The 72,089-nt window shown below is 42.0% G+C and overlaps 1 long non-coding RNA gene across 1 annotated transcript; it reads right to left on the bottom strand.

Moving 5' to 3' along the window:
• Window positions 1-15,113: 15,113 nt before the first annotated feature.
• Window positions 15,114-45,311, bottom strand: LOC111097769. Its single transcript, XR_005365236.1, has 4 exons — window positions 45,152-45,311; window positions 31,530-31,652; window positions 17,498-17,600; window positions 15,114-17,398 (listed from the first exon to the last, which is right to left on the bottom strand). It is a non-coding gene; the product is annotated as an uncharacterized LOC111097769 (long non-coding RNA).
• Window positions 45,312-72,089: the final 26,778 nt, after the last annotated feature.

Raw genomic sequence — 72,089 nt, 5'->3', positions numbered from 1 at the left:
TTTCTCTCTCTCCTTCTTCTTAGGTGTTCTTCTACCCCTTTCTCTCTCTCTCTCTTTAGGGGAAACATTGGCTCAGGAAGAAAAACACAAGATTTTAGTCATCAGAGTCATATTTGAACGCAAGCTCTATGACCTACTAGCTCTGAGCTTGGGTATTGACTGAACCGCTTGGACCGGAGCGTGCTCACATCTGAAGTGAAGTTACACTCCTTCCCTTGACGTAAGGCCCCGCGTGGGCCCCAAGGAAAACAACCTAAACTAGGTCCCTAACAGGATGCTCTCCGTTAAGGAAGAGACCTCCCTCCTGTAACCTATACTTAATATCTGAACAACTGGTCCGAGTGTAGCAAACCCTGATTACTCGGATTTTATCACTTTCTAAATATAAAGATTCCTGTCAAATTGATGTATTTTCACTGAATTGGGTGACTGTTTTCGCATCATGCATAGGGAGGCCGGCGTTTTCCGGGATCGTGTGTCGTCTGGCTACCAGTTCGTGGATGCACCTTGCATGGCCCCTACTGTTCTTCTCCAAGGTCGGCCAGTGGTGGGGCTCCAGGACTCCCACACCCGCTCCGGGAGCAGTGGGTTCCCGCCTCACCCCTTCTCCATCTCCCCCCTCCCTGGGCATTCCAACACCTGCTTTGCAGCCAGCCCAAGTGCCGAATTCCCGAAGAGGAGTGGAGGGGGGCTCTGGGAATGGGTTTGGTTTGCTTAACTTGCAGTAATTGGTTTTAGGGTTTTTTTTTTTAATTTTTATTTATTTATGATAGTCACACAGAGAGAGAGAGAGAGAGAGAGAGAGAGAGAGAGAGAGAGGCAGAGACACAGGTAGAGGGAGAAGCAGGCTCCATGCACCGGGAGCCCGACGTGGGATTCGATCCTGGGTCTCCAGGATCGCGCCCTGGGCCACAGGCAGGCACCAAACCACTGTGCCACCCAAGGATCCCCGGTTTTAGGGATTTTTAGCTTCTAACCTCATGTCCTCTTCTGAGCTCATCACAAATCACCTCTAATTATCTGCCTCAGTGTCCAGGATGAGGCAGGAATTAAAGCAAACAGTGCTGAAAATCGCTACTATTTGAAGCCCCAAGTAGCCCCCACATGAGGGGCAGGAAACAGCCCCCGGAGACCCCGGCATCCCTCCCCGTGGACATCCCCTGAGTGCCTTCCAACTGGTGCTTCCTGTCCCTACATGTAGAGAACATTTTCTGACTGTGCAGAGTCACAAGCCGCGTGCCTAAGAAGCACACCTGTGACACACAGGTATTTCTGTTCTGCAAACGATTGCACCGAAACGATTTCAACTGCATAGGCAAGCAAAGTGATGGAAGAACTTGCTATAAGTTTTTATTTATTTGTTTATTTGTTTGGAAAAACGGTAGATGAATCACTTAACCCAACCCACAAAAGAATTGTTTTTCTGCCGATTACCCGTGGCTCAGGTAATCAGAAGGCCAAGAGAGAGCCCTCTGAGCTGTGCTGCTTTGGGTTCGCTCTGAATAAATAAACATAACCTAAAATCCTCCGCTCTTCCATATTCCAAGATTGCCTGCCTCCTGGATTTGCCATTATTCTTATTATTCCGAAGTGCACACGTATTTCTGTTTCAAGCAATGGTAATAATACACATTTTTGAATTGAAGGACGGCTCTATAATCTAGTGTATCTTCTTGCGGTGCATTCATCTGTAAACGGATTTTAAAAACTGGAAAGCACTACACAACAAAAGGCCTTTACTGCGTGCGCCGTGTGTATTTTTTATTTTTATACGTAACCACAATAATAAGAAAAGGATTCCCGACTTGGTTGCAAGCTAGCGACACTATTTCACCAAACTCACCCCTCAGCCAGCTTCTTCGGCTTCCCTGTGAATTTGCAGACTGGACCCGGTGAACCCTTTCCAATCTGACAAACGTCACAAGCCATCCACCCGGGTTCCCATATGTGGCTCCGGCTAAGAGGATCAGCACACAATCATACATTTTTACAATGGGTCTATAAAACAACCATTATAATAAATGTCTGCTTAATTAATACATTAGGACATAAAGCAATTTATTATGCTCTTATTTGCTATCATTCTCTCTGCTCAAATTTAATAATGCAAAAAGGTTTCTGAGATGCCAACCCCTGGAAATAATAAAAATACATTCATCATGGATATTGAATGCAGACCCGCCTGGCAGTACTGCTGGCAAAGAGGAGGCAGTCAGATGTGGAGAGAGAAGTCGGGGCTGCGTGCACAAGCTTGGCTGGCGGGCATCGGGTCTGTACGACGGAGGAAGGAGCCTAGTGCAATGCTTGGCATGGCAGCGAGGAAGGTGCCCGGAATGACTATTATTACAATATGCAACAAAAGGGGGAGGGAGGAAGGGAGCAGGGGTGAAAAGCTTTCAAGTCAGTTAAATTCATGAGGGCTATGGAGGCTCAAATTGAAATTATCTCACTCTGTGCTGATAAATAAAGGAGCTCTGGTACCTAAATCATGACACTAACTATACGTTTCGATTTTTTTAAGTAGTGATTAGGTGGATACTCTGGGGAACCTACCAGCCTTCACAGAGATAACAGACTCAACTTAATATCAACTTAAAAAGAGACTTGAATTCTAACCAATCTCATGTAATGAATTGAAATTCTATAGCTTTCAGAGGGGGGGAAAGATAAAAAAGCGACACGGCTCCATCCTCTAACTTGCTGTCAGGAAATATAATTTGTGCTCTCGGTGATTCACCTAGCTCATATGCAGCATGCAAATTTATTTCCCTAATAATCAGACCTGGAGATTGCCCAAGAGGATTAATAGCATCATTCCTTATGACCGCCAGGATATTATGCACCTCTGACATGGAAAAATTGTGTTAGTTCTACAGAGAAAACGCAAGGATATTTGTCCTGCTAGACAATATAATAGGCTGGTGCATCATCAGATTACAATGTCATTTCAAAAACCTTGAATACAAATAATGGACAGTGGGGGAAATGTTGGAACAACCTCCCTTAATTCAGTAGCCTTGAATTCACATGTATTCTTGTGTGTGCGAGGCGGTGTATGCATATTTCTCTTATTAGAGCTTTCCAACATTGCATGCAAAAAGGCCAGGGTATTATATATTCCATGAGATCTTGTCATTGTTTCTTGGAAAATGGATGAAAAGGACCCTGAGGAAAGGGTTCTTTCTATGGGATGGGTTTATTTGTAACCCACCCATACGCAGCCGAAGATAGCGTTCAGGACCAGAACTTTCACTGGTATCCACTGATTATCTGGAGTTTACATGTGGGGTGTGCTCCTTGGTATGTATACAAATAGAGGCATCTAGGAATTCAGTTTCTACTCCTGGCTTTATTCACACATGAAGTCATCCGTATCTTTAATTGCTTAATATTTGATACCCACGGTAAAACAATGTATTTCACCATCGTTGTTTGGGACTATATTTTATTTTATTTCTTTATCTTTTGCAAGGAATCGGTCAGAAAATTTCCAGAACAGGAACGTCTCCAGCTGTACTTTAGACCAAAGAACGCTGCCTTGAGACAAGACCAAATTTCATTATTATGCGCATGGGAGCAATAAGATTAGCTCCTACTGCTGCCCCTAAGGTGGAGCAGCAGGATGAACCAATGAGATGATGCTAATGTGCATGTTAATAGTATTCTGCTAGAAGAAGTTGGGATAATTAAACATGTACCGTCTCTTTAAGACAGAGCCGCACACATTTTCTTCGGATGGGTGTTTACAAGAATTCCAATTTCAGGTCATAGCCATTTCTGAGATTGCTTAAGAAAGAGATGGGAATAACTTATCTTATTCATGTATTCAAGGAACCTTATAAAATGTGCAAAACATAACAGTTTTAAGGGGCAAAACATGCATCTTATCTTGACAGAGCTGCTTTATTATGTGTACTGCTGTATACTGACCTAATATATGGAGCATTTTTAGCTAATATACCTTGCAGGAAACCAGCCTTTAATGTGATGGATTTTATGGTATCTCATTAGGGTGTGTTTATATAACCTGATACTAAACACGTTTTCAGATTCATGTTCCTTATTAAAATTGTGAGCCACATTGATTTTTAGTTGGAACAGCAACCGAGTCATTTTTACCATTAAGAGGGGGTAGCTCTGAACTTATTTCCAGAGCACAACTGTTTCCTGTACAAACTCGGGGACTCCCCCTTTTACAGCTTCAATTAGCATGGTCTTCGTGGGATGGCCCACTGTCCTCTCATTGCTCAGAAGCCTCTGTTAGGGTCTTAGTCATCGTGCAGAATTGTTCATTTCATAGGCAGTTTTTCCTTTTTTAAAAAAATCCTACTACCCCTGCCCCGGAAGAAAGGGAAAAAAAAAATCCATTAATTCTCCTCTTGTTTTCTCATCAGTATCTTTGATTTTATGAATTAGCCCCAAATAATGCTGATAGATCGGCCCTGAAGGGATACATATGAGCTGTGGGGTTTTCAGAACTGACACTACCGGTCACGACAGTGTTTGTGTGAAAGTGGCAAATCAAAAAAAAATAAAATAAAAATAAAAAATAAAAAGGAAAAAGAATCCCTTAACATTGCAAGTTGTGTTAAACAAAATAATGACTTTCACATGGTGAAGTCTCATTTTGTAAACTGATCCTGTGGGGTAACTCAGAAAGTCAGCCTTAAATAGTATCCCAGGGATATTCCAGTGAAGGGGGGGGGGGGTGAGGAGAGGAGGAAATAATGACCTGGAGGTACTGTAAATAGTTTAAATTATTGGAAGGTCTTTCTTAGAAATGTAATGTGAGAAGGGAGAGAAATGCCGTTTCTCTATTGTGGGGCGAGCACCCTTTGGAGGTGATCCAAATTCACAACGCAAATATTTAGAGAAAAGGACTATCTTTTGAGAAAAGCAGAAACTTTTCAGACTTGTTACAGCGAAGCTAGTTGACACAATCCAACCAGGACAGGAAAAAAGAGCACCCAGACAGAAGCGCCACCGTGCTTACTTCACTTTTGCACTTCCAACTAGAGTCACGAGCCTTTAACGGGGAGAGAGGGGGCTAAGATTTTCAACAGTGACACAGGAAACCTATGGAAAGAGTATCGTTACCCCTGATAGATGGAGTATTGTTACTCGTGTGATTTCACGTTAGCCACATTTATAGCTCTGATTATAATCCTAGAATCGTAGTTCCCAAACCTCAAGGCATCGCTCTCTAGATTTGGCCTAAGAAATTTTAAGTCAGAACCTGTTCTCAGAAAAGAAGACAGTTTCCCTCTATTTTGCCCCTGGCATGCTGTTCATTATTAAACATTAAAGTTGTGTCAATTACTTTCATATCTGATTATTATCCCGGTTACTCCACCAGCTAATCAAGTCTTCTTTAAAGACGAGCCTGGCAGTGACTACAAACCGATGGACAGAAGGGAATTGTTTGTGCCTTTTGTCTCCCGGTTAACCACAGCGATGGGCTATTTTCATTCCCTCCACCTCGCTACTACTCATCACCATCATCCCCGAGTAAGATAACAGGATGACTTACCCATTTATTTTAATCGGTGTGAGACTCAACTTTCAAAGTTACTCTTTTGCTAAATACAAGAGCCAGGCTCACGGACTCGCTTTAAGTGGGGACGAACCGAGCTATCCTGAGAACAACTCTGTTGTTCGTATTAACAGCTTCACAGTTATTCGGCTTGAGGTGTAATTATTTTACCATTATTACATGCAAAGCTTTTAACAAAACAGTCGTCCCCTCCATTTAAGCAGAGAGTTTTATAATTTATTACATCTCTTTGGTCATCAACACACTATACAAACAGTTGGCCACCGGTGACCAATTACATTAAGGTTAAGCAACATAACTTTAAATTAGAAATAAGCTAATGTGTCTTCATCAAGGGCCTGCTGTGTTTTCACTGCTGTTTATGAGATGATACTAAATGTGGATATAGAGCAAGCTCACTGGGACCAATTCCTTTCGGCCTGAAAATGGGAAAGTCTCGAGTGTACCCGGGTCCAGAGCTAATTAATGGGATAACATCTGCTTTAAGCATTCAGCTGGAGTAATTTCTATCAACTTCCCAGCGAAGGTGCAGGGGAAACTGTCAGAGAACTAAGTATCTATCATGAGCCATATTAATCTGTGACAGGACTGCAAAAGGCACATTTCGGTCTTGGTTTTCTATTTATTTGGGGGTGTTGCTATTGTCAGCATGGGGTTCCCTCCCACCTTCCCTCCCTTTGGTGCCTGAATAATTGTGGGGGTCCACACGCAAATAGCCTACTGCACACATGAGGGCCAGGGAGCTGGTCACGTGTTCAAAAATTCAGTGCAGAGGAGATGAAAACAAGAATAAAACAGCCCTGGTCCTTCTGAAACAATCAGTTTTAGCCACAAAGACATTTATGTTGTTTTATCGTATTACTTAAAAACGCAGCAGGATTTGCTAGGGAGAAATACCAGTACCGTAAAACAAGCTTCAGAAGGGATAAGCCCACTGATTTCATGTTATTTCATGTTATCAGCTCTTGTACAACATGATTCCGGCTTTAGTAGCAACTAAATAAAGGCACCTGTCCCGTGCGGTCATTTACATAAATCCAACCCTGAGTGGAGGAAGGGAGCCATCCTGTGACACGGCGCAGCACACGACGTGTGCACAAGCAGCGGCAGGAGCAGTGCCCTCGGCAGAAGGCAACCCTCCAGCCAACCCTCTAATTTTGCACCAATTCCATATTCCGTACTCATTTTTTTTGTCCGATTGTTTTGCAGCAGGGCGGGAGAGACCGTTGGCTTTTGCTTGTGAGTTCAGGGGGACGTGGCTCCGCGGGTGTGTGCTCCGGGGTCGGTCCTGTCCCCGCAGGCCCCTGGGCCAACAGCCCCGAGCCCTGCCATCCCCGCGCTCCACGGATAATATACACGGTTTTTAGCGGCTGAGCTGAATTATGCTCATGTCACTTTTTAATAATCATGGACCTAACAATTGGCATACAGAAAAGATGATCCCGGGGAAGAAATTACAATAATGACCATCCCCCTTTACCCGAGAGCTGATGGGCCAGAGGCCAAATGTCAGCTCACGAGGAGTATAGGGGGATTCAGGGTCTCAGATCCCACAGCGTCCAAAAAGTTAGGGTGTCACTCAGGGTTATCTATGGAAATGCACCTGAGAAGAGAATCAGCACTTTGTAAAAAAAAAAAAAAAAAAAAAGATTTTATTTATTTATTCATGAGAGACACACAGAGAGAAGCAGAGACACCAGCAGAGGGAGAAGCAGGCTCCAGCCAGGGCGCCCGACGTGGGACTCAATCCCAGGATGCCTGGATCACGCCCTTGAGCCAAAGGCAGACAGACTCTCAACCACTGAGCCACCCAGGTGTCCCTGAAGACACTTTTTTTTTTTTAAAGAACCTTAACACTTATACCATAGAGGGAAAAAAGAAGACCTCATTTTTCTTTAGATACTTAATAACCCCACGAAATTTTTAATATTGCTAACTCGAAATTGTGGTTATCCCCAATTCACATATTTATGCAATAATCTTGTAGTAAACTAATAAGTTGGGTTGGTTAATTGCCAAGCTATTTTGCATACAGTTAAGTTGTGCATATAAAAATACGCATGATGAAACATGTAGCATTTTATCACCCAAAGCAACTAACATGCTCATACCTAATGCATGCACACACACTGTAACCCAGGACAAATTGCTCGTGTTAGTTACTACCACAGGCTGGCAGGCCAGAAAATACATTTGGTGCCTAATATGCATAAGCACAGAAATATGGTCAGGCTCATTACTGTAATAAAGCTGTGATTTGCCAGCAGGATGAGTAGAAACACACTTGCAACAGTCTGTCCCTTCCACTAGTTCATGTGCCATAAAGCAATAAGGTTGTAACAAGGGTGAATCCTCAATTCAGTTGGGCTACCTTGTCTGGGTTATTTGAACCCTTATTTGCCTTAAGGGGCCCATTTGCCCGTCCTAATGTGTACACAGTGATAATGTAGCCATTTACGCAATAAGGAAGGTCTGCACAACAGTAGTCTGCTCTGCGGTACCGTGGAGTAGCGCGAGTGTGGGGAAGTGGCAGCGCTGGACCAATGACATCAGCGGAGGAGGCATCATCCGACCACAGGGCTGGCTTTTGAACGTGCTTCAGAGCAAGCGGAGCGCCGGACAAGAGAAAAGCCAAGGAGATTTCTTTTTAGTGGTCCGGGAACATTAGAATCAGGCCGATGAAAGAAAATGCTCCGGGTCCCCTGCTTGAAGTTTCCATATTACACAAAAGACTCCTGAGTAATTGTAGAACTTACATTGAGTAGAATTTATATTACCTCCAAGAAGATGGAAGTTTCCTAGCTGGAAAGAAGAAGCTAAGGGCTCATTTCCCATGGGGAGGGAAGGGACATTCAGTAATTACACAAGGACAGGGTGAATGCAAAGATGATGGTCAAGTGGCCCCGAAGGTGCTGTGATGCCCCTCAGTGACCTCAAGCAGTGTAGTGCCCTGTCCTTGGAGTCCCAGTCATCGAATGGGCTCGTGAAGGACATTCTTTGACAGTAGAGAGCTAGCCAATGGCGATCCAACTCTGCGGCCCACTGGCAAAAACTCTGAAGATCATGTGGTACGTATCTTACTTTTGCTTTCTTTTCTTTTTTTTTTTTCTCTCTTTTTGACTTTTCTGGCTTTGCATAAAAACTAGTTTTGTGTTCCTACATACCCACGTGAACAGGCTGAAAAGCTGCTGGTGGAGTAAAAGGAAGAAGATAACAAGACTCAGTGTCCGCAAAGCCCAAGTCTTTCCCGAGGTTTGGAAGAGCTTGTACTCATCAACTAGAAGAAAAAATAATCCAGAAACTTGCACATCCTACCCCCAGCGTTATTCACCATACTTTTATTTATTTTTATTTATTTATTTTTTTTCACCATACTTTTCTATGCTAAATATCCAGAGTGCCAAAGGAGCACGGTCGCTCTGGCCAACCCCAATTAGCTGCTCTTGGGACACTGCGTTGAGCAAGATTCTGAAGTCGTGGGAGGTGTCAATAAGCACAAAGAAGGGAATGGTGGTGTGTAGTCCAGCCCTCGCAACCCTCGGCCGCCAATGACCAGGTTCCGACATCACCCTCTCTGGCCTGAGAGGCCCCTCTGCATTCCTCATTCTTCAAGGTGCGGCCTCAAGAACACCTCCAGCCCTTCTTCATCCTGGCGTGCTAGTGCATTAGGCCATATAAAGACTGATGGTGCAGCATTCACATTAGATGGTTTACGTGCCATGCGTTATTCAAGATGAATCCGTTTTTAGCCACACACCTTCACATGGAAACCAGAATGTGTAAAAATAATTTTACGTCTATGTTGATTCTTTCTGGGAAGTGGACATGCCAGAGGGTAAGTGAAATGGACACACCCATGGCCAAGGGGGAGCCCTTCCAGGCTAGCTTGATGGAAAAAATGGAGAAGACAGCTCTCCGGGTAGTGCAGTTTTTTGGGGGTTCAGAATATTCGTGTCCTGCTCCTAATACTCCCCACCGGCCTCTGTGGTGTCTCCGATGCCAGCGAAACTGCTACCGTGAGTCAACATGTCATCCCCAGGATGCCCCGAATTGAAGGCAAACAAACTCCTGGGCAGGGGTCCCACACTGAATCGGTAACCCAATTCCCTATTATCAAATCAGCCGAAAACTTCCAAAGAGAGGGGACGAGTTAAGGGAACTGCAGGATCTTTTCTGGTATTTATTTTAAAGAGATGTGACGTAGACTGAGTAGGAACATTAGCAGCAGAGAGCGGTGCTGGGAAGGGCCTCTCCGGACAGAGCTGACCGAGAAGGCTCTGGGTTCCTGAGAATAAAGGTTGTCAAATCAAATCAACAAACATTTTTTTTTACATACCTCCTCGACGCTCTGGGATCCACTGCATACCACACAGGCACGGCATGAGCAGATGGTGCAGGGTCACGGGCAAAACGGCTTGGTAGGAGACATCTCACCGTGCTCGGAGAGACCACTCATCTTTGTTTTTACTTATTATCATGATCTAAAACAAAACAAAACAAAACAAAACAAAACAAACAAACAAAAAAACCAACTGTGATTTTTTTTACTCCATAGCAGAAGACAGCACTATAGCTAGCATTTTTCCTTTTTTTTTTTTTTTTTTTTTTCTGGAAATGGATGGTGGTGGTAGTGTTTTTTGGGTTGTTTGCTTTTTTTATATTTTTTTTATTGGAGTTTCATTTTTCCATTTATATAGCCGTGAGAGCTTTGTCACAGTTCTGAGGATTCAACATCCAATCCCACATTTTAGCTGCGAAATTCACCACCCCCACCCCCCACCCCCCCAAGGCTGTGCTTACAAGATGGTCCCTGCCCTTGGAGGGCTTGTGGCTCGGAGGAGGAGGGCCGCTGAGGCAAGTGGCTAGAACACCTGTCCATACCGAACGTCCCGAACATCTCGGGAGAACAGCAAACAAACGGTACACGGTTGTTGGGTGCCGTCACCACAGGCCTGGGCCCCCACGCGGGAGGGCAAAGCCCACCCCTGGGCCCAAGCCATGGGCCACGGGGAAGAGGCCGAGCCCGGGCTTCACGAGGTTGCTCAGGGCTGGTCTCCGCTTACCTTCCGAGTGATGGAGGCTGTACCTCACCCCGGGAAGAAAGTCTCCTTCAGTGGGACACAGACATCAGTCTGGGGACACCATCTGCGGCCACTTTGATCACTGGTGCACTCTCTTCCAGACTGGCCCTTTTAAACTCGAGGTTCCCGGGGGAGGCCCTGGTGCAGGGAAACAAAAACCGCTATTGATGTATAGTTTAAAGGCATTTCTGTGCTTTGGCTCTTCTTGTCTTCCTTTCCCCCATGTTCCCTCTTCCTCCAGCCCCCACGTGCAGCCTCCCTAAGGTCTCCCTGGATTTGATCTACTGACCTGGGTGCTGAGGCTGGATTTGAAATCTTCTGAAGGGTCCTTAACGTGCCAGAGTTAACAGGCCTGCCTGGGCCAGCTGCTGTCTCAGAGCTGCCACAAACTCCAAGGATTGTTTGGCAATAAAAATCAGCTATAAAAGTGTGAAAAATACCAGAGACCCGAATGTGAGAGGGAGGCAAAGCCGGGGGGGCGGCGGGAGGGGGGGGCATGGCTCTTACACCCTTTTAGTGGACATCTGATTTATTTTTTAAGTGGAAAAGCCATTTTATAGCTACTGTAGTTCAATTATCTCTAATTTTACACATTTTATGCAAATTCGTCCATCTTAATTGCAAATGAGAAGGAAACTTATTTTTTCGAGCAGAAAAACAAGGTATAGCTTTGTATTTCCTTTTCAATTTTTAATTCCTCTCCGTGGTTCAGCACCATTAAACTTTTAAAACTCTTTTTACACAGTTGTTTAAAATTATGTGTAATTTAAAGCACACTTGCATGTTCACAAACATCCATAGCCTTAAACAAGTAGCTAATTTTGTTCCCAGACCTCCCTCTCCCTCTCCGAGGAGACACGTTGAGGGTCCCCTACCTGTAGTTTCAAAAGGCTGTGAAAGGATATATTTAAAGGTTTTGCAAAGAAATTTAGTGTCTTAACAAACCAAGCGCATCGGGACATACTCTAAGTGGCATGAAATCGGGATGCGGGTTTTTTTGCAGAGTTTTTTTGCCAAGTGCCCAGATTTCTAACCAGCCATGTGCTGGTAGATGGTTGACAACCAACTCTCTTGGGAGTGTGACTAACCAAGTGTCTGGTGGTGGTAGTCGATTCCCGCGTGTAAACACGGCAGTCAGGCCCCTGGCGAGCTGCTGCCCTAACATCCCCCCAGCCGGTGGTGGGAGGACACGCGGTTGCCCGGTGAGGCCCGGTGAGGCCCAGGCACCGCGCACGTGCCTTAGGGTTTTCAACTGGCTTGACTTGGATTTAGGAGCTGGAGAGCCCAAAGGCCAGAGAGAAACAGGGTTTCCAAAGATGTCACACCGTGGGGAACAGTCTGCCCTGGGGTATCTTCCGAGGGCAAGAGGGCTCAAGCTGCAGGATCACTCTGCCAACCGCGGGGGGAGGGGGAGGCTAACCCGGGCCTGGGCCTAACCGGGGTGGGTGGCTGCGGCCCCAAGCGCGGCTCCCCACCAGGGCAACGTGGCGCTGCCGGGGACGGGGCACAGAATGACGCCTCCATAGATTGTGATTTGGGGTTTTCACGAGGAAACGGCATCCCGGACGTTTGTGGGGGAACCGAACTATAATCCTGAGCCCCGAATCTGGAGAAAACTCAGCCAAGGCATCAGGACAAGAGGACAAAGGTACCGTGACTCTCAGGAGGATTGCAGCTTGCTGCTGCCGTGCGCCCCGCCTCTCCATCCCGAGGACGCAGGGGGGGCGCCGCGGGGGGGGGGGGGGGCGGGGCGGGGGGGACCCAGCGGAGCACGGGGGCGGGTACCAGGGGCGCACCACGGGGGGCGGCGGATCTGGGCGGGGCGGGACCCAGGGGCGCCGCCGGGGGGGGGGGGGCGGTCGGAGCAGGGTGGGACCCAGCAGAGCACGGGGTGGGGGGTGTTTGTAGGCGGGACCAGGGGCGCCGCGGGAGGGGAGGGGAGTGGCGGGGTGGGACCCAGGGGCGCCGTGGGGGTTGGGGCGAGGCGGGACCCAGCGGAGCATCACCGAGGGGAGGGGCAGGGCGGGGAGTGGGACCCAGGGGCGCCCGGGGGGGGGGGGGTCGGGGTGGGACCCAGCGGAGCACGGGGGTGGGGAGGGAGGCGGGACCAGGGGCGCAGTACGGGGGGGGGGGGCGGATCTGGGCGGCGAGGGACCCAGGGGCGCCGCCGGGGGGGAGGGTCGGGGCGGGGGGGGGGGGTACCCAGGGGCCCCGCAGGCTCCGCCCCCGCCCTCTGGCCTCGCTGCACCCCGGGCTCCACTGAACCTTCCTCAGGGGCCCCACGAGCAGCTCGTGGCCGAGACGCTCCCAGGCCAGGCCCCTTCCCTCACCGACGCTCTTCCATCCTAACGTCGGAGCACAGCAGGCGGGACGCCAGCGTTTGCCTCCAGCAAATACCTGGGCTCCTCTGAAACCACGGGCCCCGGCGCCCCGGGAACCATCGGGCCGCTCGCAGGTGCTGGGGAGCCATCGGGCCGCTCGCAGGTGCTGGGGAGCCATCGGGCCGCTCGCAGGTGCCCGGGGAGCCATCGGGCCGCCCGCAGGTGTCCGGGAAGCCATCGGGCCGCCCGCAGGTGTCCGGGAAGCCATCGGGCCGCCCGCAGGTGCCCAGCGAGGGGACCAGGCCGTCCGGCCTCGGGGCAGCTGGGCCCGCACCTGTCTCCGACCAGGCCCGCGACGCGCCCGCTCGGTCCCCGCCTTCACTTCTCCTCCTTGCTCCGTTCCCTTTGTGACTTCACGCTGGTTTGCAATTTGTGTTTCCAGCGCTGTAGTTAATTCGAAGACACAGTCGATCAACTCATAGCCTCCTTAGTAATGGAAGTGCCTCTAAATAAAATTGCGCTCGGCGCCACACTTCAGCGGAGAGCACCCCCACCAGCCCCTCGTCCTGTGTTTAGCTGGTTACCCTTCGCTGAAGTTACATTTATAGCATAATTAATGAAATAAGCTTTTCTTCTGACTTGCCTAAATAGCTCTGCCAGGTGACTCGGAAATTCTCTCTTCGGGGCTTTCTGAGTGGCCGGGGACCTTCCGCAGACCCCCTCGCAGCCCCGACAGCCCGTCCTGAGCACGTGCCCCGCACCTGACACGCTGAAAAATACACACGCCTCATAATGCATGTCAACAATTTTACTATCTGGTACAAATGGAAACTTGCTGAATTTATTCCCTAAAATGCTTTTTATGCTTTTCTTGGTTCTGGCTTAGTGGTAATGTATTTAAATGTCTGGGAGAAATATTCAAAAGAATGAAACACATAACTTCAGTTGAGATGCCTACATTTCAAACCAAATACTGGCAGATCAGTGAGTATCTAGGTTAATACTACCCTTATTTGATTAGGATAATTCACAGAGACACTGGCTCATTCCTTCAGATCCTGCCTTTTAACCAATCAATATTTTTAGGGTTATGGTTTTCCGAAGGCAGGTGATAATTCTGGAGCGAGCATCTCAAGGTGCTGCTGACATTGAGATGCACATTCAGCACGTTCTTGGAGTGACAGGACCGAGCAGTGTCGGTGTCTCCCCCCGGAAATACACACACACCTACTGGTGCCACGACCCTTTAAATTTTTGAAGTTCTAAAATAGATCGAGCGAACGGGCTCTTATTAATGTCAACGAAAATTTGGCAATTTAAGGGGTGGGCAGTGCCTACCTTTCCCTCTGATGTGCTTGCTGTCTTTGCGGCATACAGAAATCCCTGAAAAGCCCAGAGAAGAAGCAGGCCTCCACGCGAAGATCAATAGTGGGGACGGCTGTAGCCGTGGGCTGGCGCTTCACCTAAATTAGCACATGTCACTACCTACACAAGTCGGGATTACATGAGAACAGGGTAAGGTAGGGGAAAACAAAGGGCAAAAAAAAAAAAAATAGACTTGGATTTTTTTTTTCAGAATGTCATTAAAAAATATCTATTTTAATTTCACGTGACTAAAATTATCTGCTTGCTTTGTATTAATTTTGCCTTGACTGAAATTAGTTGTCAGGCCTCTGTTTATAGCCTAATTACCTTTTCCCTGAAAAAAAAAGGAGGTAAAAGAAATAACAATAAATTCGTAATGCAAAAGCTACAAGTTTGTAGTATTAGTACAGATTAGGGATGGTTCCAGGAACAGGGTTTGAAAATGATTTAAATGAATCTGGAGAAGGCTTGTGTTTCTCAGACGACTGTTTTGCCTCTACTCTCCTCATTGTTCCGTGCCACGGTTATGACTCGTGGCCACAAACACTTGAGAGTGAGTGAGTAGTGCTCGGGGTGGCTAATTTAGTGTCATCTATTTTATTTGGCTCTCTTATCGAGCCAGCTAGATCATCGAGCGTTCACACTCAAGACCACGGTTGGCAAAATTTTCTGTCAAGGGCCAAATTGCAAATATTTTAGTCTTTATGGGCCATGTAGTCTCTAGCCCAGCTACTCAGCACTGCTGCTGTCGTGCAGAAACAGCCATGGACAATATGCGAACAAATGAGTATGACTGTGTTCCAATAAAATTTTATTTACAAAAACAGGCAGTGGGCCAGATTTGGCTCACAGGCCATCGTTTGCCAAGCCCTGCTCAGGACAATTCAACCAACGGAACACGAGAAGCAGCTAATGTACATGCAGCATGGCATAGAACGAGTGCTCAACAAATATATTTTAAACAAACAGGAGTATCAATTAAACACCAACAACAGGAAAGTATTCAATAGCAGAAATGTGGAGTTACCCCCAAGTCAGAATTCATGGGTTAAAAGAAAAAAAAAAAATCACTGCTTTGGTAACTTCTTGTAATTCATGAAAATAAGTAGCAGATGAATATGATGGGGACACGGAGAAAAGATAACCCAAAGCCCCCTGTTTACTGAAGCTTCGTGAAAGGCCAACTGTGTCCGGTTGGCCCAGAGTCCAGAGCCACATGCTCCGCTGCGCCCGGCTGGGGTCACCGGACGGCCCTCCGTCACCGAGCCAGGGGACATCGCAGGCGGTGTCAGCTGAGCCAGGGTGACGCAGAAGGTATTTTTTTTTTTTAAATATGCATCAACATGAACAGCTTTTTAAAAAGTCCCTTAACAGGGTGAGCTCTGGTTTTCCCACAGAGAAGCACCAGGTCTGGAAGGAAAGTTATGGGTCTCCGTCTCAGGCCACTTCTGGCCTTGCAGCCGGTTTCCTCATCTGTGTTACGAGCGTTGGACCAAATGGTCGGTGGTTCTCAAACTCGGACTCTGAGCTCCCGCGATTCCAATCTACTTCAACTATTTGCTTTCCAGTTAGAGGATCCCTGACTCATCCTACTATGCTTTTTACCTAAGGGTGGAGTATTGAACTGGCTTTGTTTTCTCCTCTACCGAGCAAGGTTCCAATCTCCCCTGCAACCTTCCACAAACCCCTCACGGCGGAGCGTCTCAGTCAAAATGTGAAGACAAGCCCATCTCCCCACAGACAGCCAGGGACCGAGAGAAGTCAGGACAGCAGGCAAAGGCCCCTCTCCAGGCCGAGCCTGCAGTCATCTTGGGCATCCTGAGCAGCCCTCAGCTGGAGGGCTTTCCCTGCTCAGTGCCTGGACCATTGCCAAGAAGATCTGTCCAGCTGTAAGCCTGATTTTATATAGTTATTTTCACTTATTTTTTATTTCGCAAGATGTAAACGAATCTGTTTAACTAGGAAATCACGTCCCTTGAAAGTGATTATAACCTAATTTGACATGCAGTATTTGTACACTTATTCTAGTGTTATGATGCATTCACCATGTTTACATAAATAGAGATTTCTGTATAATTACTACAAGATAATGTAAAGAGTTAATCACATGAAATCCCCCAAAATCTCATTTGGGTAAACTTTTTTTTTTTTTTTTTAATTTGAAAGTAAAATTTCCTTTGGAAACAAAGTGGGCCCATTTCCAAAATGTTCTATAACTCTTCTTCGAGAGCCTTATAAAAACATCTACTTTCTTCTTCCATTCTTGTTTGCTCATTAATTGATACCGTCAGATAATTTACTGTGTACCTAATATGTGCCGGATACCAACAAAGATACAATAGACATGTTTCCTGCCTTCAAGAGCTTTACATCTGAAGAAGTCTGGAAGCACTTCACGGAGAAAGGTGAAGCTCTGCCTTGATCTGTTCTGCTTAGCTTTGATGCTCTGCTGTGTTTTCTTGGTGCAAAACACATTGGAAGAAACATACAGGAATGACTTGCACAGAAAGAAATACCAAGAGGAGGGAGAGAGGCAAAATTAGCATGAAATTCTAGAGAAAGAGCTGCAAATATGTGAAGTGTACTCATTTTATATCTTATTAGTGAGGGAAGGTATTTCCCCCAAATTGAAATATTTACTAAAATTAAGAAGGAACAATTCTATAAGGAATGATCCAATAGTTCTATACCAACTTAAGAAAGACCTATTTGTCTATCTTCCTGAGGTTGAATAAATGCTTCTTTTTGCATTTCATTTGCTTCCATTCATTCTGTTCGTACCACCTTCTTAATTCCATCTTCGAGGCTTAAAAATGAGGCAAAAGGCCTGCCCAAGCACATCATGCTGTGTGGATAGTGTAAAGGGGGCTGGGAAAACATCTACAGGGGCATCAGTGCTGGAAAGGTCACGTGTACATTTCACAAACACCATCCTCTCTGGTCCCTTTCACTGGACGCCACACATTCAGGTGAATTCGGGGTGAGAGTGTCCCTTCATTTCCCCAGGAGAGCTATTTCACCATCATCATGTTCCAAGCCTTCTTTCACATCCTTGGGCTCTTCTCTTTATGGGTTTTCTAGAAGACAAATGATATTTAGACATAGTTATAAAGTAGGATCTTCGGTGAAACAGGACAATTCATTTTTTTATAGGATGAGATCCGCACAATTCTCACCAAAAGTTTCAGAATGAGAGATGGAGATTCAAGAACGGAATGTCCCAATACTTCAAGGAGATGTTCTTCAAATCAAGGGGTACACAGGTAAAAGTACCACTTTCTGTAGAATGGAAATAACAATTGCCATTGTTGTGGGGATTTAAATAACTTATCACAGAGGAGACTTAGAGCTTTGCCTGGCACATTATGAGGGGATAGTAAACATTTGCTAACTGTAGCGCAAGCGTCAGGGATCACACTGGCCTTGGATGGCACTCCTACACACTCACTGCTAGATTTTACATGTTCATTTTTGTTCAGCCTCTTCCCTACAGTCCGAGCCCTTGTGAAACATCATTAATGCCAATAGGAGCCTAAGGTAATGAAAAGTTATCTACCTAAGTGCATGTGTTCTCTCCACTTCCCCAAGTCCCCGCCGTATGTTTGTCTTCCATCAACGTGGCTAATTGTGAAGTGACTATGTTCACGACCACTTTTTTATTTGCATATTTGAGGTTCCTAGTGGAAACACTAGATCCTAACAATGACACTATCAATAATATGGGGAAACTTCTTGATAAAAAAAAAAAAAACTTCCTTTTTATTGTCTGCCTCTCATTTTGGCCTACTTTCCTTTCTATGTGACCCCTACTCACCCAAGCCAGACTACAGAAGATGAACACGCAGGAAGTACAAATTTTCCAAGTTTCACCTTCCCTCTCCTTCCACCAATGAGTGCCTATTAAATGCATCAGGTAAGTTTACTTATTTTTGGCACAAGTTCTTTGTTGGCGATAATCATCTTAGGAAAAGAAATGATTTCTCCTGCTGCATCTGTAGCATTTTCATAGTGTCACATCCAAGCTAACTTGATACAGTCTCGAGGGAATGACAGGAAGTTTCTGAGGAGAGTCTTCTCTGTAAGAGCACCACATGCCCCAATTTTGAGGCGAATGCCCCAGTTTTAACATGCTGTCTCCCCTGCGTTCCCAAGAGCAGATCTAATGTTCTCTTCCTCCAGGTCTCTGTTGATTGCCTGAACTGTGATAGTGCTGCTTGAAATGGCGAGGGAATGGGGGTAGAATTGGAGTTATCCAAATCAAAAACATGTTGGATGAGACTCACAATCCAATAATAGACACTCTATGAGGCCTCCCTGAGGGTTGTCGGGTTTTTAGCAGAATATTAGCTGGCTACTTAACACACTCTATTGTCTTCACTTAAAGGCTCTAAATCCGGAAGCTTTGTTTAGTTTTACTAAATAAGATACCTAGAAAATGGAATCCCTTTTACTCTCAACTAGTATGATGAGGGGAAAGCATTCCGCTGTCTCACTGCTCTTTCCACACTGCAAGCAAATGCACTAACCATGAATATCTGTGTCTGGTCTGCTTATTAAAGTGTTCATGGAATCATTTAATGCAGATACTCTTCCTTTCATGCTTTTCAAGGAAGGGACACGAGAAATAGGGTTTTTTTGTTTTTAATTTTCTCTAAGCGCTGAAATGCAACATTTTGGATTTGAGAAACCCAGAAAAGACAAAAAAGTATCAGCAGTGTCTTGCTAAATGTTATATTGGTTTCTAAAGGAGCTTAGGAGAGAGCTTTAGTCAAAACAGGATTAAAATTTCTCTGGCTCACCTTCTGCAAACATGACTTGCTTCTGTTGTGGCACACCCAAAGGGGAAAAATGTTAGATGTGAAATTTATAAAAAGTGACACAGACAGAAAAAAAAAAGCAATGCTTCTAATAAATAATATATTATTATAAGAGAAACAAAGTGATTGAGTAATGTCACGCTAATGACTTCTCTCCAACGGCTAGAACACCTGCTCCTCCAGCATTGTTTTTGTTCAGGTTTGTTTTCTTTGCTTGGATAGAACTACATCCTGTAAGAATAGTCTACGTGAAGTCATTTACCAAGGTGACTAAACTACCTTTTGTTAGGATGTCAAACTGTCCCAAATTGGGAGACCAAATAAGAATCTGGATGTTGGAGCGAGCACATACTGTGGAACACTGATGGTTATTCTCATCCTAACCGTATGCACTGCTCACGTGGACTTCACACTGCCTTTGAGAAATATCACCAAGGCCCAGGGACCATTTTACACATTGCCTTTCTAAATTTTACACCCAAACTGGAGTGAGTCAACATGTGCAAAGGACTGTGAGGTAGCACTTGTCTCTCCTCAGATCTCAATGATTGTTACAAAGGTGAAGGCTCCAGTCATTCCTCTCCAGCTCCAAATTGTTATTTGATCTATGGCAAATGTCATCAGTTACTGGGGCCCTATTTATTTCTATTGCATGGGGGGAAAATCCACCTTATTTTTCAGAGGGATCAAATATAGGCAAGAGGCATACATGGGGTTGGAAATTTACAAGTGCCCTGTGATCAATATTAGTAACAGGCTTTGGTATTATTTGGTTAGAAAAACCATTATTAATCAGTATCTAAGAACAGGCTTGGATGTTGCAAACACATTTCTTATACAAGATTCCTGATTTATCCACTTGTTATCTAATCTATAGGCCACAAAATATATAGTCACCTCGATGCCATACATCCTCAAAGCACTGACATCTGTGATTCTAGAAAAGGCCCTTTCACGTAGTTTTCTATTATAATAGCTGAACTTGTCCCTTAATGGGATTCAAGGGGTTTCTAGAGAAGAGGGAAAAATAGCAATCATTCCCATTTTCCTATGTCCTCAAAGCTAAGATTTAGCAATGATTTCACATCTTCCCTAAAGTAATAGGCTCTGAATTGTGGGTCATGGGAACCAATTGTAATAATCATGCAATGACATCCCTGAACCTCAGTTCCTTTATAAAGACTATTTAGCATGGGTTGGCCTATATTTACCATGCAAAAATTAGACACTTCCCTGAACCAGGAGAAAGCAGAATACAGATATTGGTAGCTATGGGACAGTATTAAAAGGGGCCATTCCAATCTTCCATGTTTTCCCACCATGAATGCCACTGCTTTGGAGTCACAAGGCACAGAGTTTACATATAGACTAACTGCAGCAATATCTTCTGAAACTTATTTCTGATACACCTTGATAGGTGAGTCAAATGCCCATTTCGAGGCAAGACCCCAACTGTGTGTTTGTTTGGATCCTATAGTTTGAGTTAAGAGAAAGGTCACAAAACAAGCATGATGACATTTGCCAATGAATTGACCAGTTTGTGGATGCTTTGTGTACTGTAGAATGCCTACCCACCTTATTCTGAATCTGGGGACTGAATTTGAAATGTCTGCAAATGGGAAATCACCATCTGATGTGTTATACCACAAATCATTATCTCACATTTGATCAGGTCATGCAGGGTATTGTTCATAATAAATTATATATTTGTGTGGTTTAACTGGATAAACTAACCCTTGTAAAGATTTTAGATGAGGATCTAGTGCATAGTAAGCTCTCAATTAAATTAGACTCTAAGTAAGTGTCATGAAACCATATACCCTATAGAGGAATGACCATAAAAGTTATCATGTCCAGCCTCTTGCCTCTACATAACTAATGATTTAAATTTAATTATTGCCTCCAACCCTTCATTCTCTTACATATTTATATATTTACATAATTGCCTTAGCTTCATGATGCTCAGAGTATATTTCCCTCCCCATCTACTGAAACTGAGCTCGGTCATATGACTTGATTTAGTCAATGGGGTATCACAGGAGATATTTGAGAGCAGATTTTATTTTATTTTTTTAATATTTTTTAAAATTTTTATTTATTTATTCATGAGAGACACCAGAGAGAGAGGCAGAGACACAGGTAAAGGGAGAAGCAGGCTCCATGCAGGGAGCCCAATGAGGGACTAGATCCTGGGGCCAAAGGCAGGTGCCAAACCACTGAGCCACCTAGGGATCCCCTGAGAGTAGATTTTAAATATGCTTGTATGCTTGGACTTATCTTGCATTTCTTTCATTGCCATGAGAAGAACATTCCCCACAGTCCTCATCCCTTCAGTTTAAGCTCCAGAATAAAGAAACTTTCTCAGTCACCCCATAACCTAAAGTTGAGCCGCCTAGCTGACCCACTGAAGCGTGGATCAAAATAACTTGTATGCTACTGAGTTAGAGTACGATTTTGTGTACATCATTGTGGTGGCAATGACCTACTGATACATAAGTATAAGTTATTACTTCCCATTAATGTGTGAGGTATCCCAAACCCTAGAAGGTAAGTATATTAATTGGCCAGGGATACCATAACAAAGTACCGCAGACTGGGAGGCTGAAAAAAAATTATTTTCTCATAATTCTGGAGACTAGAAGTCCAATATCATATTGTTGGAGGAGTTGGCCCCTTCTGAGCCATGATGAAAGGGTCTGTTCCAGGCCTTTCTCCTTAGCTTACAGATGGCCAACTTCTCCCAGTGTCATCTTCCCTCTATGAGTATGCCTGTGTCCTAACTTCTTTTAAGGACACAAGTCATATTAGATTAGGGTCCAACCCAGTGATCTCATTTTAACTTTGCCTATTTAATGGCCGTATCTCCAAATACAATTACATACTGGTGGTTAGGACTTCAATAATGAATTTTGGCAGGATACAATTCAGCCCCTGATAGTAAGAGATATGTAAGTCATCCAGCCAATACATGGGAACAAAACTCATTTTGTCTACTTCCCCTTAATTCTAGTCTTGGGTTAGTGATTATTGCATGGCTATATGAATCACACTTTTCCACAAATTAACACTGTTGTAGTTTAACCACCTAATACCACACGCTTGGAAGCTTAGACCTTATACATGAGTGTGGAGGAGCATACATCAGTGAGCAGAGCCTGGATATAATAACACTCTTACGACATCACTTACTTTTTATGGACTGTGGAGCACTGAGCTCTGACACCCAAGAATTGTTCTGGACCTACTACTTTTTTAAAAAGTGAAACAGCAAAAAATATGACATTAAAGTAAGTTGTCTAGGGATCCCTGGGTGGCACAGCGGTTTGGCGCCTGCCTTTGGCCCAGGGCGCGATCCTGGAGACCCGGGATTGAATCCCACGTCGGGCTCCCGGTGCATGGAGCCTGCTTCTCCCTCTGCCTGTGTCTCTGCCTCTCTCTCTCTCGCGCTCTGTGACTATCATAAATAAATTTTAAAAAAATAAAAAATAAATAAATAAAGTAAGTTGTCTAAACTGCAAATAAATTCATGTAGCAGTTGTTTAGCATATAACTGGACACATGCATATGAGAATGTTCATCAAACCCACCTATGGTGGGAACCTCCTGGCATGAAGAGAAAACCTTCAAATGTGTTCTGTAAATGCATTCAGATATATCAGTGGTGTATTGTGGCTGACTTGGGATGCAAAACTTAGAAAAGTTGCCACTTGTGCAACTCATTTTAGGCAAAGCACTACTTAGCAAGTTGATCAGCGGTCCTGGGCTTTTCAGTAAATTGTACTTCATTTCAAGGCTGTGGATAAATAACGTCAGTGAAGGGTCCTAAGTCCATGCACATCATTTGGAAAGAAAAATCTCCAAAAACTTTTGAGTGTCCATTTTGTGCCGAGCCCTGGGCTGTCTAAAGTGCCTGCCCTCAAGGCTTGTGGACAGGTCAGACACCTACCGGAGTGATTAGGAGACAATGTGCTGCTTCACAGAGGTACAGACAGACGAGCACTAGGGGCGCATTGGCAGGACCACCATTTGGGGAGACTGAGGAAAGCTTAAATGAGAGCATAACCTTCGACCAGGCTTTAAAACAAATGAGATCAAAAAATAAAAATAAAAAATAAAACAATGAGATCACAGGTGGAAAAGTAGGGCAAGTCACGGACATTTAAAACCGTGTGGCATATTCAGCAACCAGCAAGTGGTGATGTGGCTGTGTGAGGGGCATGAGAGAGAGAAATGGAAGTTAAGATTTGAAAGTAGGCTAGGGACACCCGGTGAAGGGCCTCGTATACACATCGAAAAGTCCAGATACTGTCTTTTGGACCATGAAGGCCAGTATTTATTTTTTAATTTATTTTTGCTTGCTCTATTGAGATGTAATTGAACTATAACTTTGTATAAGTTGAAGTTTTACAACATGCTGATTTGATATATTTACAAACTGCAAACTAATTACCACCATAGTATTAGTTTCCCCCTCTATCATGCCCCATAATTACCATTTTCTTTTTGTGGTGAGAACATTTAAGATCTACTCTCTTTATAGCATTCAAGGATATGATATAGTATTACTAACTAAAATCACCGTGCTGCACATTAGATCCCCAAATTTAACCTTGTAATTAGAAGTTTACAACCTATGACCAGTATCTCCCCATTTTCCCCAACCCTGGGTTAACTACCACTCTATTCTGGTTTTCCAAGTTTGGCTCTTTCATATTCCACATGTAAGCGGTATCATATGGTGGTTGTCTTTGACTTCTTTCCCTCAACATAATGCTCTTCCGGCCCATCCAGGTTGTTGCAAACAGAATTCTCCTCTTACCTGTGGCTGAATAATATCCCACTGCATCTCTATACCACATCTTCTGGAGTACTTGATCCGGCTTCATCAGTCTAAAGTTAACACTTCTAGCAGTAATGTGGCAAAAGACCCAGAGGGACAAGCTGGAACTATTTTGAGCTCAGAAAACTATGACAAAGAGCTGGACTAGAGCAATGTCAGCAGAGAGAGTGGAAGGCAAAGTTGAGAGAGTTACAGGATGCAGAATGAACAACAGGTGGTGAGGAGTTAGATGCAGGATCTGAGAGAGAGAGAGAGAGAGAGAGAGAGGTTTTCCTTCCTTACTTTGAATTCATGTAGCTTAGCTGGTAGCTCAGCACAGGGTTTTGCTGAGACCGTCATGTGTTTTATCCCATACTAAAAAAAAAAAAAAAAAAAAAGCAAATAAATCCGTGGCTATAATGATGACCTAAAATGGTGTAGAAATGCACCGCTCACTCTTGCCATCGAAAAACCCACACCTGTTTATTCAATCTCTGATTGAATAACCTGTTTACATTGACAAGTTGGATAAAAGTAAACCTGCAAAGATGACTGCTAGAACTTCACCGGTGACGTCAGCAGCTTCTTGCTGATTAGATAATAGTTCTAAACGTTTTCTTAACTTTTTATGCTGTTCACAACATAACAGCTACAAACCCAGCATACCTTTCATCTGTATTATTGACATTTTCCCCACCGTTTTCATAAGTTTTCAGCCCAACAATTTACCAAGCCCTGCTCTGTAGCACGTGCTCATTGTCAAGGCACAAATACTCCCACCATGGCTGAGTTCAGGCTCCCCCCATGATGCCACTGAACACAGAGTGGGAAAGAGAAGCACACGATCGCACCATCCTGTAGTATTTTAGCACAGGAGTAAAATTGACCTAAACACCTCAAGAATGCAGATGAATGTGGTAAGATAATTGGGAAGGGGTAAGTGTGGAATATACAGTACCTGCGTTTGTACCATAATTTCTCTAAGTTTTCCTTATTTAATGTTTAGTAGTGATCCTACCTAATAAACAATTCAGAATTCCTAAAGAGTTAGCCATCGATAATTCTCGCAATCTCAGCATATCCCTACTCCTAAGAAGGACACATTGAGGGTGAGCAGAGAGCTCTGAGCCAGGCCTTCAGGGACCCAGGCTGAAAAGGCTCCACCATCTGGCAGCTGTGGCGTCTAGAAGAGATTGCCTCCAAAATTACCACAGAAAGAGTTGGGATGGTCACATGAATTGGACAGAAAAGGACATATTTTCTCAAAATTCATTTCCTCGAACTTGGTTAAAAGATTGCAATTAATGACGAGGGATGCTAGTAAATAATTTCTTTCTCACGCTCAGAAATTGGAAACACCATGTTAGTCTACACCATTGTCTCTGCTATGGTCATAATACCACAAGACGAAAGATCTTCTTGCAGGGAACCCAAAATCTTCCTGTCTGGGGGTGCCTGGGTTGGATATCTGACTCTTGATTTTGATTTTGGCTCAGGTCATGATCTCAGGACTGTGGGATCAAGCCCCACATTGGACCCCGTGCTCAGTGGGGTCTGTTTAGGATTCTCTCTCTCCCTCAGCCCCTCGGTCTCTCTCTTTCTGAAAATAAGTAAGGAAATAAATAAACAAATAAATAAAATCTTTTTAAAAAAATCTTTCTGTCCAAACCTGTTCTTTTTGTAGTCTTTCTCATCAGTAAATAGGATCACATACAACCAGTCTTCCATGTCTGAAATTGGGGACATCTCTTCTCCTAACACTTCAAATCCAATAACCTGACAACTCTAACCCCAAAACATACCTGATTTCTTCCATTCCTTTCCATCTTCACTTGGAGGACTCTGCTCCAAAGCCACGTCATCTCCCCCCAGGACTACCTGAAGAGCCCCCAACTCCCCCTACTCTTTTCTTTTCCATCCTTCCTCACTTCAATCCATTTTCCACAGACCGGCCAAAATAATGTTTTTAAGTGTTAATCAGATTATGCCATTCCACTGCTTAAGTTTATTTCCTATTAAGCTTAAAATAAAACCCAAATTTCTTAACTTGCCCGATATAGCCATGTAGACTTTGATCCTGTCTCTTTCTCCAACCACATCTTATTCCATTTTTCCTTTTTGAAGCACTTCTGTCACAAGTATTTTTGAGCTCCGTGAACATATCGAGTCTTTGCCTATGCCATCCTCTCTGCCTACACTGCTCTCATCACCATCTTTGAGTTCTCAACTCAAACGCGTCTTCCTCTGAAAGATCTTCTTTGATTGCCTAAATTAAGTCCTCCCTAGTGCTTTCTCATAGAACCCATAGTGCTGACCACAATTTAAGTTTTTAGTTATATTCCAGTGAGTTAACATGCAGTGTTATATTAGCTTCAGGTGTACAATATAGTGATGCAACACTTCCATACATCACCCGGTGCTCATCACAGGTGTACTACTTAATCCCCATCACCTTTTCAACCCATCCCCCTGCACACCTCCCTTCTGGTAACCCTCAGTTTGTTCTCTAAAAAAATATGGAATGCTTCATGAATTTACCTGTCTTTGACAAAGTTAAAAAAAAAAAAAAAGAATTTACCTGTCATCCTTGCTTATCTCTGTAGCATTCCAATTTTAGTATATGTGCTGCCAGAGTGAGCAGAACGCTGACCACAATTTAAACTGTGAGTCTGTGTGTGCACGTCTTCAATGTCCATCGCCCCTACTGGAATGGCAGTTCATGAAAGCATATGTTTCATTTGTTAGCTATGCTATCCCCAGTCCCTATATACTGCCTGGCACGTAATAAGTCCTCTGGGAGACCAGGAGGAAAGAAGAGAAAGAAAGTAACAAAGAAAGAAAGAGAAGAACAGAGAGAAAAGGAAAGAAAGGAGAAAAGAAGGATAAGAGAAAGGTAGTCAAGCTAGCAAATTTTTACTTATTATTTATTTCTTTTTTTACTGATAAGATGAGTGACCTTTAGTCACATAACCCTCTATGTCATTTTTCCTGCCTATTAATGTTTCAGCTGCATCACAGACGGGGTGCCCTCAAGAATAGAGACAATTGGGCAGCCCCGGTGGCTCAGCGGTTTAGTGCTGCCTTCAGCCCAGGGTGTGATCCTGGAGACCTGGGATCGAGTCCCACGTCGGACTCCCTGCAAGGAGCCTGCCTCTGCCTGTGTCTCTGCCTCTCTCTCTGTGTCTCTCATGAATAAATAAACAAAATCTTTAAAAAAAAAAAGAATAGAGACAATTGCCTGCATTTGTGGGGGTAGGGGGGGAGTTGGAATAGAAGGAAGGAAGATCTAGAAACAGATCGGTCCTACTGTGGGGTTGGGTCTCTGAGGGTGGGGAGAAGGCTGGGGGACAGAACCTCAGATACCTTTGTTTTCCAAAAGCAAGGAAGACCCAGCCAGGGATATAGCAACTCTGGTAGGAAGATGGCACTGGGTGTTCCTTCCAGGCCAATGTTCCTTCCCCGCCCCCAGCAGGGCACAAGTGCCATGATTCTGTAGTGGAGGAGAAGAGACAGAAGCGGCCCTGGGAGGCCCTGAATGCAGCTTGCCTCAGGGTGATCTGTATGGTTTGCTGCCTGTGGCAGTCCTGACACATGCCCAGCGGACAGATGGCAACCGAGGGCAGATGCCCCACGCTGCCGCCAGCCATCTCCATCACCTTGGTACCATTGAGGGCCCTGGGAATGAGAGACGACCTCAGGGATTCGATGGGAGGAAGTTGCAGTGTCTGAGTTGACATGACTTGCATCCTGCAAAACACGGCCTTGACATAGAAACAGGAGAATTCCCATAAAAATGGTTGCATTCACTTGCACACCTAAATCTGTGAGTTGAACTCCAACCTGCCACATAATAATTCGGATTAATTTCCTTTGTCTTCCACCTCATTGACCAGGTGCTGTTTGTTCCTCTCATCCCTCACTCTTGTCTGATTCCCTGTCTCCATCTATCTTCTCCCCATTTCTTCCTTTAATTCTTCTCTTCCTCCCGTATCCACCTCCAGACATTTCCTTTTGCACCCCACACTGCCTTCTAGCCCACGGAATCCAGAGCAAGAGAAGCTGAGCCCTGAAATGGAGGCTCTGTTTGGGTGTCTGCTTTTGCCACGGGCCCTCCACGTTCTGCTACCTCAGTTAGGTTTTCTGCTGCTGGAACTTGTCTCACCTGCTTCCCCGGTGATTTTCTGTGGCCTCCCTTTTTCTTTCTGCATTGGTCCTGAGGACTCTGCTGTGATTTCACTAATAAAAACATTTCCATTAATCAAAAGCCTTTAAAAAGAAAACGGAAAAGGAAAAGAAAGAGAAAAAGAAAAAAAAAAAAGAAAAAAGAAAAATCTCTCTGCCTGTGAGATAATGGCCAAAATCCTTTACCTGAGTTTCCATACCTCTCCCAAATGGAAGGCTCCACACTCGCTGCTTCCACTAGTCTCTTATGGGAACCCTTTTCTCCAGACAGACACAGACCTTTACTAAATTCATACACCTCTTAATCTAATGCAACTCATTGCTTTTGTACATACTGTTCCCTAACCTAAGTGACCTCTCTCATCCTCTCCACCTGTGCTAATATTATCACATGTCAAGGGACAGCCAGAGGCCTGCTAAAACCCTTCTGGTCCATGCTAGCCACATAACCAGTCCCCCATACTCCCCACCCTTATAGCCTTTATCCTTCTCTTGGAGCCTTATCATCACTGTCATGTAAAGTTATTTATCTTTAATAAAGGTAAATCACGCCTGAATGAGAGTATTAGCTCTTTGCCATAATAATAAAAAGGACTTACATTTTATTATTATTAATTATTATTATTATTATTATTATTATTACTTTTGTCAACAGTGTTACATAGGTAGCAGGTTCTTCCTTAAAGATGCATTGAATAACACTTATTGAATGAATCAATGGCATCGACTTAATATATGTCTACTAATTGAATAATGAGACTTGGTAAGAACAAAGTGAGTATATACTGAGTAAGTGAATGCCTGCAACGAAGCCAACAGACTGCCCAGATGTTCTCACCCACGGGGAGAGTTCCGCAGCTCCAAGTCACAGTTGGATGATATTTACAAGGCTTAATACCATCTTTACTGACTTATCTCGAGTTTTCACTGATATCAGAAATAAATGTTTTTGTCATGGAGCCTAATTTAAAATTCTTGGCATATATGAGTGTTTTATTCATAATGTGACTATTTATAATCATTTGTTTTGTTTTAATATTATTTATCTCAGGGTGACTAATATAGAGACAATTATATATATTTTTTGATGGCCCAGTAAAGCCAAATATATTTTAGAAGCAAATCTGGGCCAGAGGGCATTATTTTAGAGATGAGGACACGGGGGGACAGAGAGGTTAAATAATATGTCCCCAAGACACGCAGCTAACTGGTGAGAATCTGGAATCCAGATCCTCTGAGTCCCCATGTCGTATTGTTTCCTACCTCCTGGTGCCTCTGTTAGTGAAAGGAGGAAAGGACAGTCTGCAATGTGGACTTCCCCCAGCCCTCCTCTCCCCAGCCCAATTTTTAAACACTAAAAAGACGACAATACGACCTCTACTCTGCTGTAGAGTAGGGTGGAGGCAGGGGGAGCCGAATCTCCAGCACCCTGAGCAAATCCCTGTGGCAATTCCACTCAACTCAGGCAGCACTGAAATGGGTACGCACATGTGACCCAGGACCGGACAAATGTGTGATACTCAAATGAGCTGAAGCCAGTGCCGAGACTTCGACCACGAAGCGCCAGCATGGCCAAGTGTAAGTGAACCACCTCCACCCCACATGTGTTTGGCATTTAGGATCGTCAGGGGTTTCTGCCTACTCCATCCAATCCCCCTTGGCTCATCGGACTTCAAACCCCTCTCAGCTCTGTGTTAAGAGGAGGTCTCGTGTACTGGTCCTCCAATGGCCCTTACATACCTATTAACGGTGGCCTGCTGGTCGCCAAGACATAATCCACTAGCACAGGTAGGTGACACAGAAAACAAACAAACGACAAAAGAAACCACTTTGCTAATTAGCCAAGAGATTGAATTCCAGGGATAATCCTGCTGTTGTCTAACTGTGGATTTGAAATTAGGCTTTCAGGGATGCCTGCATGGCTCAGCGGTTGAGCGTCTGCCTTTGGCTCAGGGCGTGATCCCAGAGTCCGGGATCGAGTCCCATGTCGGGCTCCCTGCATGGAGCCTGCTTCTCCCTCTGCCTGTGTCTCTGCCTCTCTCTCTCTCTCTCTCTCTCTCTCTCTCTCTCTCTCTCTGTGTCTTTCATGAATAAATAAATATTAAAAAAAAAGAAATTAGGCATTCAGTCTATGCATTTGTATCAAAAGGGTGCTGGAGTAGAAAAATGCTTCTCATACAGTGTTCAGATAGTTTCATAAAGGAACAGTAGGGTCTCCTAGAAGGGCCTCTGTGGCTTTATCAGCTGAGTTACCACATTGGGTATCCACACTTCCCAACCTGACTTCAACCAGAGCTGTTCCATCTTAATCAGTATCCTGCATAATGCTTAAACGGAAAACATAAATTCTGCTTTAAAAACAACCGTCATAAAAACAAACAAAATTACTTTGCAAATCCACTGGAGTAGCTAATCTCTAAGGTGCCTACCAGGTCCTTTAATTTATGAGACATCTGGGGACAGGCTGAGCCTATGGTGCTTTTCGAATCATCCCAAGTAGGTCTGATCCAGCCTGGGTTCAGTCTGTGTTTTTAAAGGAGCCCACCATAGAGATTCTTCAAGAAGCACCCCTTCCCCTTGAAGATACTCTGGGCCATTAGAAATCCAGGATTCTAGATCAAATCAGCTCATGGATGAAGTAAATTCCTTACAGTTTTCCCTAGCGTTTAGACCCACTGTGAAGAAGCTCTGATCTGATTTAACACATTTAATTGAATTCATTTCATTGAACATCAATTAAATGTTATGCATTAGCTTGGTACTATTATGCTTTGGGGCTGGTATTTGTCATTTTGTTTTTGTTGTTGTTTATTTTTGTTATTTCTTGTTTGTGTTCCCATACTTAACATAGAAATTACAACTCCTACCCCTCCATAGAGTAAGGAAACATAGGGACTGGTGTTCATTTTTCCTTCACATATTTCCATTGGATTCTTCCAACCTCTGCCTAACGCCAACTGAGTGTCCATTACCAAATCAGGTGCAGGGTTAAATTGAAGAAAAGTTTAAAGGCCATGGTCCCTGTCTTCAAGGATTTAGAGTATATCTGAGAGAGAAAGCACTCCCACAGGTAACACCAGCAGGTGACAAAGGACCAGTGCTAGGCCAGCTACAATCACCTACCAGAGGTAAACAAGATTTGCTTGACAGAATGGCAAGGGTGAGATTGGGGCAAGCTAGAGTTTTCAGAGGACTGATCTGTTTACTGAAGGGCTAAAAGGGTTTGGACACAGAGAATGACCCTCATGGGAATGGGGGAAAGTGGAAGAGAAGCCCCAAGGAGCACTGAAGGAGGCTGGCCACTCTGGAGCAAAAGCTGGCTGTTTCGAGAGCCCAGACAACCCAGGCTCTCTGCCACCGCTCCAGTGGAGGTGGCCCATCGTGACTTACCTGCTCAGGTTCTCAACTCATCAGCTTCTCCATGGAAATCAGCTCCTGGACTCCCTATTGATCTCAAAGATGTATCTCCATTTAAATGCGTTTAATGCTGGCCACGTGCTTAGGGCTCACTACCTGTGAGAGAGGCAGGCGTTATTATCACCATAATCATCGTTTACCACCTGCCTGCCCCACTTGAACCCATTACTCACGCCATCCCTCTCCCGGGAGGGGCCTTTCGCCATCTCCTGGGGTCCTATACGTGCCTGCTCTTTGGGGGATGCGTGTACTAAATGCTAAATTTTAAAGTGGCCACTTCCAAATGGTTAGGGGAACTCGAAAGGGGAAATGGTATTCGGTTTGGATTCCTCAATAAATATGCCTATTGCTTCAGAAGTTGAGGGTGAGTCAGGAAGGAAACAGCCTACGGAGAGGAAACAGCCTACGGAGCAATGATAGGGAAGGCAAGAGCCAAGATATCTTCCAAAGTAGGGGTCTCCCCACACGTGCACAACCTTCCCCATTTTCCTCTCTCTCCCCCGATCTCGTTCTCCTAAGCCAGCAATGATAATCTGGGAATAAATTCGCATTTTCTAAGGGGGAAATATTGCCAAGCCTGTTAATCTCATGCAGATGTGATGTTACTTTTACTATGTTGTAATATGGCTTCTTAAAAAACAAGTCGGAAGGGGGGGGGATGCCCACCAAAAAAACAACAAATATTCGCCAACCCATATGGTCAGTAATTGCTGTTTAATAGTCCTCCTATTACAAACCTGAGAGGCAGCAGTCTGAATTACCAGTAGAGTATTAATAAACAGGAATGAGTTAATAGTGCATAAAGACCTTCTAGTGGAACAGTGGGGGAGTTGAATATTCTTTTCTTCAGTCAGCTGTAAGTAATTACTGCATGGTGTGCTTCTGACTATTACCATAACAGAGCAATTGGACGTGAAGAATGGATAATAGTACGGACATGGAGGTATTTTTAGAATATCAGCAGTGAAGCAGGTAACTGGCCTACTCCAGTAGAAACCTTTAAATAAGTTTAGAAGACTTTTTTTTTTCCCTCCCTCTCTCTCTCTCTCTCTCTCTCTCTTATGACATTTAGCCAGGGTAGAATTTTAAAAAGATCAATCTAATAAATTATTTAAAATAACTTTACAAAGAGGATGCCTGTGATATGTAAATAAGAAGGCAGGAAGGGAGGCAGGAAAAGTCTAAGAGGCCCAGGCGGACAGGAGGCATGGAGCCGACGTTACTGTAACTACATAATCATAGGTTCCTTCCTGCTCCTCTGAGAGTACAGTCTGGACGCGAATCTGCTTGACTGGCTCCCACTGGCTGCGCAGGTGAAAGTGAAAATATTCAAATCAGAGCTGTAACTATGATTGCTAGAGTTGTGGGTTTTCTAAAATTGAGTTAGTCATCCTCGGTGACTTAATGATGCATATCATTTATTTTAAAATATTATTACAGGGGCATTGCCTGAGCTGCAGTGCCTCCTTCGCAGGCCTGTCCATTATGCGATGCGCCGGGTATGGCATGGGCGGCGGCAGCCGAGATATTGTCTCACGGCACAACATATGTTCTCAGATGAAAACAGCTTGAGACTTTGATTCAGAAAGCGGTAATTTTGCAAATGCACACAAATATCATTTAAGGGATATTTTGATTTATTTTATTTTATTTTATTTTTTTATTTTGCAGGGTATAGGTCCTTCTCCTGCCTCGAGGCTGCACAGGCCGATGCTGATTTTTCAATTTGCAGGTTTGTTAAGCATCATGGAATGTTTTGGTTCTCAATCAAGAATATTCTTCCCAAGTGGTTCCAAAGTCCTACGCTTGAAAATAAACGTGTGTCCTCTTTGTCTCCTAGCAGCATGTGTTCCAATGTACAATAGCGGCACAGGACAGAGGAAGGCAATGCCTTTGATTGAACCATCCTATAGGCTTTTAACCTGCCACTCTCCTGGGCTGGGAGCTTTCTTCAGGCCAGGCGGCACGCTCTCTTCTTTGGGCGGTGCTGGCAGCTGGAGTCCAGCGGGGATGCTTAGGAGCCAGGACCCACGTCCTCCTCCTGGCGGGATTCCTGTCCTATCTCGTGGCACAGGAGCTGAACACAGGATGAGCTGCCTCAGTGCTAATGACCTCGGAGACCCACCTGAAAATGAGGTGCAACCTATGGGATAGGTGGCGATGCTTAACTGATCTCTGCCCAGCGCTCTGAAGTCTGACAAACAAATGTGTGTGAAATAAACACTGTCGCATTTTTTTTTCTCCTGAAAAACCACATAATTGTGTCTGAGCTCTGCCAGCCAGCATATTCTGATGCATCTAGACCCAGACCCTTTCTTGCTAAAAGATGCCGCAGCGAAAATTTACAGCTGTGTGTGTCACCTGTGTAGCTGGTCGTTCTTAATAGAAGTCAAGGGCACACCTAGAGAGGTGTCCTCATAACCCAGGGACAGCAGTAGCTTCTCCCTGTCGCTAGTTTGGGTTTACTTTTCTCATGTCTTTGAAAAGAGAATAGTTCTCTTTTCCCCTGAGTCTATAGAGAGGTGAGGACAAAAGAAAATCTGGTTAGTTAAAAACCAATTTTTAAAAAAAGTTTTCACATAGGACAAAGATCGATGGTCATTTCTAGAGACTACCAGACTCCGGACTTCATGAATTTGGGCTTCTGAATGTTTAGTATCTTTGTGTTTCTGGTTTGGTGAAATTCTGAGATACTTTATAGCCAATGTTGCAGGTAACCACACTCTCGGTGGTCGTGAGTATGCCCCACTGAAAGTCCTTCTTCACCCTGATAAGGCATGAACTTTCCCAAGGGCATGGGCTGCACCTGTACGGTTCACACCCCAGCTTGCCGCTCTGTCCAGAGCCACAGCACGTAACTTCCCCAGGAAGATGCATTGCCAGCAATCAGAGCTGTCGCATTTTAGATCAAGAAACCCCCCTGGGGAGCATAAAATAAGAGGTTTTTCCCAAGAGTGAGAGTAAGGGGAGAAAGGAGCCTCCGAAGCCTTTACATCTCCATTTAGCTCTAAGAAGCCCAGGGGGGGAAGAAATACCCAGAAATGTTAAGAAACCAAGTTGTTGCAGACGCCACCATTTTCTCTCTTTGGGTATTTGATTGAGCTGGTCCCTCTCTAGTCAAGAATTCTTAGCATTTTCAGGTATCCCCATTGAAACAACTTAGTAGGTCAACACTCCAGGAAGAACTGGTGAAAAGGTACATTATTTCGAATTGCTTATACAATTCAATTTGTATAACACTTTCCAGACTGGTTGAATTCATGGGTTATCATGACAACCAGTAAAACTCACGAATAATTTTTTCAGCGTTTGGTAAATAATTCTCTGAAATGTCCAGAATAATATTGCATATAACAGTAATTCTAACAGAGGTCTAAACAACCTGGTCTTTACCTGATTCATTGATTTCATCTCCTACCATTTTCCCCATGGTCTTATTTCAGTTCCTTCCATCATCACCCTGAGCTGAGCTTATCCCCACATCCGGGTCTTTATATCATCTTTTCCCTCAGGCTGGAAGACAATCAGCCTCAGTGTAAATGTCATCTCCAAGAAACTATTCTTAACAGTTTTCTGGGCATTGTCTAAACATGACTCTGATTTATTTTCTTAACAGCATTTATCCTAGTTGATATTTTGTTTGCATGTGTGCTAGATCGAACTGTTCTCAATTCTTGATTCCCATCCTGCGATAATATGCATGCCATGTCACCACAGGTGGAAAATGATCCCCACCCAATTGACGTTAGGCTTAGCCATGTGACTAACTTGCATTGGTTATTAAATGGTGGTAGGCTTGATAAGAACAGAGACTTTAAATATGCTGTGTGTCTGCTTGTGCCCTGGTGCTCTTGCCATTCCCTATAAGAAAAATATGTCATAGGCGGTCACTTTTTGAAGAAGAATGAAGATACTGTTAGAACAAAACTGAACCTAATCAGAGGCCTAGAACCCCCATAACCTGAAGTAGTGCTGTTTCAGCCAACCCAGAGGGCCATTAACAAGAAAATAAACACTGCTGTTTGAACCTCTAATTATTTGGGTTTGAGTGTGAGGCTTATCATTCATCATTAATGTGGCCATTACTAATTAACATAGAAATTATACCAGAAACGGCTTTCTACTGTCAAAATCCTTTAAAATATGCATCATTTGGTTTGGGATCATGTAGCAAGTAGAGAGAAAACTATAAAAAAACTGTAATAAGCTGGGGAAAAAATGATAATCCATATTGTATAGTAACAAAAAACTGGATGAAACCATTGGCTGCAATAACTTAGAAGGCAGAAGAATGTACTATGTGCACTTACAGCAAGGGTTAGAACATTTCTGAGACAGAGTATTCGTGGTATGAGTTGGCTGCTATTATCCACAATTGATAAATAACTACATGAGAGAAATGAACTTGGAAAAAAATTGACTAGTTTGTAAGGAGGATTGAGGGGTATTGAAAGAACCTAGGAATTCTGGGAAGTGTAAGTTTGAAAATTTAAACCATTTCTCTCTAAAAATGTGACATTAGGACACTACCATACAGCAAAGACAAAATTTAAAAAGTGGTTGTCACACACTCTGTTAAGACCCCTGAAAAGATCAAGGAGATCTAGAATGCAACTCACGAGTAGAGGACCTACACTTACATCTAGAAAGATTCATGCCTCTAAAAGAACAATGAGTAGGCATTCAGCATGTATAGTTGACTAGAATCTACATGGGAATCCCCCAGAAATTTTGAGAGAGTTGTATTGGGAAAATTGCCACTGGCCTGTTTTGTTTTGTTTTTTAAGATTTTGTTTATTTATGCATGAGAGACACAGAGACAGCAGAGACATAGGCAGAGGGAGAAGCAGGCTCCCTGCAAGGAGCCTGATGATTGACTCAACCCCAGGACCCCGGGATCACGACCTGATCCGAAGGCAGATGCTCAACCGCTGAGCCACCCAGGTGCCCCTTAGCCTGGATTTTAAAAGACTATGTATGTTTGAGATACATAAAGATCTCTGGGCCCCCAAAATTTCACAGGCAGGGTGCAGATTGAGAAATCTGCTCAGCAACACAGCAGGGCATATTCTCTAGAACTGCCAGAAAGACCAGGATGAAACAGGAAGAAGTTCCAAAGGCAGAGTAGACTGGTGATGAACTCTCAGGTGTAGCACCAGAGCCTAAACAAGGTATAAACCAAGCTCTTTGTAGGCAAACCAGCCAAATTTGCCCAGCAGAATTTCAAAATTGCTAGAAAGCGGTGACTTCTACTATTCTCCTAGTTTGTTCCATGTTGCATGCAGGTGTTTGTTTATCCTGTCCCTATTCCAACATTGTATGTTAGAAATGTGGAGGCAGATAACATATCTTTTCAACTCTTAGGTGACTAGATCAAGAGCAGTTCATCTAGATCTGACACAGATCATGAGATCATGGACTTTGAAGCTGATGCCATCACTGGGTGAGCCTCTGTAGGTTTCCTGGGTAGGCACTGAGTATACCTCAAATGCAGAGGGATCCTAAAAAAATTGTGACCAAGACAGCAGACACTGGTAGATAGATTGAATTACTATTTTTAATTGTTCATTTATTTCCTACTATGAAATTATGCATTCATTTTTTTCCATAGGACTTACAAGTGTTCCCACCATGAATGAAAAAGACTTCATTGGTCCATTCATATTGGGCTTGGATGTGAATTGTCTTGGTTAATAAAATGTTAATAAATGTGACAGTAGCAGAGTTTTAGACTTGCTGGCATGATCTGGCTTGTTCTCTTGTACTCCTGCCATTCCTCATGAGAAACACATGACCCAGATAGCTACTGGTCCAGGGATTTGGTTTCTCCGGACTAGTGGATCAGATCTCAACTGACAGTTTCAAGCATGATAAGCTGAACCCTGCAATTCCAGCTGACCCACAGAATTGCTAATGAGACAAGTGAGTGTTTGGTGTTTTAATTCAGAAATCTTTAGGGCTATTTGTTCCACAGCATTATTGTAGAAAAAAATGCTGGCTGATACATTTATATGTGTGTTTACTGTCTGCCCCATGGGCATAAAAGGTCTATGAAAATAGGAATATTTTCTATATTGTTCATGTATATATTCCTGTGGACAGGAGCATTCTTGACATATGGTCATTGCACAATAAATATATTAAGTAAATAGCTGAAAAATGTAATATATAGTAAGAAACTACCAATTTAACATTAACTATTAGAACCCGATTTGGCTATCTCATTTACTGAAAATTTAAGGTTAAATTCACAATGAGCAGAGAGGAATGGCACACTATAGGAAAAGAAGTCACTTCACAAGAAAGGATTAGAGATCTCCTCAAGTGGTGTTATGAATGTCTGAGATAGAGACAGCTGTAGTGACACGAATAGCTAATTTGGTTGAGAAAATGGAATTATTACGAGACCATGTCCCAGTTGTCTTTATGTCTGTAGCTGCAGTCCAAAGTGGGCTCTCAATACATGTATGTGCAAATGACTTGACTTTCAGAGCTGGTAAAAGCCTTTTAGACCCTACCTGGCTTTTGGTTATGGGAGATAACTAAGGTGACATCAGCAAATAATGCAGGCCTTGCTTAATTCTTCACTTGGCTGGAAACTCTCTAATCTGGGAGGAGATAGATGATGCCTGCGGCTCAAGCAAAGTACTCTCTTCTCTTTCCATAGATGAAAAGGGAAGAATTCTGCAGATATTAATGAATGTGCCTTTAGCTTTTTATATTCTCCAAATCAACTCATGTTACTTTCTTATTCTTCCTTAGCAATCCTTTCCCTTAGCCCAAATATCCCACCCTTCATTTAATGCAACCATTCCACTGAACAGTTTATTTTCCATCTGTTGTCACCCGGCCTCTACTATGGCCTCCATCCTGTGCTAAATCCTGAGGATAGACGTTAGATATAGTTTTTGCCACCAAGATGTCTACTGGTGAAGGAAGATAAATAATCAGATAATGTTGTTTTAAAATAAATGCTACAACTGAACAATACATCATAAGAACACAGAAATAGGGCATCCCAATGATACTGAGGGACCAACAAAGAGTGGGATTTGAAATAGAAGAGGAGATACAGAACAGATAATGATGTGGAAGAAATGTTCCCACATTTTTGCTTATGCTTATAGGAAGGGTGGCCTCCATATAAGAATTTAAATACCAGTGTATCACTGAAGGAAAATGCATGGATGACCAGATATACACTGAAGTACTAATGGAAGAGGAAAAAGAAGAGTTTGCATGGTCTTAGAAGACTCTCTCCTGGCGTATAGTATACACACCATACCACAATCTCAAGAAACATGATGAAATGGCAAGGAAGCAAAAGACAGCAATTATTCCAGGAGAGAGAAAAGCAAAAATCTACCAATTGAAGCAGCTTTTTCCACTTGTCGAAAGTGCCTATTTTTTCTTGGTAAGGCACTTGAAGTCAGTTAAGAGAAATTAAAAAGTAAGTGGAAAAAGTCTGGAATGTAAAAAGAAGACCAAATTGTATAATAGAGGAGAAACCAGGATGGAATTTGGTCTGCCAAGATGAGGGTGTGAAGGGACAAGGGATCATCAGAGTCTGGAGCACTTCATAGAAACTCAAAAACAATTCTTGTGGGTTGATTGATTAGACAAGATAAGGTGCCCTTCGAGGTCAGGGGGTCAAGAGTTTATGTGGTCAAAGTTTTTCTGACTTAGTAGAGGGCATTTTGAAGATAGCTGGAAAATGTTTAGCTAATTGAATTTGTAAAGTGCATGTATATCCCCCCAAATGTTTGTTTTATGTCTGCTTTCTATTTTTTAATCTTTCAAATTTGTCAGAACAAAATTGTGCCAATGACATGGAAGAGCTAGTCTTTTAACAATATTTATCTTTCCTTCTCTCTGTATCATTCTGCTCCATCTTCTACTCCCACCGTCCTAGAAGGCTATGCAGATTCAATGTTCTAGTAGCAAATCATATTCTAATACTTCCTGAAAAAAATCATTTCTCATGTTTGTGTATGTCTTTTTCGAAGAAGATAATTTGAGTAGGAGAGCATATCTCCCAGAGAGCATATAATTTCCTAGGTAACTTTTCTTCCAAAGGATACCACTACTAGGACTTCGACTGCACTGCTTTATTAACTGAGATACAAATCATGGAAAATCATAGATGATTCCCTCCCAACCACAAATTCTAATACACAAACTAGAAATAATTTTATGATTGTTCTGACAGAAATCAAAGACAAATCGAAAAATGGGGCAAACAGGCAGATGCCATTATATCCTTTTTTAAAAAAATTTTTGTAATCCTCAATACATGTCATCCATTATATTTTTATTGACAGTGTAAAGATACAAAATATAACTGAGCATAGAGCGGGAAAAATACCTTGAAAAGAATTTCCCTAGTTGAAAATAGCTTATGTATTTACATGCCTGGTTGTATTTGATCTTCACAACAGATCTGGTAGGGTAGTGTAGGGAAAGGAGGTAGCACATCGAGGTAGGTAAGGGGACGGTCTTTGAGTCATTAACGTCTCGACAGACTCTCACTTATTAGCTATAGGATGTAGGGCCAGTTGGTTAGTGTCTCTGAGGCCCAGTTGCCATTGTTTGTAAAACAGGTGTCATAGAAGTTGCCTCATAGGTTTGTTGAGAAGATTAAATGAGGGAAAACAGAGGCCTTGGTATGTAGGATCAAAGAAATATCTATAAAGTAAAAAATAAAAATTATTAATACCATCTAGGATCAGTATGGCAAAGGTATGATTATTTTTCCACCTGACACATAGACATACGCGTCGGAAGTGTGTCTAACTACCCCGCTGACCACACGGAAGGAACATTTTGGTTCCTTGATTTTTAATATTCAGAGGTGATTCGACCATGTTTAACACTTCTATCAACAACAACAACAAAAAGAAACCTATTAGGAAAATATGTGTTGGTGACATTTTAACTAAGTTATTAGGTATTTTTCTAGCCAATGTGTCAATCTAGTTACAATCTTTCAAAAATGCAGTGAGTCACAGTCTAAGCACTGGCAAAGCCCTGAAAGATCAGATTTGATCTACAGGGTGGCCCATGGCAGTCTCTCCCTCCATTGCTGGCCAATTCTCACGTTAATGACATAATTAAATGGCTATAAAGTTCCATAATTCTTGTTCCTTTAATTAGCCAGAAAGAAACCTCTTATCTTCTCAATGTTGAAGTTCTACTGTTTCATTCTGTATAAGTTTCAAAAGGCTACTGTTCAAATCCCATAACAATTGCAAGGAGCACTAATTATTTTTCTTACAAATAAGGAAGTGAGAATTTGAGCGGAAATGCAAATTTTCAATCAACTGTATAAATAATCAACTAAAATTGGTTCTGTATATCATGCTGTGAGTTTACACCAAAAGTTGTTCTAGATGACAAACATAAACTTAGCAGAAGCCAAAATCACTGAAGCAGATGACTCCCTTGAAAATTCTTCTGGACTCAAGAGGTGCAGCACTAAAACACTTCCATAGGGGTTCGATTCTTTATGAAGAAAAAGTATGAGCTTGGGATGAGACGCAGAAAACACACTGTAAATTTTACAAAAGTTTCTTAAAACCTCTCCCTTTGTTCCTTTGACCTTCCATTAGTTTAAGAGTTCTAAATCAGGTAGACGCTCAAATTATCTCAATTAGATGCACAATGGGGGATGACGACATAAAAGGAACCCAGTGGTATTGCCTAGGTAGAAAGAAGAAGGTGGACAATTTATATCCTATAAGCTGTTCCCACTTCCCATATAGCATGAACAAGACTCAAAAATCTGTTAATCCCTGAAGAGAGGGCTCAGAGTGGCCTAGCTGGGCACAGTGGGCTTAGTGTGGGGCTCCCCTTGTTGGAGGGCATGGTATCTTCCTAGCAGACACTAAGAGGACTTTCCAGGGCAGAGGCTGGCTTCACTAAATAGCACAGACTCAAAAAGCATCAACCAAAGCTGAGGTGAGCCAGAGGCATGAGGGGAAGGGGTGGTTAGCTGAGAGATCTGACCATATAGAAGAGCAGGTCCCAATTCAAACCTGTAGACACCCGGGGGGCAAAGAGCAGCCAGGCCAAGGAGAGACCTTGCCTCAGAGAGCTGCAGGACCAGACCCAGGACAAAGACTCAAGCAGCCCTTTCCCTCTGCCTCCAATCAAGCCCCTTGGCAGGCGTGTGACTTCGGGTTGGCAAAGTCGTGCATGAATGTGTGCTTCAAGGTGGTGCCCTCGCTTGGGAAGCCACGTGCCGGGGGCTGGAGTCAGGAGCTTCTCTGACATCAGGCATCTCAGAAGAGTGGCCTTCTTTGCCTTTTTTGTATTCCACTCTAGTTTTTTTTTTTTTTTTAAAGATTTTATTTATTTATTCATGAGAATGCACAGGGAGGAGAGAGAGGGGCAGAGACAGGCAGAGGGAGAAGCAGGCTCCATGCAGGGAGCCTGATGTGGGACTCGATCCAGGGTCTCCAGGATCACACCCTGGGCTGCAGGCGGCGCTAAACTGCTGAGCCACCGGGGCTGCCCCCACTCTAGGTTGAAGTCTGTGTTAGCTATAGCCTTATTTCTCAGACTCCAGGACATCGTCTTGAGGAAGAGAAGCGGGGAGGGGAGTCTGAGGACAATCTGAAAGACTGAGCATTTTCCTCAAGAGACTAAGTCTTTCAAAGAAGACTCTATATAAACCATCGTAACTTTGAATGGATTGAATGTTAAAATGAAAGGAGACCTACAAACCAGAAGTGACTGAAATACTGCTAATGGATAATAAGTTGTTTTTACCATTCAGTGAAGTGGAATTACATGGACTAGATCAGAGTTTTTAGAAATTAAAGGGCAGCATTTATTTTCTGCATATCTGAGCGCAGCATGAAGAAATTTCCAACTCCATTGTGTGTGTGTGTGTGTGTGTGTGTGTGTGTGTGTAACATAAAACTAGGGGATTGTACTCAAACATAATCATTTTTTTCTGCATAATGAGATTATAGATGTTTATATTTTTGATTTTTCACTTCTGCATCCCTCAGTTTTTCTGTCATGAGCTTCTATTAGCTCATCAGAGAAAATCAGAGATGGATAAATGCTACTTTTAAATAATTTGTTTACATCTTCTAGTTGTTTTTGCCTAAACCTCAACTGTTAAAAAAACACGTAAAGTCTTTGGTCAGTCTGTTATATGTATGTGTGTGTATATATATATAAAACTCATAAATTCTTTCTAACTTTAACTTTGCTCTGTTTTAATCCCTTCATGTCAAAGATCACGCTGCATGTCCTTTTTTTCTCTTAAAGTTTCAAAATGGCCTTTGGCCAGATGCAATAAAATTTTGCTCTGACCTGACATAAAGAATGGAGTATGTATATGAAAGCACTTTGAAAACTTGAAAGGACTTTAAAAATGTGCGGTGGTGTTGGTGGTGGGAGGCAGGGGAGTCAGGGGAGGGTGAGGAGACATGAGAGGAGGAACCAGGTTGTATCTTTGCATAACATAAATTTCAAAGGTCCTTCCTGAGTTAATTTGCAAACAGAAGTAAATGGAGTCACTGTGTGGCATTCCTGCATGCTCACAATCTCTACAGGTTAATCCCACGCCGGTGATAACGTGGCACCCACCTTCAGGTTGACATTTTTCTGTAGAACTTGCTGCTGCTAAGAGCAATGGGCCGCCTTCAAGAGAGTCAAAAGTACCTCAAAGCTGTTGGTCTCCTTGTGTGACTCCCGAGGCCACCTCCCGTATCGACATTGTTCAGAGTGGTCCTAGAAGGGAGTCCTGATCAGGACAACTTTGAATCTGGAAACTGCCTCTTGAATTTGGGTTTTATGTTTGTTTCAGAGGGAGGACCTACAGATCCCAGAAGGACAAATTCTAAGATGACTCTCCAAATTGGGATCTCCTTAGTATCCTTCTTCCCCGGGTTAGAAGAGGAATCATCTGTTGACAAAGAGTCTGGCTTCACTTCCCAAGTTCCCTGGTGTAAGCGTAGGGCAGAGTAAGTATGCTTTAATGGTTAAGAGCACATGACCCAAGTCCGACAGTCTGATCCACATCCCAGCTCTACCTTGTTAGTTATGTAACTTTGGAGAGATCACTCAACCTCTTTGCCTTAAACTCCTCATCATAGATGAGGATTATAATAGGACCCATTTCATAGGGTTCTTGACAGATTTAAATGCATCTGACATGTGTGAAGTGTGACGTGAACAGCATCTGGCCTGAGTACTCCATACGCATTAATTGTTGTTATTAAAAAGGGAATCCCCATGTGTGTCCAGACCACCACAAGCCTCTGAGGTTTACAACCTATCCCCTCCTCAAGGAAGATAATCCTGAGATGGCCTGGGAACTCTGAGAAAGGAATACTTCTCATAGTTCTTCAGAGCTCAAGGGTGTGTGGTGGTGACCACTGTGTGCATGAACAGATGTGGAGCAGGCCTTCTGAATTCACTTTGGCGGCAGCAGGGTCGGGTCTGTGGTGAGTTAGCCACACTTTCTGCCTTAGTTGTCTCTGAGACGACGCCATGGTCCTGGATGTAGTTTTGTGACATACGCGTCTGGAATGGGATTCCACATACTGGTCTTATGCCTCATAGAAAGCAAGCAATGGACATTTCATAACACAGGAAATAATCATGAGTTCATGGATTTACTATTTGCTCTATCCCTGGAACTTCTATTCCCTTCTACCCTCAGATCTTCCATTCCCTTTGTTTTCTCACACAATGTCAGATTATTAGGTATATATACTTTAATAGGCTCGTAGAAAATAAAACCACATCAGATATGTTTTGGGCAGGAGGGGTCAGCCTGAATTTCCAGATTATGGCTCAATCCTCTACCACACATTTCCTCCCACTCCAGGGGTTGCATTTCATCTTCTATCTGTCCAGCTAAGGAGAACAGAGGCTAATTTAGGAGCCTCTTTATGCCTGTACATATGCAGCCAGAGGGGTCACTGTTGATTGATGCAAGACACTCTGTCCTCCAAGAGCTCACCAAGTCCCTGCTGGTCTAGAGAGTAGCAACCAACAGTAACTCACCCTTTAGTGCCTGTGCTTTGTGTGCCTCCAGCTAGAAACCGTCAATAAAAACCAGAGGCAACTTAGGTTGCCTTAGATCACTAATAAACGCCTCGCACCACCACCTCAGAGCCCTTTCACAAAAAAATGTATTTCTCTACAGATAGATGCCAAGCCCCAGCAGCCAATTACTACAGAAATGCCTCAAAGGCTTGAAGGAGGAGGCAGGGAGAGAGAAGGGGCTCTTTTCAAAGATAAGAGTTATACGCTTCCTCCTAATAAAAATTGTTCCCTTTTGTTGAATGCTTCCTCCAAGCCAGACACCGGGATTCGGTTTAACCCACATTATATCACTCATTTCCTACAATTCTGAGACTCAGAAAGCTCTAGCCCATTTTACAGATGAGGACACAAAGGTTGTCGGGGCTTAAGCAGCTTCTACTTTCTGCTTCTCCTCTCATAGGCTTGTGGGTGTGTGTTGCAAAAGCAGCTGGAAATGCCCAGATGACAGGCAATTCAGGCTCATGTCTGAGCTTTGAGCATGGTCACTTCTTCCCTTGCAACGGAAAAACGTTCAATGGTTTACTTACTCCAGACTGCCAGAAACAGACTCCACTGCATTCTGTCCATCATCTAGATGTTGTCAACACTTCCAGGGCCTTCCGCTTTATTGATGAGTGTGGAATATTCTGGCAAATTTCTTTTGGTATCACAATGCACTGGGTGCCCATTCTGTATATGGTGCTGTGAGAGGTCCTGCGTAGGTTTAACGGCGTGGAGTGTGAAAAAGGAAAAAAAAGATGGCATGGTCACTGTCTTCTACAGTTATTTTCAATCATGTAACATTCAACAAAACCAGCCCCTGGGTTAAATGCTAGGGATAAAGGGAACAGACATGCCTGGGCCATAGATTTTATCATTTCTTTTCATCCTTCCTTTGTTCTACCCCTGTTTCCTACGGAGTCTCATTATCTCTCTTTATCCACACAAGTCTCAGGCAGACTATGTGGCAAGATGAAGTACCTGCATTGACCAAAACTCCATTTGGCTACTAACTACACAAAAGCTAATATATCCACATCCTGAAAAAATCATGTAGCTGGACACTGGTTATGGTCTGATAGGTTAGAGCTGTCAGTTTCCCACTTCATCATGCTTCTCTCCTGCAAGAACTGAACCACAGACTATCATGAACTTTTGACTTTTTCTCAACCTTTCCTGAAAACTCACAACACATGAACATTAAATACCCAAGATAATTGCTTATCTGTAATATCTGTGGCATGAAGGACCCAGGGGAGGCTGCCTTACAGCTCCTCTCACTGAGCTGTTCTGCAACATTTCTGCGAAGTGAGGGAGCAGACATAAGCTGTCTCCTCTTTGCAAGAGAGCAGAAGAGACTCTGGATTTGATAGATCCAGGCCTGAATTTCGGGATGAGGACCACCACCCATTTCTGGTGTGGAGGAAAGTGACCTAGCATTTTGAAGATAATAATAATATTAATGATAGTAGTATCTCATACTTCTGAATGGTTCCCCTATTTTTTGGCTTTACATTGGTATAAACATTTTAATATTTTTCTCAATGATAACACATCTCTGTATTTCATTTGATTGCCACAATCAGGAAGAGAAATCATGCTGTGTCCAGTTTGCCAAAGAAGAAACTGAGGGTTAGAGAGGGTAATTTTTTGCAGGTTACAAAGCTCGAATTTAAGCCCACATCATTCTTTGCAAAGTCCAGTGTTCATTGCTCTTCAATAATCTTCATTTGGTGTACAGGGAGGTTCTTCCTTAGGGAATCATGGAAGAACTAGATCACATGTGCCTAATAAGCCACGTGTCCCACCCCATGGATGGGAGTCGCAGTATTAAGTATGGGCCACGGCCAGTGAATCCTTGCCCAGAGCCTTTGTGTGGACTGCAAATCCAGTCTACTTCCAAAAGCGAGGCTCTAAGAGAGGGGTTTCTGTTGACACTTTCTCTGTATGTTTTGTTATGCTTGTTTTTGTTGGCCTAGAGAACCAGCAGCCAGGGACAGCAGGATGACTTTGAGCCAAGGGGCGGTCTGTTCACACCCTAGGGACAAGAGTGTTTCACTAAGTTGCTGCCGCTTGAAAGGACAGCCGCCACGCAGTCTTGCTCTCTCCCGGTTTTGTTATCCCTGAGATAATAAATAAAGGCTCATTCTGTTGTGTCCAAAAGACCCTTTTCAGGAGATCTGCTCTTGCTGGAAGTCTCCTGAGCCTCCTCACCTGATTACAGTCAGATGCTGGGCATTTCAAATTAAATTAGAACAAATAACAAAAATGAAAGGAGAGTGGGAAGGAGGAGGAACAAACCAGCAAAAATTGCATTCATGTAAAGTAGCCAATGAGAAAAATGGAGCCAGAAAAAAACTCAACTGATATCAACAGAGATAGACGTTTGCTGTCTCCTCTTAGGCTAAAAAGAGCCACAAATGAGAATTTGTAGGGATGACAAGTCCAGGTCAATTTTGTATAGAATATTCTGATGCCGATAAGGCCAGGAGAAAAAGGAAGATGTCTTAAATCCAGACCTGAATTTTTAAAAAAGATTTTATTTCTTTCTTTGAGAGAGAGAGAGAGAGAGAGAGAGAGTGAGGACCTAGGGGAGGGGCAGAAGGAGAGGGAGAAGCAGACTCCCCACTGAGCAGGGAGCCTGATGTGGAACTCGATCCCAGGACCCTGGGATCATGACCTGAGCTGAAGGCAGACGCTTAACCTACTGAGCCGCCCAGGCAACCTAGACCTGAATTTTTATAGTTCGCAGACTTTGATAGGATCTATATTTGCTTACATGATGGGGTATGCAACATACGAGGTACAGATCTTGGAAAGTGGTAAGAATACTTGTCCCATTGTGCCATTTTTCCCCCTCTAACAAGTCCTGCCAAGGAAGAAGTGTCATTTGAGCTCAAAATTCTGCTCAAGATGTGCCTAGAGAGACCCACTGGAGTATGGAGGGATGGAAAAGCAGATGAATTCTTGTAATACCTGGTCCCAATATGCTCCGATGTCAGTAAGATAGTTTAAATCAAATGGAAGGATTCACAGACCAAGATTACCTGAGTGTGTTCATTACCACAGTGGTTTAAAACAGAATCCTTAGAGCTCCATTAAAAACAACTTGAAATCAAGCAGCCTCACAAAGCCCCAGAATCACTTTGGCCTCCTTGATACCGCTTTACCTTAGTTACACCTTCATCACGTTCGCTATCACCTATTTCAGCTGCCCTAAATATTGCTGGATCCTAGAAGAGCATGAAGATATTTGATAAGACAATCCAACTTCACCATCCAGATGCTGAAGGGACATTTACATTTCATGTGCTTTTTCAATCCTATTAGCCAAAGTAATATATTGTACAGTAAAATATATTGTCTTATTACAGTCCTTTCATCATGAAGAAACAATGAGCACACAGAAACATAATTCATATTATATTGTCTGTCACTAAAGAAGGGCTCTTCAACAAACTCAAACCCAATTTGGATAAAATAACCTATTTGATGCTAGAGAGTTCACTTATCTTGTGCCAAAACTAGTTGCATCCACATATTAAAGGCCATTATTAACTAGGCAAAGAGATTCAAGAGAACATAGCAGATGATTACTTTCTAGGAGACATTCTTGCACATAGCATTAAAAACACGATTTGGTCACGTGGCTGTCCCCAAACATCACTCATCGTTCCGATTTCCACTGGCCAGGCATAAGTAAAACTTAAAGTCTCTGAAGGAGCTGGTGCTACTGGGTATTACCTCAAACGTGTGACAATTCCTTTATTAAAAAAACAATAAGCATTCGAGAGTGATCAGTGAAAATGTCTCTTAAGGCCATTTATTTTTAGCTGAGCGTTGTTGTGACTGTTTCCATGGCTAAACCATGAACATGTTTTCTGCACAAGCCCGGTCAGCTAGTGGCCTTAATTAACTTCCAAATGGAGAATGCTGCGGTTTACCACTTATTAAATATCCACCACACCAAGTTACAATTTCACCCTTCCACACCTCACTTAGTCAAGACACCTCGGAAAACCCACGATGCTGAATAACTGGTGATTTAAAAATAGGTACCACGTGTAATTATCAGAATGAACACACAGGCTGAAAGTTTACTAAAAGCCGGGCAGCTTTCTCTTCCAGATTGAATGATATAATTTGTAAATTGAGGCAACAGGAGAAGCCACTCAGAAAGAATAGAACAATCTGTTCTTACTCATCCAAAGGACTTTAACACTATTTATTAAGGGGTTGCTTTGCATTCAAGATACTGAGTATTTTTCCAGATTCCTCACGTCTAGGAATAGCAGGAGGTGGTAAATGGAGTTCAGGATATGGTGAAGAAGGAAGAGGACACTGTCTGCATTCAAGATTTTAAAACGGTATGCCCCCTAGAGAAGGAAGAGTACGAAATTACTCATCGAGCTAATCTACTCTTAATACAACATACAAGTAGACTCACCAAGCTCATTTCACCAAGCATTTTATTCATGTGGGAGATGATGCAGTTTGAGATTCAATCGAGATAGAATTAGTTTTTGTGATTAGCTAGGTGAGTGGCTAAGGTATAGTAATAATGATATCATTATTCCTTCTCTCCTCTCTCTCATGCAATACTCTGAGACACATTCACTCTCTCTCTCTCTCTCTCTCTCACACACACACACACACACACACACACCCTCGCTCATATCTGTTTGGATTTGGCTTGTGAATCTTCAACTAGTGTTGTCTGTGTTTCAAGTTGTGTACTCCCAGGGGGGAAAAAAAAGTGAATTCACCTCTCGTTGAAATTCCACTGCGTATAAAATGGTCTTGGAATTTGAAGGAAGAAAAAAAAAATCCTTCTACAAAGAGAACATGTGAAAAGGCCAAGGGAGAGCATAACTGAAAAAATATATAAAAATGCAAATTTTCCTAAACTCCAGCTTTGGATGGACTGAAGCATAAGTGAGAACTTCAACAAAGCAATAGAAAAAGATGACAGCTCAGAGTTTCAGAAATTTAAGACAGCAGCAGGATTAGACACTTTGGGTTGTCTTCGCACACATTTCTTATGGGAGTTAATTCCATTTGACATGCAAGACCAAAGCAAGATTACAGAGGCATAGCCCCATGGCGAGGTGTATGCTGTAGCTAAAAGCTGGGATTTGAATAATTGTGCAGGCTTACTCCAAGAATCAGGCGAGAACAGAATGAATGGATTATTACAAGGAACTTTGTACATTTTTAACTGCTGGACTTAATAAAATACCCTCTATGTGAGAGTAATGTTATGGTCGTCTGCACTCACTCTAGCTGAAGTTTGTGGTAGGATCCATCAAAAATGAAGAAAAACAGAAGCTGTTTTTAAAAAAGAAAGAAAAGAAAAGAATTTTATAATGAATGACTAGGCTGGGTCATGCCCATATGATTTACAGAAGAACAACAAATTTGGAAAACTTAAGATCAACACATTTAAGCGCCACCCCCCACCCCCCAAAAAAGGTAGAGGGAATTCATTTCCTGTGCAAAGAAGTTTGAGGAGAAGTGGAAAGTAGAGTTCAGGGAAACTGGGCCACAAAAGGTGGACTTTTACTTCACTATTTCAGCTCGTTAGGGAGGTCATTTGTTACTGAGAAAAATTACTAACCCACACATCATTTTCTATATATGTATAAATGTGACCTCTTCCGTTGGAATCTGTGGAAGCACTTGTCTGTAAAAAGGCAGAAAGAGTAACAGTTCTAAAGACTTCTCACTGCTTAATTAACTGTCCAGTGAGAATTATTAAAATTCTCTATATAATTCTTATTTAGCTCTCATTAAAGTGAAAGATACAAATGCTGGACAATGCAAGGTTCAGAGAAGCTTTAAGAAAGGCGAGTTAGTCTTGTAATAGTGGAGAATTAGGAAAAGCTGCCCATTAACAGTAGCAGAGTAGACCTTTCATTTTAGAAGTCACTGATTCAGATCAGAAATAATTTGATTTGATTTTTCTCCCTTACTGTAGTCTTCATCTCCTCTCTCCGTGAGAGCCCACTTCTGATCCTCCGGGAGCCCTGACCAGCCCAGGGGGAGAGAAGTCAACCCCACCAAGAGGAGGAAACTGCTCTGGGGCTGTGGCACTGGGGCAGGGCGCCCTCTGCTGGGAAGCCGGTCTGCAGTCCAGCTTGGGAAAATCCCCCCAAAAGCCTGCCCCCAGGAAAGCCAAAGCACATCTCCAGTGGGGATCCGTCGAAGAGGACGAGTGGCATCTGTTTCTCACCACTGCAAGAAGAGATTAGAGAAGGGACAAGAGAGGGGCTGGGCTGAGTGCTTGATTTAACCAGAATTCAAACGCAGCTCTCCTCACAAAACATGTCTGCCAACTTCAACCTGCCATGCACAGTGGCAACAGGAATGATGAACACATTACAAATTTGTAGACCCTAAAATTAAACTCCACCTCATTTATTTCATATTTCAGCATGCCGGGGATGGCTGACATTACAGGCACACACATCTTTCCTGATAAGCTCTGTGGTTTCCTTCTTGACAAAGGGATTTGTGCTCTGTATGGATGCACTCGGTGTTCTTGAAGAAGCCCCAGTTCTATGTAGTACAGCTAGGGAAGAGGAGGCATGCTGCAGTGATCTGCAGAAGAAAGTCGTTGAGAATCGTAGCCCTGGGAGGAAAGCAAATGGAAGATAAAGAGCTAGTCTTTCCCCCTTTGTCTCTGTGAATCAGTTAGATCCTTGCTACTAAGAGTGGTTCACGGACCAGCAGCTTCAGCATCATCTGGGAGCCTACCAGAAAGGCAGGAGCCCAGGTCCCACCTAGACCCACTGACTCAGAGTCTTCATTTTAACAAGATTCTCAGTGATTCAGAAGCACACTGAACTTTGAGATGCATCACTATAGACACTGGAAGAGCTAAATCACAAACAAAACTAGAGCACTGAGCTTTGCAAGTGAAAGGAAGCCTAAATACCACCTGCTTCCCTGGAAAAGAAAACCAAAGCCTGGAGAAGAACAAACACACCGCCTTACACATCTATGAAGGAAACTCTACGTAGGGCTGAATTTGGTCTGCTTTGAAAGCTGGAACATACGAGCTATCACGGGCTTTTGTAGTTAGTCTCATCACATACTACAAAACTAAAATAATGTGGAACGATCACTAGATCCCACATGGGATCTTTCTCATGTGGGAGGGACTCTGTCTTCTTCTAATCAGCTCTGTACTACTGAAATGACTTGTCTAAATTCTTCAAGAATTGACATAGAAATGAGATTCTGATATTCCTTCTATTCACATAATGATTGATGAAACACATGGGAAAATAAATTGAATTATGTTATAATCTCCCAGGGAAACATAATTAAGTTGTAAAGCATTCCCATGAAATCCTAAAAGCCTTATATCATGTAGACAGTGACTTCTACTACATGATCAATAATTATATTAATTAAAGATAATTATTTTGATAAGATGGTGTGACTTTGGGGCTCCACTTATTCTTGATCTGATGTATTGATCAAATAGTGAAGACTCAGTTGGAGCCAGAGCTAGATATAAAGAATTCTTTTGGGGCTCCAGAAAGCTTTATGATATTTATGCTAAACTGTGCTAATTTGCAATTTCCGACCAGTAATTTGATGCTTATTCACACAATCCAATAGGTAACACGTGTAGAAGACCAACAGAACATTCCATTCACCATTCTTAATTCTACATGAACTAGAAGCAAGCGATTGTCGGCTAGTAATAGATAATATATGGATAGATATAAAATCCACTATTCCTTGAACCTTCAAAATTCCAGAATATCCAATACATTCTTTGTCTGTGTGTATGTAGGACTTCCAAGCACATTCATGGCAACTCTGGAACAGCAAGCTAAAAGAACTCAACCTGACATTGGCTTAGAAAGTTGCTGTGAGCATGGACCCTTAAACATTCACTGACTTTCTCTGCAGACATCTGATTATGAAGATCAGCCCTGGAACGCACATCTGGTGGTGCACACTGTTAAGCACAGGCAAAAACTGAACCTTCTAGTTGATTCTCCCTCTGAGCTTTCCAGAGACACCCTTGATGGGTAGGTACCTACTCACCTTCCCAAAAGAATCAGGCATCATCCACAGAAAGTAGAGTGAGATGGAAATGTAAATTCTAAGTAACAGTATAAAGAATCATATCACAAATACACCAGATTTGGATTTTTTTTTAAAGGCAACCACCATTAGATGTTATTAACTTCACAGAATGCCCTACATTATTCAAGATAGAGTGTTGGGTTGTTTAAATATTAAGGGATAAAGTAGTTGAAAGAATCATGATTAAGGTATTAGGAATGAAGTCATTACCATTAGACATTATTTCATCAGAATTTTCTTAAATTATTTGTGACAGATCTTGCTGATATGATGCTCACTATTTGAAAGGCTATAGATTTTTCTCTCAATAGAGATAGAAAGTGCAGAATTTAAGAGTCAAGATTCAGGAGCCAATGCCACCTGGTTTGAATCTTGGATCTGTCACCACCTGTGGCTTGAATAAGTAGGACCTGTCTATGCCTCAGTTTCTACATCTGGAAGATAGGGATAAAAGTAATACATAACCTAATGGAGTTGTAACAAATTAGTGAATTAATAAGCCTGAGGCAACTGGAACATCCATGAGATGTACTAAGCACCCGATTTATAGTGGCCATTATCAGCATTGCCCTTATAATTTATGTAGGTTGACTTATTCATGGTCATAGTACAATTTATTGAAGAACGTTCTTCTTTAAATCCACCTTTCATGGTATCTGAAAGCCAAGTTTTAGTCTCTAGCTTAAAATCGAGTTTCTCAATAATTAAGAAAAAGAAGAAGGTATTCATGGGGACTTGAAAATACAAATTTATTTATGTTACAATTTGACGATGACAACACATACACACACACAGGCACAGAACAGTAACACCTCATAGCCCAATGCCAGAAGTTCCCCCACGGGGGCCTTGCTATAAAGGAAGCTAAATGTGACCCAGTATTCTAGTGAGAGATCTTACCATTCGGAGCAGAATAACCTGAGAACAAAATAATGCAGAAAGCAGCCCTGAGGTTCCTTTGTCTTTCCTCGGGTAAAATCAATTCTGTTATTATCCACAGTTGGGTATAGAATGGCATACGAACAGTGTGGCTTCAGCCAGCAGTACCTCTCAGAGAGTGGGTTGCATGGGTAATATTCCACACCCTGGTTTACTCGCATTGCCAAAAGAGAGAAGGAGAGCTCCATCTTAGGTAGGAAAATGTATTCTAAGGAAGTATTAAGACACAAGAAAAGACAAGAGAGAGGAAAAACCAGAGCAAATTCATATAGAATCAAATACGCTCATCCTCAGACATAGAGTCCGATGGGCAAGATTGCCTGGACTAATACCTTCCTCTCTGTTCTTTTACAGGAACACTGTTCAGCCATATTTCCTATTCGTGGGAGGGAAATGGACCATGTACAGGATGCTGCACGTCAGAGTGAAACAGAAAAACCTTTCCGAAGAAAGTAAGCAGACGTGTGAATGTGGCATTGTGGATCCCATAAAATAGACCAACAATGATTGAAAGCAAGAAAATGACTTGGTCTTTCTTAAAACTACAACAATTAGGCAATTGAGCTAATAGGATCTGAGAAGATGTAAATAAGTTGTTGTTTCTTTTATTACCAAAGGGAGTGAGGAGACAAATTTCAGCCTGAATGAAAGAAGGTAAATGATTCCTCCCCAAAGGCAGAGCCAAGATTTCTCAAATGTGCTTCCTCTTAAAAGACATAGAAGTAAAATATATGAAGCAAGATGACATAATGTGCTGCTACCTAAATGTAGGCAATGATGGTATCCTATTCTACAGACCAAGTTGTGAGTAACTGAATGCAAGATAAAGCAAAAATATAGAAATGGCCACTCAGTAGCAGAAGCATAAAAATGCAGTATGTGTAACAGTACTGAGAAAGGTACAGTTGTGTAGAACTGATTAATACGGAGAGCGGTGAACAGAACGGAGTGGATTTGCAGAGATTAGGATGTAGCAAGCTTTGTCCAGAAGATTGTATAAAGTTCTTATTGGTCTTGAATCTGAAATAAGGTAAAAAACCCACCTCCCATCACAAAAGACCCCCTGTGAGCTTTTGGTATATCTTAGCCCAGGAACTTATCTTTTCCCATAAGCCATTTAAAATATACAATTTACAATACAAAACAAATAAAAAAAATTTACAATATAATATTTGTATTCTCCTAGGCAAATCGTTTCCTATAGCATCTCTCCTTTTGAGTGGGGATGGGGGGAGGAAGCCCATGGTACTGTGTTTTTGATGTTACAACATGACAGAGACCTTAAAAAGGGGGGGGGGGGAAGCAATTTCATCCATAACAGCTGAGCTCTGGGAAAACACAGAGCTTGATAAAGCCTAAAGGTCAGCTTTCAAGGTGCACAAAAACAAGAGTCAGAAATGTGAAATTGCCAGGTGGGTGTCAAGAACTTGGGCATTTGTATTTCCAAACTCCAAGGACTCCACCCCAAAGGTTGTTCCATTGTGAAGGGCATTGTCACTTCTCCAGGTTCCAAAAACAGAAGATAAGTTTTTTGAAGAATAAAAGGGGAAAAAAAAATCCAGCCTACAAAAGTGCCCAAGAATCCCAAACCAAATGTTTGATAAACACTGAAGTACAGGGAACAATTGACAATCACCCAGGCTTGGGCGCAAGAAAGCACTTTAGTCCGTGGGCTCCTCTTGGACAACAGCAAGATTAGATCAGAGACCGTCATTAGAGAGGCAATGAAGTGTGTTGTGTATCCCTCTGAGGCTACGAGAGCTACTCAGCTGAGGGCCGGTGGTCCCCTCCTCTGTTTTAACCTGAGGGTTCTGAGGCCACTTCCGTTGACAGTGCTCTAATTCCTTCTGTGGGGACTCTGAAAAATCTTGATGCCAGGGGAGGTGTTTGTGTCGCTAGTGATGAACAGAAGGCGAAAAAATAGTTATTTGACCTTTACCAAGGTAGACATCTTCTATGCCAGGATTCAGAAACAGAAGGTACAGGGGCAGGAAGAAGCCAAAGGCCTCCTGCAGCTGTGTTCATGGATCACTCCCACTGGGTGCTCCCGGGAGCAAATGATGACTCATTAGGGGGGCATGACAGAAAAATAAATAAATAGACGGGGGAGCTGGTATTTTTAGGAATGCAAATGCAACTCCAAATCAGGCGACCTCAGCCAACGATCATTCTCAAACCTCTCACTTGTTGCAAGAGAGAAGGAAAGCTAGGCCAAGCAGGACTCCGTCCAGCACCGGCTCCGAAGCGAAGGGAGTTGCTGTGGCTGCGGGGAAGTCACTCCGTACCTCTGGGAAGCACAGGCCCACCGGCTCCTTTCATTCATTTTGACTTCCTTGGTGTGCTTTTCCCTGTGGCTTTTAGGGAAATGTATAGAAGAAGGAGAAAGAGAAGAAGAAGGAGAAGAAGGAATACACACAGAGACTGACATACACACATGTGCGCATGTTTATTACGTTCTTTTCTATAAATGGAAATAGAGACAAAAGGAGGAAAGTCTAATTTGCAGTTCAGTTTTCCAGCCTCAGTTCTGGCTCACCAATGAATCCTCTTATATACAAAGCTGACTGGAGGGAGGGGGGGATTGAATAACAAATGTATGTGATACAATCACATCATTTACAATCACATAATGGACCATATCCCAATTTTCAAAAGGCATAAAGTATCCTCATTAATACGATAAGTGCAGCAGTCAAATCAGCACTGTGATTTTATCAGGGTTTTTGACTGTACATGAATTAGAATGTAAAATGCATACAGAATTTTTAATGGGAAGGCTTTAACATTCACTGAATGTATTTCTTACTGTCATTTGCATCACATTAAAGTGAAATTCTACATAAAAGGATAAAGAGAATATGTCCTAAATTACAGTTTTTCCATAGTTGTCATGTCCACACATAGAAAAATCTGATTCATAAGCTTAAACATGATCCTAAATCTGAAAAGGCTGCACCAATTCCCTGTTTGTTTGTGGGTTTTATGCGGCTGTCAGGGCCGGGTAGAGTTCTGTAAGGTCAGATTGTCAGGACAAAGCTAATAAAGATCACGGAGGGGTGGGGAGGCCAGGGAGAGGATGATTATATTCACTGCCTCTCACTCTAGTACGTTATTAAATACTGTGACTGCATTTCTCATCCCATTCCAGGCTACTACAGAGTCACTCATGTCCTTAGAAGTATTTTGTTGCATCATGGAAAGCTTCTGTCTTCAGCCTGATTCACTTGAATAGACTTATGGACCTAGACGGAATGTCTGTGTAAATGCAATTTTGCATATTCCACCCTGAATGAGTCATGTGTACATTGCTATGGACACAGCATGTAACGTGAACGCGAGCTTTGTATGAAACTTGTGCGTGTCTGCTTGTGCGTTGAAACACCATCCATATGTCAGAAGTTAGTCTCAAGCTAATGGCAGTTGGGAAAGTGCTCGGCGGCTTCTACACACTGAGGCAAAAAAAAAAAAAAAAAAAGCAACCTGTCATTTCTCATTAACCTCACATCACACACCGAGACGTCAATGATCGGTGCCTAACTGCGGATGAGGAATCCTAGGGATCCACGAAAGAGTGTTTGGCTTCCTCCAAGAGGCCAGAGCATCACCCGCCCAGCTAAGACAACAGACAAGGAGTCGTGAGTACCTGCTGGAAACGTACCTGCCCGCTGGCAAGCACACCTGGTCCGTGTGTAGAAATTCACACTCTGAATGACGCAGCTCTGCTCCCACTTTAGAGCCTGAGGAGAGTAGGCTCCCATTCACCCAATAAGAAAGATGGGCATGGAACTTGGGGTGAAAGAGTTGAAACTCGCAACAAATCCTGCAAGTGCTTTTTGTTCCTAGAAAAAAAAGTATTTTATGTATTCATGTGGCATCAGCCTGCAGGGAATGAATGGCTTTCAGAATGGCCAGTCTGTCCATTTTAATCGTTTTATCTTTAGTAATTTGTTTAATCACCTTATTTTTGATAAAGATCAAAGGCTGCAGAGAATAGTGTTTGGCACTGAGGACCACATACCGCAGTTAATTCTGTTTCTTCTTCCTTGAACATACATAGGTTATGTGTATCTTATATCATTGTTAGCAAAATGCATCAATGTCCCTCCATATCTAGGAACAGTGTTTAAAACATTTATAATGGTGACAGATGTTACCCTAGACACCTTTCTTTTCTCCTTCTTCTTTCCCTTTCTCCTTCCTTCCTTCCATCATATTTGTTGCATTAACATGGGAATTAGAGTTGCCCCTCCCCCCAGATATTCAGGTATCTGGTCCGCTTTGAGCCATGGAAAATTATTCTTTGTGATACCTAAAATACTTCAGATGACAAGAAACCTGTGGAGAAGCCATTTATGTACTGATGGATCTTCAAACTCAAAGAGATTTCCTGATAATAATATTACTCAATGCAAGGATTTCTGTCCCAAAATGTATGGCTGTTATCACCATAGACTTCATAATGTCCTTTCAGTGGGCAGTGAGCCTGTTGGAATCCCGGCCCTACCTATTCACTGGCTGGGAGAATACTATTAACAAGCCTCTTGCCCTCTCTGAGGAACAGTTAGCTCATTTATAAATTGGGATCAATGATATTAATTTACTGACTTATTATGACTATGCAAGAGGATGATGTACATCAAGAATCCAAAGTTAGCTCTTGGCAGGATGGAAATAGTTCATACTGTTTGACCATGCAAGATATCTTACCTGGTTTTTGTCAAAAACTAAGGGCATCCATACCTATTTTAAGAATCAAATTAAGCTATGAAATCTGATTACTATCTATGATGACTATATAAATTTAGGTAAGTGAATCACCTTTTATTCTCCAATAAAATTAGGATAAATATCTTTAACTTCCCTTTTAGTCCCCACTGACTCCCTTGGAGATATTAGTAAAATTCAGAAAGTGAAAGAAGTATATTAGAGCAAAGAGAGATCGTGTTCCTTTTTCATTGTTTCCTCTGGTTTAATGAAAGATGTATATATTTAAGGTGAACAACATGATGATTTGATAGGACATACAGAGCAAAATGATGACGGTAGTCTAGCCACTTAACATACCTTCTCCACACATAATTTTTGCCTGTGACCAGAGCACCCAAACGTACTCTCTTAGCATATTTCTTGTATTCTATACTTTATTTCGATTATAGTCATCATGCTGTACATCAAATACCATGTTCTTTATTAAGTATCAAGAATCAGAAAACAAAACTCATTTTAAAATCTTCTACCACAACGTTTGTTTGTTTCATAATTTCATCAGAAACGTGGTTACAAATTGTTTGTTTGATCTAGTATTTCTCTGAATTATAAAAAAGCAAGGCATAAAATTTTCCAGCTCTAACCCATCACCTAACTCACCGTTAGCACGACACAACACATTTTTACCTAGTTTATACAGAGAAAGAATGTATCCTTTCTGTGACCATAGACCTGTGGAACTACTAGCAAAGTGGATTAACATTTCCTCAAACTCTACATTTGTTGTATAACACAAGGTATGTCCAAGGCATTGCCTTCTACTTCCAGATAAAATCCGTAATCTATCTCAAGGGAGTTACACTAATGCCACTATCTTTCCCTTCCTTTTAAATGCATGCTGTTTGTTTTTACCTTGTTACCCATGCATCATTGTTTTCACATTATCTGCTCATAAGAATGATTCTAGTATTTTACAGTATATAGATGTGTTAAATGTATTGGCAAATAATTTTTTAAACTATCTGAACTTTTTACTTTACATTCTCTTCTTCCCTCCTGCCAGCCCAGGTGTCCGTGTAAATATTCAGTGAACATACAGGTCAGATGGCACTACAACCTCAAAGATTTTGTGTCTCAAAAAGTGCCCAATTCCATTTAAATCATTGAGGCATCATAGTCCAACTTACACTACTTATCATCTTTGTTTCACCGCTTGTTTTATTGGAAAGAAATTGCTAATGTGTAATATTTGTAATATCTCTAGCTAAATCTGCTAAATAAGACATCACTAACACTGCTTTCACTTTTCTTTGAGGTTTTGTCTACAAGAGATGAGGCAGGGAGATTGATCTAAATCACCTATGCAACTAATTTAACTAAACTTGGTTTGTATTTACTCCTTATAATTTAGTTGTTCAAGTTCAAACTTTTCCCAATAAAGTATACTTATATAAGGGGACAAAGTCACAGGTTTGATCTTGGCAGACATGAGGACTTAAGGACTTTTATTAAACAATTTTAAAAAGAAACAGAAAAGTTAAAAATCAAAACCATACAGTTACCTCATTCATGTATAGCTTTATTTCAATCTCATTGTTTACATATTTGTATAATGATAAACTATTTGGGTCTACACTGGGCTTCATCTACTCTCAGAACTTTGAGTTGCTATTGATTAGTCCGTTAACCTCCAGTGAGGGTGCGATTCATGTGAACACTGGGGAAGCACAACCCAATGCTTTTTAAGAATTGTCTGAACACAATCTGAACAAATTTTTGTAAATATGTATAAATATATGTACCCACCTTTCTTTGCCAGGTGATAGCTTTTTTTTTTTCATTCTCCCCATCTACCAATCTATTAATCTTGATCAGTTTCCCTTGCCTTGCTCTAATGCTTCAGTTGCCCTTTGAGAAATTATTCTTCAGTAGAAGACTTTTTATCCCATACATTGCGTTGTCTTTCTTCCTTTGCACATCTGGTCTATTCTCCTTCTCCATCCTTTGATATTTGACAGACTATGCATTATGATAGTAATCGGGCCCATCTATGATATGTCCATCAAAGACTAGGGAGTTAATACACTCAGGGATGTTCTCTGAAGATTTATGAGGAAAGATAGATTGTGGCTCACCCCCTGTCAAAGGACTGGACACAGAACCTTTCCTCACCCAGTGCATTCCAGAGGTACTTTGGGATGCCCTGAGGAGCAGGAAGCAAGAATTCAGGCCATATTCATTGCATTTATATAACCCTTTTCTTTCAAACCGCTCACATAATGTTTGCAGATGCTTCAATCGGAAAGAATTTATAGAAACCTTTGCAGATTTCACATTCCCTCCAAGCCCCACACCCCATTCTACAGATGTGGAAATTTCCCCCAAAGTATTAAAGTGCTAAAGAGCAGAATTTAAGCAAAACCTCAAGTTTCCCTATTGCTCCACAACTTTTGTCTTTCTAGACTCTGCTGAAACCCTGCAGCAACAAACTTCTACAGTCTGCTTATTCTGTTGATCAGTCCCCATTTCCAAATGTGAAAAAGGCCAGGGAAGTTTGTCCTCTTTAGAATTCTCAGCTTCCCAGGTCATGAGACTGTCCTTCCCCCTATTGCAAATAGATTTGTGTTTTACTCAATTCCGTATCCTATTTCACAGTTAAGGTCCACCACAAGGGACAATAATACCTTGAACGTATTTATGTGAAAGTGCAGTGTTTTCTTTCTTCCCCTCCCACAAGAGGATATATAGAACTATCGTTGTTACTTCTTTTCATTCCTTTTGCTTCCATCCAAGGAATTTCCCAACACTCAGGTTGTAGCATATACATCTCAGCAAACCTGCCACATATTACCTTCTTCATCCCAGTCAATTTCCCTTTTATCCCGGGCACCAGTGCACTGACACTGACGCATCGACGTTCTCCTGGTGAGAATTAGCCTATCACATTCATTTACATCCACTTAATTGCGGTTGCTATTGTTTAGTCCGTTAACCTCCAGCGAGGGTGCGATTCACGTGAACACTGGGGAAGCACAACCATTCGATTAGTTCTGCAAAGTAGATTAAAATCTGCTGGCTAATTGGAGACTGTCCATACTGCTGCCTTCCTTTCAGCTCTCAGTTGAACAAATGTCAGGTCTTCAAAGGAGGGCTCTTAGTTGGAATATGGAAGACTTGACCGGACCCAATAGCATTCTCAGAGCATGTCCGTAGATAGGACACTGTCTGGGCACTGTGCCAACGAGGATCACCAGTCTGGTCTCTGCCTGCAACCTGCAACTAGCCTTTTGATTGGCAGCTTGCCTTCTTCCTCTTCATAAAAAGCATAAGCACATTGGAGAAACTCCAACTTGGTATGTGGCTAAATCATTAGCGTCCCAGATTGGTAGGAATTTCATTTTGAAATATAAGCACTAAGAAAAATCCTTATGAAATGAGTTTGTCTAGTTTGGGGGGAAATGAGAATTAAGAATATGATAGTCTCACTTGATCCAAAGCATGATGCCATGTTTGACACAGCTTATTTTGTTAGAACTTATTGATGTGCTGGCAGGCATGCTTTGGTAACACTAACCTGTTGCTTGGTTGTAGGCAATGAAGTCCCAAAGTTTTCCTTGTCAACACATCATCATCGTGTATACATTAAACTGAAATGTTTTAAGATATTTAATTATGTTTTACCTAAAGAAGATGGGAAGCTTCCATATCCACTCCAGGAATTCTAAGAAAATACAAGTAGTTCAAATTCCTTTATTTAATATAAAATGCCTGTCCCATCATGGTTTCAATCTACCTCTTCAGCACATTTTCTGAATGTACCCTAAACTCCAACCATTAAAAACTGGCAACCCTTCCTCAGATGTGTTATACTTTTTAATGGCCTAGTGTCTTGATGTTGCTGTTCTGGCTCTTGAGGGGTTGTTATATGAACTATGGACACATACAGGAAGAAATGGAACTGATCTAAATACCTTGCCAGGCACTTGACATCAGTAGCATCATCTAATCATCCCAACAGACATGTGGGAGGGATCTTCTTATACCTCTTTATTGATAGGCTGAGTCTCTAAAAGTTTGAGTGAACTGTGAGGTGACATGGTCAGTGACAAAGCATTGAATCAAAATCTAGTTCTATATGACTCCGAACCTACTTCTTTCCTACTTCATCAGAGAAGTATTCCCTAAGGGGAGAGAAATCCTGAGCTATAACTTGAAGAACATGAAGGTGCTCACAAGATAGAAGATATAAGGAAGCCAATGTTTCTGGGAACCCCCCCACCTCACCAGACTTAGGGTGGTAGCTATATTAAAGGTAACCAAGAACACTGGGAGGTTGCTAGAGAAGGATGAGGGAAAAGGGTGATAGACACTAAGACCACATGATGTCTCTGAAGGGAAAATCACAAACTGGAAACCATGCACCAGCTGGAGAACCTCCAATAGCTTGTGGAGATGATCAGGAAAACACTAAGACTGACTAGGAATCCAGGGAATGTGGGACTTAAAGACCATACTGCTGACTGTCTCCTCTGAAGATGCCAAAGAAGAAAGCAGCATTCCATGGTCTGTGAAGGCTGCAGATGCGGTAATTACACAGTAGATCATAAAGTAGACAACTCAGGCCAGAAAGGTTTAGCTGATTTCATCAACGCTTTGTCTATCTGACCTCTGTTTTATCTTTCCATTGTACATGAAGAAGATAAGCAACCGAGAAAAAGAAAAAAGTCACAAAGTAATTCTTTACCCCCAACATTTAAAGGGCCAAGAGGAAGAACACAAAGGGAGGTCCTCACACTATGAGGTCAAAATATTTTAACATTATAATTCAAGCTAGGAAGCTACTGACTAAAGTAGAGCCTATTTTCTTATCTGGATTAATATAAGAACAATGTAATGACAATCTGGAAGTCCAGGTGTCAAGTTAGAATCTTTGGGCCCCCTGGAGTTCTATGTTGGAATTGCAGATGAGGGAAACCTTACCCCAGCCCATTCTTCCCATCTCTCCTGAGTGTGGACACATCTTCCTACATTTCCATGTTCAGTCCACACTCAGCTCTTGGGAGTAGAAGCCATTGATAAGGTCCACCTCTAAGAGAATGGACCAAGGCATGCACAGGCCCTAGAAGTGAGTGTGGGGCCATTTGGGTCAGGAATTTGGGGGTCTCCTATGTCCAGGACATAGCCTAGATGGGGGCAGATATTCAAGATAATTTCTGGGAAAGTTTCTGGGTACTTTGCACAACTGACCCATTAGTGAGAACCAACATGGGACAGAGAAATGTCAAAATGAGCCTAGCAAAGCACAGGGATCAAGGCATGGGTAGCTTCTGCCTGGATCTAGAAGCAATATTGCACAGACAAGTATAAAAAATGCTGTCCTACAATCCATATATCCTGTTTTGGCAGCAAAGTCTTACAAGGACACATCTTCAGGTGTCCCCAATCATATTGAGGCACATTGTAGCCTTGCATTTGGTGTGGTCAGGTTTTCAATAAAAGTTCCTAAAACATGGTTGTGGTTTTAATGCTAGTCATTTTAATTTTTCATTCAGCTAAAGATATTTCAAACTCTCATGCAGTTCACACTGTCTATCCCTACCAGTTCAAACATGAAGATTCCAACTGTCATAAAACAAAACAAATTTTGAGATTCCATTTAATTTCTCCACTGACAACACACACACATACACAGGATTTAAGTAGCTATTTTATATTGTCCTAATTTAAAGTTGTATTCACCAGCAAATTGAGCCTAAGGATTCCTTCTCTGCCATAGCCTACCCATCTGGCTATGAGCTTGCACAATCAGAAAACCCTCAATCGGTTCAAAATGGAGAGCTTTCCTCTGCAAACTCACTCTACAAACTGCATTAGGTTCCACATCACATCTCCTCTCCTTCAGCCCTGGTGGGTAGAACAAGTTTCTCTGAGAGGATCATTTCTGTTGACCGAACTTTAAGTTCTTTTCCCAGATCCCTAACATGAGTTGACTGAATTTCTTGAAGCTTTTGTGTGTAAAGGTTGCAGAATGTCAATTCTCCAGTGATGGGATTTGGAAAAAGGAATGAAACTCAGAGCCTTTATTCATAGTGTGTGAGGAACCTCCTTTTATTACTAAGCACCTCATACAACAATATTAGAGCTATTTGCCATGTTCCTTTTATCCAGGGGTTTGGCACAATTTCTCTTTGTTCTGAGGACTTGGTCTTAAAATTGTACCAGTAATAATCAGTAGCATTTATCGAGAACCTATGATGTTCCAGACATCGTGCTTAGTATTTTTCATGAGATGTCTTCTAACCTCCTACCAACTTTATGAAATGATTATGGTTACTATTATGTTTTAGTATTATTATTCCTGTTGTTGTTATTATTGATATCAAAATTATAAAGATGAGAAAACTGAGGCTTGGAAGCCAAGTAACTTGTCCAAAGTCACATAGCTAGTTAGCTGCAGAACCGTGCCTCAAAACCAGACAGTATGATGGACTCCAGAGGCCTTCTACTGCATGACACAAATGCCCAATAGCATTTGTAAAGCAAATTTCTGGGAGACACAAAGAGAAGGCAGATATTCTTTTACCTCTTAATTCCTTACCCTGGAGGGAATAAAGGAGACAGTACCAAGTTGGAGTAACAAGGACCATATTTAACCTCCACCCAAAACAACTGAAAATGAGGACGAATTTAGGAATCTGTATCTACAGTTTTCAAGGACACTGGACATTAACCAACTAAAGTGATATCTGAGATGTAGGAAGCAAATGGAGCGAGCTCTAAGATTGCTCCACTTTACTCACCTGAGTGAGTTCTTGGGCTACAGAACAGAGGAAAAACCATTCTACTCCTAGGTATTTACTCAGGAAAAATAAAAATGTATGTCCACACAAAGACTTGCTCATGATGTTTACAGCAACAGCTGCATTTGTAAGAGCCAAAAAAGGGAAGCAACACAAACATGTAAATAAAATTTGATGTATCTCTTCAATGGAATAGTACCCAGTATAAAAATGAGTAACTACTGCTATATGTAACAAAGAGATAAATCTCAAAATAATGATACTGAGTAAAAAAAAAAATAGACAAGGGAATATACTATATGCTTATAATTTATATAAAATTCTACAAAATGCAAATGAATCTAGCATGACAAAAACCAGATCAGTGGTTGCTTGAGTGTGCGGGAAAGGATTGTGATGGGAGATAAGAAAACTTTGGGGGTGATGGATATGTTAATTATCTTGACCATAGTGATGATTCCATTGGTGCGTATACATGCCAAAACTTAGCAACTTTTACACTTCAAATATGTGCACATTATTGCAGGTCAAGTATGCTGTAATAAAGCCTTTAAAATAAACAGAACAATTTAAATTAACAAGATGAAAGGCTTCTTTCTTCTTGCTGTATTTGTTTTGGTGTGTTATAATAAAATATAAGCGTCCTGAGAGTGGATGTATAGTTTATCTTACTCATTTTGGATCTCTAGTGCCTACAATCAGGTGTGTTCCAATGACTACTTCTGAGTGAGAAATTACTCCCAAAATGTAGTGGCATAAAATGGCCCAGTGTCATGCTCATGGATTCCGTGCATCAGGAATTAGGGTAGACTGGTGATGGCTTCTCTCTGCTCCATGATGTTTGGAGTCCCAACAAAACTGCTGAGGAGTGGAACACTGTGGGTCTTTCCAATCACCAGGTAGTCCCTTCATGTAATCTCTTCAGCATGGAGGCTCCAGGGCAACAAGACTCCTTATCCATCAAATCTGGGCTCTTAAGGTGTGGCTCCTAAGAGAGAGATCCAGGAAGAAATTGGGCCTAGCTCCAGAGGTCAGGAAGAGTCACTTGCACCACACCGTTTTTGTTGAAGCATTTATAAAGATCTGCTTGGGTTTAAGGCAAGAGGACAAGGAGCCCCCTTCTCAATGGGGAAATTCTCAATATATTTGTCAACATTTTAAGGAGCGCTATATGGGATGGAATATATATTGGTTCAGTACCTGTGGGGAAAAAAAATCAGTCTGTTAGTGTTTGTGTCATTAAATGAATACATAAAAAGGCTTCCAGTCTTACATGCTGTGTAAAATTCAGGCATTCATTCCACAAATAGGATGCATATTCTGTATTATGTGGATTCAAAGAAGAATGTTATAGCCTATGTCTTGGATGAAAAATCTTATATTTTAATAAGATAAATATATGCAAAAAAATAAAAAGATAAATATGAGTAATGGCAATTTGTCATAGAAGGTTTGATAAGTTTTGGGTAATGTATGTAGGACTATCAGCATTTTAAGAAGGCAGAGACTAACAGCAGCTGAAGAAATTCATAAATCCTACATGAGATGTGTGCTATTAGAAGTAGGACTCGAAAGATGAATAAGATTCTACAGAGGATGCCGGGAGATGTTGAGAGTAAGGAAATAAGCAGAAAAGTTTGATTCAAGAAATTGTCCAAACCTAGCACATTATCTGAAACTCCAAGAACCCTAAAATGACAGACTCTACACCCCACCCCTGAGATGTTCCAATTTACTAAATGTCCCACCTTTCCCCTGAAAATTTTGATGACCAATCAGATTTTGGAACCACTGATAGATTTATATAGATGGGAGCAAAGATACCTATTTTAAAAAGTCGGGACCAAATCACAGGGGGACTCAAAATACGAGTCACCTGGTCTGCAAAAGATCTGATGATTATTCCACCTATATTAATTGATTTATCACAGCATCACACTCTCCAGCTAGACTCTGAATGGTGGTTACAAATCAGATCCTGAATTAGTAAATGATAAATGATAAACAATAGCAGCATTAATTACTTGAGGATGCATGGACGAGCCTACAGTGTAACTTGAAATTAAAATGTTTTAAACATAGAATTTTAGAGCCAGGAGAAAACTTAACAGTCTTAGCAGTCTGTTAAGTCATTTACCTAAGGTCACAGACCTATTTATTTCTTCCTTAAAAGTCTATATGAAGTTACTGATAGGGACCCTCATATTCTCTGTGGAGGAGACTGTGAAAACTGGTTTCACAGGGACAGTTTTATTGGAGAAATATTTCGTGATATGGAATGAAAGGTGCCTTATACACATAAGATGTTATGCCTATCATATTGCTGTCATATTATTTATAAAGCATAGGCTCTTTGTATCACTTTTATGCACTAGTAGATTTTGGCAGTTCTGTGGTTCTTCCCTGGTACATGATTTATTGTGTCGACTAATCCTGAAACAAGAAAAATCCACAGTAAATAAGTAGATCCATCGACGTTTGTCCAGCAAGATGGTACAGTGTGAAATCCATATTCATTGGCAGAAAATGAAAGCTATATGAGAAATGCAATCACTGTTTGGCAGTTTTGAAGAGCTAAGTCTGTCCTTTGCCAAAATTTCTAATTTCTAATTAGGACTATAGGTAATATTTCTTTCTGTCTCTGTCTCTCAGAATGACATCTGTGGGTCTCTTTTGATAATGAATACGCCAAGGGACCCAGAGTTAAGTCTAGGCCTCAGAACTAGGAACATTTCCATCAAAGATGGTTTGTTAATAATAAAGTAAGGAGGAAAAAAGCTATTTGCTTCTTTTGTGGCTCTGACCCTCCCTTGGTCCTGCCAGGCCTGCCTGAGCATCAGCAGAGTTCAGTGGTAATTAAAGCAACAGTGTTGTGAAAAAAGTGTGAATTACTTTTACGGGAAGACTTGGATGTTGCTAGTGACTGACAAAGCACAGCGGGGGGCTCTGCTGGATATTAAAGAGTGATGGTAGTCCCTGTGTTGTAAGGTGGCTTTTCAGCACAATACAAAATTGTGACTTTTCACAAGTTGGATATCTCTGGAAGCATTCGAGTTATCAGCTTAAAATTTAGGTTTTTCTTTCTTTCTTTTTTTTTTTTTTTTTTTCCTTTGGCAAGGTTGTGGAGCAAAACTATGTCACATTTCATGAAATGTGGTATGGTAGTTGGAATGATGGAGAGCTAAAGTATATTTTCTTTCTTTTCTTCCCCTGGATTTTTGACTCTATTATGGAATTATTTCAACCTTGAAGATTGTTGAAAATAGTGAGGAAAAAAAGCTATAAAGGATCATATGTTCAACCCTCTCTTGGCAAGTTATTTCAATGTCAACTATCTAAGCTTTCTATTCTGTCATTTTTAAAGAAGAAAGAAGTACAGACCAGCACTCTGTTGACAATGCCAAGGAATGCCAACTCTGCACTCTCGACAGTGGGGTATAAATATCTGCACGGATGGTGAGCGCATTCCACCAACCCAGCCAGGAAAAGTTCTGATCTTGCTCTTTATCACTGCAAATCTTGTTAAGCCAACTCCCACACAGGTATGATATAACGTTGATTCTGCTCCTTATCCGGGGAGAAAAAAATGTCTTTAGCTAAATCCAATAAACCACTTTCTGCAGACGTGAAGCAGGAGAATAAAACAGCTCAATAGGCTATTAATCATTTTTCATTTTATAAGTTATCAGACACATTATCAGTATTCTTGAATCAGGTTCCTAGAGCACATGTGAAATTCTATGTAACAGCATTACCAACAGACTGGGCATCCTGCCTTGGTACAAAATAGGATACGATGAAGCCGAAAGGCAGTGGAAAATATGTATGTAATGTGAGCTTGGATTTGGGATATATTTCTGGTATCAATAAGGAATCATATATGGGGGAATATGCATATGCTCTTTATCGCTTATCACTCCCTTCCTTAAGTAAATGGATTGAGATGATGAGCAATATTCCTGCTCTTCGCATATTTTCAGTAACGCTGGCCACGTCTGACATCAGGGGACCCTCTATGGATCAATGATACAGCAGAGCAGAAAGCAGTATAGTATGGTGGACAACAGCGCAGACACTGGGGCCCTAATGTCCTCATGGACTGCGCAACTACAATTTCCTCATGCGTAAAAAGGGTATAATAATCATTCCCACCTTACTTTGAAGGTAAAGTGAGTTAAAATATAAAGATTGTTTAGCAAAATGCGACAGGCATGGCATACAGGAAGCAAGTGATAAAAGCTGTTACTATCATCATCATCATCATCATCATCATCATCATCATCAAACCTGGTGCTATTATGAAGCAAGGTGAATTCAGGAATTCCCTTTGCTTTTAGATACACTGATTCTGTTTGATTGGCCAATCAGTGGGGTAATATTTTTAAAGTAGTACAAGGTTATAAATGGCATTTAGGGGATGAAGCTGTGACATGCCAAACAATAGACTCTTTAAGTAGACAACAATGATATAAACAGAATAACTGGGGTGCTCCAAATGACATTCTTTCACCCCACTAGTGCAAAGTTTAATTAGTATGTAAATAGCATACTCATTTACAATTGACACAATGCCACCTCTTTTCATGCCAAGCTGTCAGGGCCTATGAAACTGCAAAATTCCTGACATTAAACATTTGTTGTAAACTGATCCTTCCAAAAGTAACTTAACTAAAGCTGAAAAGGTGGGAAAAGTGATAATTGTTTTAATTTTTTTTTAAACCACTTCTTCATTCTTTCTTTCAGAAAACGGGGGTCCAAGATGCTTTTGGGGAGAGGTACAGCACATCATATCGGGCTGAGGGTAAGATTCTGTAAAAGAAAAAAACCTAGGAACTACCAACCCCAGAGTGATGAAAAGCAAAACGGGTAAGAAAAAAAAATACCCTCAATTGACACAGCTATTTTCATCACATCAAATCAGCCATCTGTTCTTGACATAGTTTATTATCATTAGGAAGATTTTCTCAATTCAGACATGGTGATGAGGAAAGATGAAGAATTAACCAGATAAATAGCCAATTTGGAAAATTCAGGCTGAGACCCCTTCCTCAATCTCCACTCCCTCTTTTCTCCCTGCTCCATCATCACACTCCAATTATTCCAAGAAAAGCTTCAATGACATGATTAGACATGTTTATAGTGTTGTTTTTCTCCCACTTGCATTTGGCATAACAAACTAAACATGCTAGGTATCAAATGACACAAAGGTGATCAACATTGTATGAAAAAAAATAATAATTTTCCATTGTTAAAAATTACTGCATAAACCTAGAATGACAGGTGGCCATAGTTAAGGGTGAAGGAATTAAATACTCTGAATTGGAGTATAAAATGCTGATGCTCTCCTCCTGGAATTTATTCATTAGAAATCCATCGATTTACCTTGGGATAAGAGTGTTTAGAGAAGAAAATTTTCTTTGAAATCATCATGGAGTAATTCCAACAGCTCTGTGTGGGATAATCTGGAAGGAATAAGTAAATTCTGGAAACTGATAATAATATGAAAATATTTAAATCGTATGTTTAATCTTGACTTCATAAAGTGAAGTTGGAAATTCATAAAAGTTAAGCTCATAAATTTAAGGGAAAATAGCTAAAAGAAAATTCTTGACAAATATCAACACAACTATTTGAAAAAATTAGCCAAGCTGGTTATTTTATCTACATAACGTCAAAAAACAAGTTTGACTGATTCTTCCTCAAATAGTTCACAAAATCATTATGTTAGATTTAGAAAAACCTAATCCACAGATTTAGGACTATAATTGAAATGGTATCTTTTTGACCAAAAATTTAAAAACGTGAAGGGCAGTAACTACTGAAGTTAAACCATGTAAATTCCTTCATAAAGATACTTCCATTCTAACACCCAGGTTATTTTGCATGGATATATCCTTTCTTTGATACCATTCCTGTAATCTTTTATTCTTATCATTTATATCTCAATATCTGACTTGTTTTTATTGCCAAAAAAATATCTGACTCCTCATCCTTCAAGACCTATCAGAGTCATCATTGTTGCTAGACTTTTCTTTTGGGCACATTCTTTTCTTGATTTTGTCAATGTCATACAATCTTGACTGTTTTCATGATTATTGGAATTCTCTTAGTTTACTCTGTTGCCCCAACAAAGCTAAATATAGATGCAATCATTTCAACGTAGCATTCATCAATTCAACATATATCTGTTGAGAATCTACACTAAGTCAGGTGCTGTGCTAGGTGCCGTGCATGTAGTAGTAAGCCAAGTAGATGTGGTCCTTGCCATAATGGAACTTAAGTTTCTAGACCAGAGGTCAGCAAACTAAAGTCCTTGGGCCGAGTCCAGCCAGTCAACTGTTTTTGTAATAGCTTTTTATTGGAACACAGCCATACCAACTTATTTATGTATTGTTCTACAATGACATAGGTAAGTAGTTGCAACAGAGACCTTTGGCCCACAAAGCTTAGAACATTTACTTTCTAGTCCTTTACAGAGAAAGTTGTGTCACTCTGATAGACTCTAGATCAATCTTCAACTGTTCCAGCTCTGTATTCTTTCTCATAGAGAGTGCATTTTTGGTCTTTTATGGTTTCAATTACTTTTACAGAAATGACTCCATAAAGACAGTCATGCTCTGTCTTTTGAACCTCAATCACACACTTCTAACTGCTTGCTTAGTATCCCCATCTACCTACCCAGCAAATATACCACCATTATTTCAAGATAACATAACTAGGGTTGACTTCATCTTTTCCCCAAAGAAGGTGGTTTACTACCATCAATCTCCCAATCACTAGGACTTGAAAAGTTGCAGTCTCTCATTTCCTTTCAGCATCCAAGTAGCAAAACATAAAATAAAAATGTATAGATTCTTTGTTAACTAAATTCTGTTTCTGTTACTACTACCTAGACCAAACCCTAAAACCTTATATTTAGAATAATGTAATTATC

The sequence above is a fragment of the Canis lupus genome, chromosome 10 (assembly GCF_011100685.1).
Source record: "Canis lupus familiaris isolate Mischka breed German Shepherd chromosome 10, alternate assembly UU_Cfam_GSD_1.0, whole genome shotgun sequence".
NCBI lineage: Eukaryota > Metazoa > Chordata > Mammalia > Carnivora > Canidae > Canis > Canis lupus.
This window is presented reverse-complemented; position numbering and strand designations above follow the sequence as displayed.